The 71930-nt window shown below is 43.6% G+C and overlaps 2 protein-coding genes and 1 pseudogene across 4 annotated transcripts in view; 1 reads left to right on the plus strand and 2 right to left on the minus strand.

Moving 5' to 3' along the window:
* Positions 1–488, minus strand: part of BEX1 (brain expressed X-linked 1) — a 1695-nt gene extending 1207 nt beyond the window's left edge. Inside the window, exon 1 of one of the 3 annotated variants that reach the window (XM_033201478.1) lies at positions 263–488. The gene's annotated coding sequence lies outside the window, so the exon portion shown is untranslated. The remainder of the gene's footprint in view (positions 1–262) is intronic. The other 2 variants (XM_033201480.1, XM_033201479.1) reach the window with 2 other exon arrangements.
* A 12049-nt stretch (positions 489–12537) lies between these two features.
* On the minus strand, positions 12538–37793 carry NXF3 (nuclear RNA export factor 3). Its single transcript, XM_033201476.1, has 20 exons — positions 37528–37793; positions 21391–21559; positions 21021–21174; positions 20297–20380; positions 20086–20190; positions 19881–19961; positions 19691–19760; positions 19446–19534; positions 18941–19050; positions 17306–17342; positions 16879–16947; positions 16744–16799; positions 16494–16601; positions 16316–16374; positions 16094–16209; positions 15956–15998; positions 15297–15369; positions 14356–14485; positions 12958–13018; positions 12538–12716 (listed from the first exon to the last, which is right to left on the minus strand). Exons 1-19 carry the CDS (start codon positions 37553–37555, stop codon positions 13007–13009), a joined length of 1593 nt encoding a protein of 530 aa, XP_033057367.1. The 5' UTR covers positions 37556–37793; the 3' UTR covers positions 12538–12716; positions 12958–13006.
* Positions 31159–33245, plus strand: LOC117077914 (annotated as a pseudogene).
* Positions 37794–71930: the final 34137 nt, after the last annotated feature.

Consider the following 71930-nt stretch of genomic DNA (forward strand, 5'->3'; position numbering starts at 1 on the left):
CCACCCTCGGCCGCCCCGCCCCCCGTGATGTTCACCGTTTTCCTGCAAGGACTCGGGAATGGTTTTCCATCGCTCTTGGTTGCTCTGCTGCCCCTGGAGCCCCAGCCGCCCCTGCTTCCCCACCCCAGGGGACCACTATGTTCTCAAGAATGTTGGGTTGTGGAGAAAGCTGGCCAGGACCCCCTGCGCTGTTCTGCGCCCGTCAGGGGGTCGGTAAGCCGCCGCTGGCCTGGTCAGGGCGCACCGGCCCCGGGGCCCTTACCTGCTCCGCTTTCCCCCGGGCCGGATGCCAGCCCGCCGAGCGCAGGGCAGCGGGGAGCTGGTAGCTAGACGCGAGTGACGACTGCGCCGAAGGCTGCGTAGCTCTGCAGCTCCCAGTCACGTGAGGGCCGTGCGTCACCGCCAAGCTCACCCTCCTTCCCACCAACCCCCACGGGCCGGCGGCCAGTCAACTGGTACTCCCCTCTTGGAACACACAGACACCCCCCTTCTCCCATCTGTGCGCGGTGCCCCAGTGCGCACAGCCCCGTCACTCATCTCGTCCTCTCCAATCTGAGGGCCCACAAGTGGCATCATCGCCTTGCGGTTGGAGTTTACCCATCTTCAGTTACTTGGGAGGGTCTGTACCTTTCCTTTCCCCCACCCCAACCCCCGGACCCTGGCCTTGGCCTTTTCTGCTTTCTCTCCTCTTCTCCCTGGCTATGTATATGCTTCCTAATAATTTCTCTTCAATTCCTTTTTAAAAATCAGCATGCTTCACAAAATTGAAAATAATCAAATTTTATTTTTGAAAGAAACACTTCAACCTGGGAAAGTAATATATTTATATATAGTTTATGTTCATCTATGGCACACAGAAAACATTTTATCTGGGCTCCACACCATCATTTTTAGAGCATTCTCACTTGTTTGAAATTTTTATGGAAAAAAAGGAGAGAAAATTTTCCTGAACACAGTTGTTTTCAAAATAATCTGTGAAGTAAATCTTCAGGAAACAGTTCTGTTGTCAGATCTTGGCCATTTTATGTAAATAATCTACCTTTTTATCCTTCTGAGACAAATTTCAAGTTTAAGAAACATTTTTATTTTATTCTATTATAATAAACATTCATTAAATATGAAAAAACATTTGCTGACAACTAATGCCACCTGCTAAAATTAGCGGCTTTCGCTGTTGATAGTTTGAAGATCTAAGCAAAAGGAAGAGCTGTGAGGCCAAGGCAGGTTGAGTGATGCAGAGATAGAGCATCCCTGCCCTGACAAGAGGTTGGGAAGGTGCTGATCTTTCACTATTATATTACAGAGCTTCTTAATTCTTACGTTCAGACTCCTAATTCTGTTGGTTACTCCAAAAATATAGATGGACAGGTGACCAAGGTGGTGACCTTATATATCACTTTACCTCCTTCCCTCCATTTCTTCCCCAAATTCCCACCTAGTGACTCACTTCTGAGCATAGTTGGGAGGTCTCTTCCCATTCTGGAAACCAGAATAGGGCTTTTCTACAGCTCTGTGGTGAGAGATTCCAAGAAAAGCCTAGAAGTAATTGAGGAGGTGGGAGGAGTGGGGAGCAGTTCTCAAACCTGCTTGCTCTCTTCTCTCTTTCACCCACCCCAGGGAAAAGCCTCTTTGGGACATTTTTGCTATCTTTCACCTGATTTTGTAGTGCAGAATACTGAGACCCTCACCCTAACTGTCTCACATCCAGGTCACCCAGAAGAGCCTCGTCTTGCTGCAGGGTCACTATCTGCCAGTCCATGCCCACTCTGATACCTCTTCATTTATGCTAGGGCCTGAGGAACACTCTCCACTGACCATTCTCACTATATTGGCTTTCTCAACTCAGAAGCCCGTAATACTACTATTTCTTCTTTTTCTTCTTCTTTCTTCCTTCTTCCGTCTTTTCTCTCCTCTCCTCTCTCCTCCTCCTCCTCCTTTCTCCTCTCTCCTCCTCCTCCTCCTCTCCTCCTCCTTCTTCTTCTTCCTCTTCTTCTTCTTCTTCTTCCTCCTCCTCCTCCTCCTCCTTCTTCTTTTTCTTCTTCCTCTGTCTCTCTCCCTCTCTCTCATCACTTCTTCTCACTTTAGACATGTTTATTTTCCTTTGTTTTTTACCTTAGTACTCACCCATTGACCAACCCAGAAATGTGGCTACTATCCTTGAATCGCTCTACATTGTCCCTCATGTTCAAATAATAACCAAGTCTGGTTAAGTCTCAATTTATTTATTTATTTATTTATTTATTTATTTATTTTTAGATGGAGACTCACTCTGTCAGCCAGGCTGGAGTGCAGTGGCATGATCTTGGTTCACTACAACCTCTGCCTCCCGGGTTCAAGGGATATTCCTGCCTCAGCCTCCAGAGTAGCTGGGACTACAGGTGCATGCCACCATGCTCAGCTAATTTTTATTTTTATTTTTATTTTTAGTAGAGATGGGGGTTCAGCCATGTTAGCCCCACTGGTTTCAAACTCCTGACCTTAGGTGATCTGCCAACCTCGGCCTCCTGATTGCTGGGATTACAGGCGTGAGCTACCCCACCCGGCCTCAATTTATCTTTTAGAAACAACTTTATGGAGATACAATTTACAATCCGTAAGATTTGCCCATTTAAAGTGTAAAATTCAATGGTTTTTAGTATATTCATAGATACATGCAATCATCATCACAGTCAACTTTAGGATATTTTCATCACCTCAAAAAGCGACCTCCTGGCCGGGCACTCACACCTGTAATCCCAGCACTTTGGGAGGCCGAAGCGGGTGGATCACGAGGTCAGGAGATCGAGACCATCCTGGCTAACATGGTGAAACCCCATGTCTACCAAAAATACAAAAAAATTAGCCAGGCATGGTGGCGGGCTCTTGTAGTCCCAGCTACTCCAGAGGCTGAGGCAGGAGAATGGCCTAAACCCGGGAGGCAGAGCTTGCAGTGAGCCGAGATCGAGCCACTGCACTCCAGCCTGGGCGACAGAGAGACTTAGTCTCAAAAAAAAAAGCCACCTCCTATTCTTTTGCTGTCACTCTCCTATTCCCCCATCCTCTTCATACCAAAGCAATTACTAATATGTTTTCTGTCTATACATCTCCCTATTTTGACATTTCATAGGAATAAAATTGTATAATATGTATTCTTTGGAAATTGGATTTTTTATTTAGCATGATGTTTTTAAGCTTTATGATTCCAATATGACTACTCATTTGAGGAATTGCCAAACTATTTTCCAAAGTGGCTGAATATTTTACATTCCTACCAGTAGTGTATGACGGTTTTGATTTCGCCACATTCTTGTCAACATTTGTTATTATCTGAAATTTTGATTCCAGCCATTTTAGTGGGGGTGAAGTGGTATATCATGGTGGTTTTTATTTGCATATCCTTGATGACTAATAATGTGGTACATCTTTTCATGTGCTTATTGGTCATTCGTATATCCTCCTTGGATCAATGTCTATTCAGATCTTTGTGCACTTTTTATTCGAGTTATTTTTATTATTGAGTTGCAAGCGTTTTTATATATTCTAGACAGAAATCCCTTACTACATACATGATTTGCATATATTTTAGCCCATTCTGTGGAGTTTTTAATCACTTTCATAATGGTGCCTTTTGAAACACAATGGTGTTTGGCCAGGCATGGTGGCTCATGCCTGTAATTCCAGCAATTTGGGAGGCCAAGGCAGGTGAATCACTTGAAGTCAGGAGTTTGAGACCAGCCTGGCCAGCATGGTGACCCCGCCTTTACTAAAAATACAAAAAATTAACGGAGTGTGGCAGCACCTGCCTGTAGTCCCAGCTACTCAGGAGGCTGAGGCAGGAGAATCGCTTGAACCTGGGAGGTGGAGGTTGCAGTGAGCCGAGATTGCACCACTGCACTCCAGCCTGAGCCGCAGATCGAGACTCTGTCTCAAAAGAAAAAAAAAAGAAGAAGAAAAGAAAAGAAACACAATAGTTTTTAATTTTGATGAAGTCTAGATTATCTTTTTCTTTGCTGCTCCTGGTATTGGTGTCATATCTAAGAATCTTTTGAATTCAAGAGTCATTTGAATCTAAGAATCCTTTGTAATCCAAGGTCACAAATATTTATCCCTATATTTTCCTCTAAGAGTTTTATAGTTCTAGCTCTTCCAGTTAGGTCTTTGACTCAATTTGAATTAATTTTTTATAAGGCGGGAGGTAAGAGTGTAACTTCATTCTTTTATATGTGGCTATCCAGTTGGCCCAGCATCTTTTGTTGAAAAGACTATTATTTCTCCACTGAATTGTCTTGGAACCTTTGTCAAAATTCAGTTGAGATTAGTCATGTTGTTTTACTTTTGGACTCTCAAAACAATTCCATTGGTTGGGTGTGGTGGCTCACGCCTGTAATCCCAACACTTTGGGAGGCCAAGGGGGGCAGATCACTTGAGGTCAGGAGTTTGAGACCAGCCTGGGCAACATGGCAAAACCCTGTTCCTACTAAAAAAAAATAGAAAAATTAGCTGGGAGTAGTGGAGTGTGCTTGTAGTCCTAGTTACTCAAGAGGCCGAGGCAGTAGAATCACTTGATCACAGGAGGTAGAGGTTGCAGTAAGCTGAGATCATGCCACTGCACCCCAGCCCGGGTGACAGAATGAGACTCCATCTCAAAAATAAAATAAAATAAAATAAAATAAAAGCTAGAAATTATTAAGTGTAGTGAGGAAGGCATGTCAAAAGCCAAAATAGGGCCAGGTGTGGTGGCTTATGCCTGTAATTCCAGCACTTTGGGAGGCTGAGGTAGGCAGATTACGAGGTCAGGAGTTTGAGACCAGCCTGGCCAACATGGTGAAACGCTGACTCTACTAAAAATACAAACATTAGCCAGGCGTGGTGGCCTGTGCCTGTAATCCTAGCTACTCAGGAGGCTGAGGCAAGAGAATCGCTTGAACCCGGGAGGTGGAAGTTGCAGTGAGCCAGCACTGTGCCAGTGCACTCTAGCCTGGGCACAAAAAGGCAAAACATCCTTATTGCTAATATGGAGAAAGTTTTAGTGGTCTGAATAGATCAAACCAGCCACAACACTCCCTTAAGCCAAAGCCTAATGCAGAGCAAGGCATTAACTCTCTTCAGTTGTGTGAAGGTTGAGAGAGGTGAAGAAGGTGCAGAAGAAAGATTTGAATCTAGCAGAGGCTGGTTCACGAAGTTTGAGAAAAGATGTTATCTCTATAACATAACAGCACAAGGTAAAACAATAAGTGCTGATATAGAAGCTACAGCAAGTTACCCAGAAGATTCAGCCAAGATAATTGATGAAGGTGGCTACACTAAATGACAAATGTTCAACGTAGATGAAACCACCTTCCATTGGAAGAAGATGCTATCTAATACTTTCTTTTTTTTTTTTTTTTTTTTTGAGACGGAGTCTTGCTCTGTCACCCAGGCTGGAGTGCAGTGGCTGGATCTCAGCTCACTGCAAGCTCCGCCTCCCGGGTTTACACCATTCTCCTGCCTCAGCCTCCCGAGTAGCTGAGACTACAGGCACCCGCCACCTTGCCCGGCTAGTTTTTTGTATTTTTTAGTAGAGACGGGGTTTCACTGTGTTAGCCAGGATGGTCTCGATCTCCTGACCTCGTGATCCGCCCGTCTCGGCCTCCCAAAGTGCTGGGATTACAGGCTTGAGCCACCGCGCCCGGCCCCTAATACTTTCATAGCTAGTGAGAAGTCAATGCATGACTTCAAAGCTTTAAAGAACAGACTCACTCTCCTTAGGGACTTACGCAGCTGGTGACCTGAAGTTGAAGCCAATGCTCATTGACCATTCTGAGTATCCTAGGGTCCTAAGGAATTTTGCTAAATCTACTCTACTTGTGCTCTAGAAATGGAACAACCAACCAAGCCTGGATGATAGCATATATGTTTACAGCATAGTTTATTAAATATTTTAAATTAACTACTGAGACCTATTGCTCAGTAAAAAAGATTCCTTTCAAAATATTACTGCTTATTGACAATGTACCTAGTTATTGAAGAGCTCTGATGAAGATGTGCAAAGTGATCAATGTTGTTTTCGTAGCTGCTAATACAGCATCCATTTTGCAGCCCATGGATCAAGAAGTAATTTCGACTTTTGAGGTTTATTATTTAAGAAATACATTTCATAAGACAATAGCTGCCATAGATAGTGATTCCTCTTATGGATTAGGACAAAGTAAATTGACAATCTTCTGGAAGGGATTCATCATTCTAAATGCTATTAAGAACATTTCTGAATCATGGGAGGAGGTCAAAATATCAACATTAACAGGAGTTTGGAAGAAGTTGATTCCAATTATCATGGATGACTTTGAGGGTTTCAAGACTTTAGTAGAGGAAGTCACAGCGGATATGGTGGAAATAGCAAGAGAACTAGAATTAGAAATAGAGCCTGGTCCAGGCATGGTGGCTCATGCCTGTAATCCCAGCACTTTGGGAGACTGAGGCAGGCAGATCACGAGGTCAGGAGTTCGAGACCAGCCTGACCAACATGGTGAAACCACATCTCTACCAAAAATACAAAAATTAGCCAGGCGTGGTGGCATGCACCCATAATCCCAGCTATTCAGGAGGCTGAGGCAGGAGAATGGCTTGAACCCGGGAGGTGGAGGTTTCAGTGAGCCAACATCACACCACTGCACTCCAGCCTGGGTGATAGAGCAAGACTCCATCTCAAAAAAAAAAAAAAAAAAAAGTAGAGCCTCAAGATGTGAATAAATTGCTGCAATGTTATGATAAAACTTAAATGGATGAGGAGTTGTTTCTTATGGATGAGCAAAGAAAGTGGTTTCTTGAGATGGAATCTACTCCTGGTGAAGATGCTGTGAACAATGTTGAAATGACAACAAAGGATTTAAAATATGCCATGAACTTAGTTGATACAGCAATGGCAACGTTTGAGAAGACTGATTCCAATTTTGAAAGAAGTTCTACTGTGGGTAAATGCTATCAAACAGCATCACATGCTACAGAGAAATCTTTCACGTAAGGCAGAGTCCATCAGTGGAGCAACAACTTCATTATTGGCTGGGCATGGTGGCTCACGCCTGTAATCTCAGCACTTTGGGAGGCCAAGATGGGTGAATCACGAGGTCAGAAGATAGAGACCATCCTGGCTAACACGGTGAAACCCCGTCTCTCCTGAAAACACAAAAAATTAGCCGGGAGTGGTGGCGGGCGCCTGTAGTCCCAGCTACTTGGGAGGCTGAGGCAGGAGAATGGCGTGAACCTGGGAGATGGAGCTTGCAGTGAGTGGAGATCATGCCACTGCATTCCAGCCTGGGTGACAGAGCAAGACTCCATCTAAAAAAAAAAAACAACAAAAACTCTTCATTGTTGTCTTTTTTTAAATGTAAGAGTCAGAGGTCTCACTAGGTTGACCAGGGTGAACTCAAACTTCTGCAGTCAAGGGATACTCTCTCCTCAGCCTCCCAGGTATCTGGGACTACAGGCATGTGCCACTGTACCCAGCCATTGTTGCCTTATTTTAGCAGATTGCCACAACCAACCCAATCTTCAGCAACCATCACCCTGATCAACAAGCAGCCGTTAACATTGAGGTAAGACTATTTATCCTTTCAGCAAAAAGATTATGACTCACTGAAGGCTTGGATGATCATTAGCATTTCTTAGCAATAAAGTGTTTTAAAATTAGGCTATTTACATTTTTTTCTTTTTCTTTTTTTTTTTTTTCTGAGATGGAGTCTCGGTCTGTCCCCAGGCTGGAGTGCAGTGGCACGATCTTGGCTCACCACAAGCTCCACCTCCCAGGTTCATGCCATTCTTCTGCCTCAGCCTCCCAAGTAGCTGGGACTACAGGTGCCCGCCACCATGCCCAGCTATTTTTTGTATTTTTAGTAGAGACGGGGGTTTCACCATGTTAGCCAGGATGGTCTCGATCTCCTGACCTCGTGATCCACCCGTCTCGACCTCCCAAAGTGCTGGGATTACAGGCGTGAGCCACGTGCCCAGCCTACATTTTTCTAAACATAATGCTATTGCACTCTTAATAGACTATAGTGCAGTGTAAATATAACTTTTGAAATAATTTCAAAGGTATTACAAGAAAACTATAGAACAGTACACCTTATGGATACTGATGCAAATATCCTCAAAAAAATACTTGCAAGCTAAATTCAACAGGATATTAAAAGGTTATACATGATGACCAAGTGGGATTTATTCCTGGAATACAAGTGTGCTTCAACATATAAAAATCAAGTAATGTAAGGTACCACATTAACAGAATGAAGGGGGAAAATGCACGTAATTATCTCAATTTAGAAAAAGCATTTGACAAAACTTATACCCTTTCACAATTGAAAACACTCAATAAACTAGGAATAGAAGGAAATTATGTTAACATAATAAAGGCCATATATGAAAAACCCACAAGTAAATTCATACTCAATGGTGAGAGACTGAAAGTTTTTCCTCTAAGATTGGAATAAGAAAAGAATGCCCACTCATGCCATTTCTATTCAACACAGTACTGGAAGTCCTAGCTAGAACAATTAAGCAAGCAAAATAAGTAAAAAGGCATTCAAGAAATAAAATTAGTTAGTTCTGTTTGCAGTGGAAATAATTTTATACGTGGAAAATCCTAAAGACTCCACCAAAAATCTGTGAGAAGTAATAAATGAATTCAGCAATGTTGATGGATACAAAATCAATACACAAGGCTGGGTGTAGTAACTCATTCCTGTAATCCCAGCACTTTGGGAAAGGCTGAGGTGAGAGGATTGCTTGAGGCCATGAGTTTGAGACCAGCCTGGGCAATATAGCAAGACTCTGATCTACAAAAAAAATTATTTTAAAAATTAGCCACCTGTGGTGGTGCATGCCTATAGTCCTAGCAACTCAGGAGGCTGAAACAGGAGGATTGCTTGAGTGCAGGAGTTCAAGGTTACAGTGAGCTATGATCACACCACCGCACTCCAGCCTGAGTGACAGAGTGAAACTCTGGCTCTTAAAAAAAAATTATTTACATTTCTATACACTAACAGTGAGCAATCTGAAAGAATAATTAAAAAACAATTTCATTTAAAGTACTTATGATTAAACTTAACCAAGGAAGCGAAAGACTTGTACACTAAAAAGTACAAAATGTTACTGGAAGAAATTTAAGAAGACAAATAAATGCAAAGACATCCTGTGTTCATGGATTAGAAGACATTGTATTGTTAAAATATCAATACTACCCAAAGTGATCTATGGATTCAATGCAATCCCTATCGACATCACAATGATTTTCTCGCAGAAATCAAAATCTATCCTAAAATTCATATGGAAACTCAAAGGACCCGATTAGCCAAAACAATCTTGAAAAAGAACAAAGTTTGAAGTCTCCCACATCCTGATTTCAAAGCTTAATACAATGCTACAGTAATCAAAACAGTGGTACTGGCAGAATGACAGACATGTAGACAAATAGAATTGGTAGTCTAAAAACAAATCCTGGCATAAATGGTCAAATGCTTTTCAACAGGGTGCAAAGACTGTTCAGTGAGGAAAGTACAGTCTTTTCAACAGATGTTGTTGGGAAAACTGGATATCCACACAGGAAAGAATGAAGTTATATCCTTACATTATACCATAAACAAAAATTAACTCAAAATGGATAAAAGATAAAATTATAAGAGCTAAAAGCATGAAACTCTTAGCAGAAGACACAGGGACAAGCCTCATAATATTGGATGTCACAATGATTTCTTGGATATGACACTAGAAGAACAGGAAACAAAAGAAAATAACAGATAAATTGTACTACAGCAAAATGAAAGACTTTTGTGCATCAGAGGATGTAGCAATGGAATGAAAAGGGAAAATATTTTCAAGTCATGTATCTGATAAGAGATTAATATCTAGAAAATATAAAGAACTCCTACAACTCAGCAAGAACAACAACAGAAAACAACCCAATTCAAAAATGGGCAAAGGACTTAGACATTTCTCCAAAGAAGACATACAAGTAGCAATAAACACATGAAAGATTTTAAGTGTGTTTTGGATAAAGAGCCAAGAGTGTGGCTGCATACCTTTTGCTAAAGACATTTAATGTGTGATTAATAAATCCAATCAATCCTCTAAGCCCAATCGAGGAAAAATATATAGTATCCAGAAAGGATCTGTGGATAACCCTCTTGTCTGATGGCATGGATCCCTTTGACACACACAGGAGACCCACAAGGTTTTTTTAGAAGAACGTTATACCACTAAAAACACTGCCAGCTTGACCTGAAGAAAACAAAAAAAGGGAAAAACGAAAGAAAGCTATCAGACATCTAGGATTCTACAGGCAGTAAAAAGGATGATAGAGTTACTTGACTGTTAACATCTGACATCCTTTAAGATAAAGGAAGACTCAGAGGGCAGAGCCATGGATACAGAGGAGGAGGCCAGTAGAGCAGTGATGCCTTTGTGGCCCAGACAATAAAGCATCAAGCCACAGAGGGTAATTCTCAGGCCTTGAAACCCTGCCAGGTTTCTGTTTTTTTGTTTTTTGAGGCAGAATCTCACTCTGTCGCCCAGGCTGAAGTGCAGTGGTGTGATTTTGGCTCAGTGCAACCTCCACCTCCCGGGTTCAAACAATTCTCCTGCCTCAGCCTCCCGAGTAGCTAGGATTACGGGTGCCTGCCACCATGCCTGGTTAATTTTTGTATTTTTAGTAGAGATAGGGTTTCACCATGTTGGCCAGGCTGGTCTAAAATTCCAGACCTCAAGTGATCCACCTGCCTCGGCCTCCCAAAGTGCTGGGATTATAAGTGTGAGCCACCGCGCCCAGCAAAACCCTGCTAGGTTTCAAACATGCTTGAATCAGTGACTGCTTTTATTATTTCATATTCTCCCCTTCAGAATGGGGATGTGTATTCTATACCTGTCCTGCCAATGAATTTTGGAAGCAGGTTGCTTGTTTTCTGGTTTTACAAGTCCACAGATGGAAAGGAATTTTGCCCCTACATGGTTCATAGATCAGATTTCACTCATACCTGATTTAGATGATATTTGGGACTTTTTGAGTTGATGGTATTTAGACAGGGTATTTGACTTACAGCTGATGATGGAATGCATTAACTTTTGGATATGGTGGGATGGGGTGAATGTATTTTTCACATTAGATGGATAGGAATTTTCAGGGGCCAGAGGGTACAATGTAGGAGGTTGAAGAGTGGCCTCCAAAAGATATGTCACCTGGAACTTCAGAATGGGACTTTATTTGGAATAAATGTCTTTGCAGATATTAATGTAGGGATCTAGATATGAAATTACCCTGGATTAGGGTGAACTATAAATCCAGTGAGTGTCTTTGAAAGGGAAAGAAGACACTGAAAAAAAGACAATGTGAAGATGGAGGCAGAGATACCAGTTATGCTGCCACAAGCTAAAAATCAGCAGCAGCAACCAGAAGCTGGAAGAGGCAAGGAAGGATTCTCTGCTAGAGCCTTTGGACGGAGCATGGCCCTACTGGCATCTTAATTTTGGATTTCTGACCTCCAGAACTGTGAGAAAAGAAATCTGTGCAGTTTTAAACCACCTAGTTTGTGGTACTTTATTATGGCAGCTCTAGGAAACTACTACGTCAATACAGACACAATTCCCCACATGCACATGTGCGTGCACACACACAATGTTATTTTTCTGAAAATAAGTTTTTAGCTTTTTCTTCTAAATTACCATCTTATCTCAATGACTGCAGTTATGTTTTTGTAGTTATTATAGTTGGATAGCTTTTCATAGATTTTGGGGGGGGCCACTGCAATTGCTTTTTATTTTTTACTTTGAAATTATTATTACTACTATTTTGGAGACAGGGTCTTGCTCTGTCACCCCGGCTAAAGTGCAGTGGTGCAATCTTGGCTCAGTGCAACCTCTGTTTCCTGGGTTCAAGCGATTCTCCTGCCTCAGCCTCCCAAGTAGCTGGGACTACAGGCATGTATCACCATACCTGGCTAATTTTTGTAGTTTTAGTAGAGACAAGGTTTCACCATTTTGGTCAGGCTGGTCTCGAACACCTGACAAGTGATCCGTCTGCCTCAGCCTGCCAAAGTGCTGGGATTACAGGCTTGAGCCACCGTGCCTGACTGCAATTGCTTTTTATAATGATTTGAGATTGATATCACTTTCCCTTCTCTCTACTGATTTCTTTATATATGAAGACTATTAATCCTATGTCCATCATATATGTGGGCAATTTTTTTCCCCAGGTTTTCGTGCATTCTTTAATGCTATTTTCCCCCAAATGGGTTGTTTTTAAATTTGAATAGATTTGTATGGCTAAGAAAGTAATAATGTTCTCTGCATAAAAAATATCTTACTTGATGGACTAGGGACATAGAGTATTAGCCTCCAGGTTTAACAGGGTTAGAGAGCACTCCCCACCTTGGAAGCCACATGGCCCTCTGGAGCACAGCTCTGTCCTAAGGGTGGGTCCAAGATTTGAGACTCTACTCTAGGATTTCCCAGGAATTACTCATTCTCTCTGAATATTCCTTTCCTTTTCCGTAGAACAGAGATTATAATGCCTGACTCAAATGGATTTTGCAGGGATTTGACATAACAAGCAACATCATTCTTTATTGTGAAAAGAAACAGAGATCCTGGGGGTGACAAGGGTGGACAAGCGCACAGAACTGGCCCCTTTGGAAGGATGAGAGTCAGCCCTGTGAGTTGGGCTTTGGCTTCTTAGCCCGAGCCAGATCTCCTGGTTCAGTCACAGCGAAATACATCTATTGGAATAAAAATACAGGGAAGATGATGAGGCTGAAGATGATGACACTTAAGGATTTCCTCTTAGGGCTTTGTTTTCAGAATCCTAGGTCAGGCTATGTGAGGGCCTTCTCTGGGATCTTGCCCTTGGCCGAGAGGAAGTTCAGGAGGGAGCTGGGAGATCAGCAGAGCCGGAAGCCCAAAGTTCCATCCCCAGGTCACCCAACCTCTGCTCACTTGGCCTGAATTCCTAGACCTCACCTTGGGCCATGCAAGAACATGAGGAGCTCGGACGTAGTCACACTGGTTGTTATGAAGGCAGCTGTAGTGGAGGAAGGACAGGTAACATCCATTAAGACCCAAGTGGAGACACTCTGACAATACAATGCCATTTCTTAATCTATGCAACAGAAACATGTCTGTGTTTTCTGGAATTTATTGCAGCAGAAGGAACCCTGTGAAAAGCCAAGTGTCTACCAACCCTGAAAAGCGAAATATCTACCAACAAAGGAACAGGATCCACGGAACTGTGAAAGGAAAATAAATCTTGGGATCCCAAAATCACTAAGCTAAAGGGAAAAGTCAAGCTGGGAACTGGGTCATGCAAACCTGCCTCCTCTTTCGGTTCCTAAATAAGATGGCTATAAGATGAAAAGCTACACGCTTCCCCCATATTTTGTCCGCAAGGAAATTTCTCGTGAGCTGCAAGATCTTTACTGTAAGGTGTTTCTATTAAAATTTCACCACGACAATGTAAATTGATAGCTTATCTTTACAGGTACAGTCACCCCCCTGTCCACCAGCCACAAATGCATATCTGATTGCTCCCCCGCCCCATTTTGTCTATGTCATCTTTATATAAAAAAATGCAGATTCACTGAGCCAGACAAAGGCATGAGTAACTATCTTTCCCCACCCTCCCCCTTACATGAAAATTGTGTACTTCTCAATATTCTACCCTTTCCCCTTTAAATCCGGAGTCCTCAAAGTCATCTTTGAAAGGTGTAGACCTGTCTCCCGGGCACATGTCCTTAACTTTGGCAAATAACCCTCCTACAATGATTGAGACTTGTCTCGTCATTTTTCTCAATTGACAGAATTCAGAGAAGTACTGTACACCTGTTCAAAATAACTAGGTAGCTGAATATATACCAAAAGGGAAATGTACAGTTGATACTGAGTGAAATAAAGAAGCAAAGCCAGCCATCTGCAAGTTCCCATTATTCATTCCCCTGCTCCTCCCAGCGCATACCAATCACTAATCACCATACACACCCAGCACTCACTTCTTTTTTTTTTTTTTTTTTTTTTTTTGAGACGGAGTCTTGCTCTGTCGCCCAGGCTGGAGTGCAGTGGCGCAATCTTAGCTCACTGCAAGCTCCACCTCCTGGGTTCACGCCATTCTCCTGCCTCAGCCTCCCAAGTAGCTGGGACTACAGGCGCCAGCCACCACATCTGGCTAATTTTTTTTTTCTATTTTTAGTAGAGATGGGGTTTCACCGTGTTAGCCAGGATGATCTCGATCTCCTGACCTCGTGATTCGCCCACCTCGGCCTCCCAAAGTGCTGGGATTACAGGCATGAGCCACCACGCCCGGCCCAGCACTCACTTCTGAGACAACTGGTAGTTCATCCCTGACTGGACAGAGAAAACCTGCACCATTTTCTGCTGCTCCTGGGAGAAGGCAGGCACGCTGGAGAAGGCTGTGGGCACTAGGGTGAACAAGGCACTCTGGGTCCCTTGGTGGCTGATATCCCGCACAAAGAGCTTGTCATTCACGATGCACAGACTGGAGGAAAAATGGGCCATCAGGTAGCTGGAGAGAAAGACGTCTCCCCACCCCTACAAGGATCTTTTCCTACTGTTCAGAAACCTGATTTCTTCGATACCTCTACTGTGCCTGCCTCCTAGCTTTTTGGCTGGTACCCTCTAACCCTTCCACAGAGCCCACCTTTGGAGAGATTGCCTACATGCTTCACCAGTTTTGCAGGTTTACCTACAACCCAAGGATGGTTTTACACTCACATTTGCCCTTTACAATAGCCCAAGGGAATAGACAGTGTAATCACCAGTTTCAAAGGAAGATTCTGAATTACAAAGAGGTCATATGCCTTGACCAAAGTCACAGTGAGTATTGCATCAGGAAAGAACTCATACTCTGACTCCAGAGCCCACACAGTTTAAAAAATTTTTTCAATACAGGGTCTCACTCAGGCTGGAGTGCAGTGATGTGATCTAGGCTCACTGCAGCCTCAACCTCCTGGGGTCAAGACCCTTCCACCTCAACCTCCTGAATGGCAGGATGATAGATGCACACCACCACACCCAGCTAATTTTTAGTGTTTTTGTAGAGACAGGGTCTCACTGTGTTGCCTAGGCTGGTCTCAAACTCTCGGGCTCAAGCAATACTCCCACCTTCAGCTTCCTAAAATACTGGAATTACAGGCATGAGCCACTGCTCCTGGCCCATACTCTTAACTATTACACTAGACTGTCGGTTTTTTACAACATTGAGAACACCCCGAGGACTGCACCACCACATTCCCACACCACTGGCCCCAGGCTGGGATGGGTGCTCCCACCCACAACACAGCACTAACCTGGAACTGCTGCCAGGGGTAGTGATGAAGGTCCGGGTGAAGGCAAGAACAGAACCCTGAGACTGTCCTTCCACTTCAAAGACAACAAACAACATTGCCTTAGAGTTGCACAGGTTTTACATGTTCACACGGTTTTCCCAATCAGTCTTGCTTGACACTCACACAGAAGGGGGCCAGACCAGGATAACTGCTCACTTGGAGTCAGGCAGATGTGGTAGGAATGGGGAGGGCAAGAACAGGAATAATCCGCTCCCAGTGATAGGGCCCTTATCATGTGTGGGGCCCTGTGAAAACCACAATTTCACTTGATTCCTATTTCACAGTAGCCCAAGAGATGGGTTATATTAGCCCCATTGTGCAAATGAGGGAAGTGAAGGGTTAAGTAACTAGCACAAGTTCACAGAGTAAGGACCTGGGATGAGAGCTGTCAGACTCCATAGTCTGTGTCCTTAATGCAAGCCTGAGTTGTGCAGGGCAGACAGGCGTGGACCTAGGTCAGATCAGGGTGGTTTGTGGGCAGAGTTGGGGTAGGAAAACACAGAGGGAACAAGAGGAAGGAAAGGAACGAAATCAGGGAAGCTGGGGGAGTTCTGAGAGGGAGCCCAGCCAGGGGGAGGGAGCAGTGAGGGATCTGGGGAAGGGACTCTACAGACACTCACCTTCCTTGAACACCCCATTGACAGAAAAGCAGAGCATCCATTCCTGAAAGGGAAGGGCTCAGATGCTCAGGATCCCCTTTAACCTCCTACCCACCTCTGGCTCTCTGGGCCTGCCCGAGGGAGGAAGCAGGTGCTCACCGTCTGGCACCACATGTCCACCAGGAAGGAGCTGAGGTCATGCTGAGTTTTGGGCAACGCATTGAGGGAGTCCACAATGTCACGTTTTGTGTGCTTCAGCAGTGCCCCCTTCAGGTCTGTAGAGAAGAGAAGCAAGGATTTGGGGGGCTGCCACACCTCGGTTGTGTGATTGTTCCTGTCACACCCCCTTACCCTGCCCAGTCTTCTCCATCACGCACTTACAGGGGTTTTTGAGCATTTTTATATTCCTGCTATCCTTGAAGTACTTGCATAAGCTGCTCCTAAGAGAAAAAGAGGAGCAGGAGTGGGTGGTCCGGCCAGCGAGGGCATTTCCAGGAGTTGGTGTCTTTCTGCAGGGGAGTCACATGGCCCCAGACAGGGTCTGAGCTATAATACTCACGGGGCTGAGTCCTCGGGGTTGAAGGGAATGCTCAGGGAGAAGCAGGCCTCATCATGGTAAGCACTAAGGAGACCCTGTCGATCTCCAGAGTCATAGATCAAGTAATACCTGTTGGGGACCAGTGAGGATAGGCTACCTCTGTGGCCTGGGTGCCAAATGAGACTTAAAAGTCTCACTGTGGGCAGACTTGTACTTGGGTAACCTCATCTGACCTAACCCTCTCTTGCCTCAGATTCCCAGGGATACTTACTGCTGCAGGAATTGCAGGACCAGATTCTTCAACATCTCAGATCCAAAGAAGCTTCCCTGGAATAAAGAGTCCCCAGGACCACAGATGGTACCCCCCCTTTCTCATGCACCACCCTGCTGGATCCTCTCTTCTCACCTTACAGGTTGGTAACATCTTGTGGGCTTCAGTACCACACAGAGTTGGTCTGGGTGACTGCTGGCCGTCCTGGGGAAGGCAAGAGGAAGTCAATAGTGCAAAGTAGGGAGGTGGCACTGGATAATTAGGGAAAAGGAAAGACCCAGGAGAGGGTGCGATCAGAAATCAGGTGTGAAAGCATTCTGGAAATTACATGGGCAAGACTACAATCGGGATTGCCGCCACCTGAAGGCTATTGTGAACTTGTGTGAAGAAGCTCCACAGGCTCTGCCAATTTCCCACATGGGACTGTAGCACCTTCCCCCTCCCTTGAGGTTTAAGGGTTAGAGCCATAAATGTAACTGGGACAATATCTAAAGGGGTTTGGGGCAGTTGGGGGCAGCATCAGTCCCAATTAGGAAAGTCAATGATCAAGAAATATGCTTACCAGGCTTAATAATTTGGGGAACAATTCCAGGATGGAGCTGCCAAAAATCAAAACAAAATGGACAACAGTAAGCGAAACTGTGGAGCTGTCCTCCTCATGGGAGCAATCACACCTACATCAGAGACACAGTGCAGTGTGTTCACCCACACTCCGGAGTCCCTGCCCCTGCAGCCCTGGGCAGCATTGAGAGCCCAGGCTTCAGGACTTTCTTCCCCTCCCTCCATCCCTCTCTCACTTTTGTCCAGGTCCCCACTGAAGGCTCCACAGGGAGCAGGAAATGGGGTGGGAGCCCAGGGCTCTGCTACCTCACTGGGTGTCCATCAATCTGCCTGGCCTGGCCCTGTCCAAGACCAGGTCAGCTCTTAGGGATGGCCCAGGATGCTGGGACAGGGAGGGGGTTGATGCAGGCTCAGGAGGCAGGAAGGGGAAGGCAGGGGGATGATGGCAGAAACGGGGTGAAGGTAGGGGAGGGAGAGACAGGTGAGACATAGGAGAGGAGAGACAATGGAGAAACAGGATGCAAAGCAAAGGGAAGGGAAAGATGCTCTACCGTGGTGGTGGAGTTCAAGGAGGAAGAGAGAAGAAAAGGGCGCCCCTGCTGCAGCCATTTCCCTCACCACCCCCAGCTGATTCTGGGGACGGAGGCAGGTAAGGCAAACATGCACCTGTTGGGCTGGGGCCCACTGGATGCAGCTGGAGCCTTTCTCACCTGTGTGAGCTCAGTCTGAGCTGGGCATGGGAAATGGAGGAGTAAAGGGTCAGGCCCTAGCTCAGCATGGGGTTCAGAGTCTGGGGACCCCCTCTCCCGACCACAGCATTCTCTTGTGATGGTCCCTGACACCTGTGCCCCTCTGTGCTGACGCCTTGACCGAGGAATGCTACCTGTCTTGGGCTATCCAGGACTCCTCTGAGGGCCCAGGCAAGACAATGTGAGTTGTGGAGGGAAGGAGAGGCAGTGCCCCGAGAGGCCTGTCTCCTCAACCTCCTCTGCCCTTTGCCTTCCACTCCTGCCTCAGGAAGGTGGCCCACTTTTGGTCCCCTGACTCAGGAAACCCAGGTTTCTCCCCGAGGAGGGCCCAGCTCCTGGCATTGGGCCAGAGAAGAGATGGCATGACAGCAGCCACCCAGGGCCTCAGCCCTCAGTATGGGGCAGGGAAGCCCCCATGCCAGCTCAGGACGGGTGGGAGAACCTATTTGGAGCAAGAGAAGGAGAATCCCCTTCAGGACAGGGGAGGGAAACCCTGTCTCAGCATGGAGGCAGGAAGGCCTGTCTCAGCATGAAGACCTGGGCTGGAGGACTCTTCTGGGTCCGGGGCACCAGCACCTGAATACTGCTGGTCCTGGGGAAGTGGGGGAGCCCCACTTCCTGTTGCACACTCACAGAGGGCACGCTGAAGGAGGCTGGGTGGAGACAGGCGGGAAATGCATCCCAGAGCAGGTGAAAAGGGCAGCATGTCAGATGAAGGAAAGGAGACCTCTAAGCACAGATGAGTGAGTGACACAGAGAGAGGAGTGGGGCGAGGGGGAAGAAGAGGGTCTGTGGTCCTCCCAGAAGACCAGTGCTGCCTCCTCCTGCAGAAGGGCACTATCAAGCACAGGTCAGGGCCCCAGGCGGTGACAGAGGGTATGACTGACTTTATGTTGCTGGAGTTATCCGAGAAGGTGGTGCACACTGGGCTTCTGTCCGCACCCTTCTCTCCTGGCTCTATCCCTTTCCATTTGTCCATCCCCTCTGCAGACATCACCTGCAATTATGCAGAAGAACCACATAGACTCAGGAAAGAGCACCCGGAGGGCCCTGCACCCTCAGTCTCCTCCCTTGCCAACAAATCCACTTTCTTGCCTCTTGTCACTACCCTAATGAACCCTCCTCCCCCTTTTTCTTCAAAGAACTATCTGAGTATTACACCTCATTTTATTTTTCAAGAAATTCAGCTTGTTAATGTCGGGGGCCTTTGGCATAATGTCAAGCTTCTGGTAGGCTTTGTTGCTGTTTGGGTTCAAGGGCAAAAGCTATGGTGAGGAATGAATTAAGAATTAAGAGTGAAGGCCCCCAGCAGGGGATATCTTAGACCAATTAGCCTCCTAGCTAATCTCTTCCACCTTCACCCTCAATCACAGCATGAGCCTAAGGCCTCACCGTAGGTATGTTCTCTTCATGGACGTGCAGGGAGGCAGCCATGCACTTTCCAGGATTCGACGCCATTTTAGTATTACGGGTCATCATGTCTCCAGAAAGCAGAGAGGAGAAAATCAGAAGTCTGAGAGGGACCCGCCTGGTACAGCATCAGCACTAACTCCTCCCCAAGTTGCCAACTCTAAGTCTCCATCTCACACAGACACCTCTGCCCTCATCTGCCATAGAATTACTGTTATCAGCCATACCTGGGTAAAAGGGGAGTCTTTGGATATCAAGAGCTTCCTGGGAAACATCACACTGTTGCTTCATGGCCAGCTGCAGAGTATAGAGATGGTTTTCAGAGGCTCTGAAGTTGAGGTGGTGAAGGGGGCAATAGGTGGGGAAGAAGCAGTGGGTCTGGCTTTGTGTGAACAACTTGCCGTAAGTCTCTATTACCTTTATCTGCTCCACCTTTTCTGACTTCAGCTCCTTCTGCACAAAGTGGGGTATACCAGCAGGGCTGACAAAGATTGATATCTGCAGAGAACCCAAGAGGGGCTGAGTAAGCACTAGGAACTTTGAGCCCCAAGATCAAGTAAGACCTCACACTTGCTCTGCCCTCTTGCTCGATGCTAACCCTGGTCATTCACTTGACACACACCTTTTCATTATCCTCATCCCAAATCTTGCCACTGATATTCTTCAGTGCATAGGCGATGCTGGCATTCTCCACAAAGAAGCTGGCATGCATGTTTTCATAGTGAAACTATAGGGAGAGTTGCAAGAGAAATAACATATGAGGCCAGAGTCTCTGCTCATCCAGTCCCCAACCTGTCCTGTTTTCTCTCGTCTGCCTCACGGTCCTTTCTTACCTCAACTGGGATGAAGGGTACACTGCATTCGTTCCGAATCAAATTCAGCAGCCACTTCTCATTGTATTTTATGCCGAAGGGAACCTATGAGTGAAAGAAAGAATGAGTGAGGAAAGGAGACTGACATAATGGAATTAAACATTAAAATTGGACCCAAATATGTTCCTCTCAGACTTTAAAATAGTTGAAGATAGGACAACATCCATTATTGCTAACTTATGTATTTCATTATTATGTCATTCATCATTTCTAATATCTATTATTTCTAAGCACACATGGATTTCCTAAACACCCTTTCTTACTATTCAGTTTTCTTAGAATAATCAATTTAAGATGTTTAACATGAGCTTTCTTTTATAAAGTCCCACAAGAGTCTACCTAAGGCAGACTAGGCCTGCCCCTTTGACAAGGACCCCACTAATTCAACCCCTCACACCCTTAGTTTGAGCCAAACTGAAGCATCTGGTGTGGAGATACTCTATCTCCTTAGCATTCGTTTCCTCCTTTGATTGTAAATGACCTCTTCCGTTCTCTCCGCAGTCAGTTTCCTTTACATTGCTTCTCTGAATTTACTCTTAGATGATCTAGGATGTTAACTCCTAGTAATAAAGGACAGATTACAAACTTTCCTGCCCTTACAAAAGGATCTAGTGTCTACACAAATCCAACACAGTTCCCCCTGTTCTCCTTCAGAACATTAGATCCATTTTGCCAGGACACTCACTGTGATCTTGAACCAGCTCCCTAAGGTCCCATCCGGCATGTTCCCCTCCATTCTTCTCTCTGGAGGTTTTTGCTCTCTCTCCATGTTAACATGGGTTTGGTCTTGTTTACGAAAACTGCCTTTCCGATTATAGGGTGAAATAGCGTAGGGGGTGCTGTGAGCAAGTGGAGAAAAGGTAGTTCGCATATGCTCTGAAAGTCTTTTACACACATTTGATCCACTGATACCAGGGCTACAATGAAGTTTGCTCAACCATTAATCGAGTTCTGTCATTCCTCTCTCTGTCAAGTTGGAAAGAGTGACATATTCAGCTACATGGTTATGTATTTCATCGGCTGGTACATTCCAGCCATGCTGACTAGTCACTTACTATCTTACTGAAGAGTCCACGTGGGCACCATGCATTGCTGCTTCTCTATCTTGCTGCTGATGGGATGAAGAATGCATGCCAGGATTGACTTTTTCAGACCTACTGCTCAATCTCCTTTGGTAAATATCCGAACATCTTGCTCTTCTTTGAGCAACTTGATCAGTGTGACCTTAAATTGAGAACAGCACATCAACACTTAGAATACCAGAAAAAAATCTTGGGAAAATATAATGGATAATGAAAAAATTCACTGATGTTTGTTTGTTTGTTTGTTTGTTTATTTATTTATTTATTAGCGTCAAGATCTGGCTCTATTGCCAGACTGTAGTGCAGTGGCATGATCACTGCTCACTGTGGCCTTGACCTCTATGGCTCAAGAGATCCTCCCACCTCAGCCTCCCAAGTAGCTGGGACTACAGGCACATGCTACCACATCTGGCTGATTTTTTTTTTTTTTTTTTTTTTTTTAGAAATGGGGTCTTCCTGTGTTGCACAGGCTGGTGATTTTTATAATCTAGAAAGAAGTCTACCACAGTGCCAAAAAAGTTGAAAGACTTCACTATAGTTTCACCTCCTGGAGATGAGAGTTAGGGAACATTCACAGCCAAGGAGAAAACAAGCACAGCAGAAAGGGTTTGGGTTTGGGTGATGCTGATCTATGATGATAGTCCTTGCTCTGCCCTTTTCAGTCTGGGTAACCTGGAACAAATTGCTTATCATTTCTAACCCTCAATTTCCACCTCTACTTGGAGAATAATAAAATCTACCCTAAAAGCTTGGTATTATGGCTCAAGGTCAAAGGCAAGTTCCCTGCCTCAAGGAAGAATCAGATAAATGAAAACATTGCTGAAGAAAATATCCAGAATGAATCTTGGAGAGACATAATTATGGAAATTAATTACCAGAAGAGTGAAAGAGAGAATTTAAAAAGAGTGGTAAGCGCGGCCGGGCGTGTGGGCGCTTGCCTATAATCTCAGTACATTGGGAGGCTGAGGCGGATGAATCACAAGGTCAGGAGATCGAGACCATCCTGGCTAACATGGTGAAACACCGTCTCTACTAAAAATACAAAAGATTAGCCAGGCTTGATGGCGGGCACCTGTAGTCCCAGCTACTTGGGAGGCTGAGGCAGAAGAATGGAGTGAGTCCAGGAGGCGGAGCTTGCAGTGAGCCAAGATCACACCACTGCACTCGAGCCTGGGCGTCAGAGCGAGACTCTGTCCCAAAAAAACAAAACAAAACAAAACAACAACAACAACACACAAAATGTGGTAAGCATATCTAACACTACTTCTCCACCTTCTCCACTGTTCCCTCTCCTTATTTCTGGGACTCAAATTCCAGACCTCCAGGCCAGGCTGGTCTCAAATTCCAGACCTCAAGTGATCTGCCCACCTTGGCCTCCCAAACTGCTGGGATTACAGGCTTTGGCCACTGTGCCCGGCCCCTACAAATTTTTTTTTTTTTTTTTTAAATTAGCCAGCTGGTGGTGGCTCATGCCTGTAATCCCAGCACTTTGGGAGGCCGAGATGGGCAGATCACGAGGTCAGGAGATTGAGACCATCCTGGCTAACATGGTGAAGCCCCATCTCTACTAAAAATACAAAAAAATTAGCCGGATGCGGTGTGAACCCAGGAGGCGGAGCTTGCAGTGAGCAGAAATGGTGCCACTGCACTCCAGCCTAGGAAGACAGAGCAAGACTCCGTCTCAAAAAAAAAAAAAAAATTGCCAGCAGGGTGTGGTGGCTCATGCCTGTAATCCAGCACTTTGGGAGGCCAAGGAGGGCGGATTGTGAGGTCAGAAGTTCGAGACCAGCCTGGCCAATATGGTGAAACTCTGTCTCTACTAAAAATATATTTTTAAAAAATTAGCTGGGCGTGGTGGTGTGTACCTGTAGTCCCAGCTACTCAGGAGGCTGAGGCAAGCGAATAGCTTGAACCCAGGAGGCAGAGGTTGCAGTGAGCCAAGATTACACCACTGCAATCCAGCCTGGGCAATAGAGGGAGAATTCATCTAAAAAAAAAAAAAAAAAAATTAGCCAGGTGTGGTGGCATGTGCCTGTAGTCCCAGCTACTTGGGAGGCTGAGGCAGGAGGATCACGTGAGCCCAGGAGGTCAAGGCTGCAGTGGGCCATGATCAAGCCACTGCACTCCCGCCTGGAAGGCAAAGCAAGATCCTGTCTCAAAAAATAATAGGAGGAAAGTGTACTTTAAGGAAAAACATTTTTTTTTTTTTTTTTTTGAGACGGAGTCTTGCTCTATCGCCCAGGCTGGAGTTCAGTGGCCGGATCTCAGCTCACCGCAAGCTCCACCTCCCAGGTTCATGCCATTCTCCTGCCTCAGCCTCCCGAGTAGCTGGGACTACAGGCGCCCACCACCTCGCCCGGCTAGTTTTTTGTATTTTTTAGTAGAGACGGGGTTTCACCATGTTAGCCAGGATGGTCTCCATCTCCTGACCTCATGATCCACCCGTCTCGGCCTCCCAAAGTGCTAGGATTACAGGCTTGAGCCACCGCGCCCGGCCAAGGAAAAACATTTCTAAAGAAAAGACATACATTCCATAATGATGTTAATGTAACAAAAATTGGGCAAAAATGTGACCAACCGGCCGGGCACAGTGGCTCATGCCTGTAATCCCAGGTGGGTGAATTACTTGAGGTCAGGAGTTTGAGATCAGCCTGACCAACATGGTGAAACCCCATCTCTACTAAAAATACAAAAATTAGCCATGTGTGTTAGTAAGCTCCTGTAATCCCAGCTATTCGGGAGACTGAGGCAGGAGAATTGCTGGAACCCGGGAGGCAGAGGTTGCAGTGAGTCGAGATCACGTCACTGCACTACAGCCTGGGCGACAAGAGCAAGACTCCATCTCGAAAAAAAAAAAAAAACTGACTTACACTGAATTGTGATAGGCCAAAGATATATATTGTAATCCTAAGGATAAACACTACAACAATGGCAGAACGTTCCACTTTTTAGCCAAATGAGGTAAAATTTAATAGTTAAAACTATTAATCATTTCAAAGGAGAGGTGGAAAAAGAACTTAAAACAGGCAAAAATAAATAAATAAATAAATAAGTATAAAAATAGTAATATGGTCTATTTAAACCAAATCATACCTATATTTTCATTAAAAGAAATTAGACTTAAGTATTCCAAATTAAAAGGCCGAGAGTATCACACTAGATAAAAAATTCGCGGGGGGCGGAGCAAGATGGCCAAATAGGAACAGCTCCAGTCTCCAACTCCAGCGCGAGCGACAGAAGACGGGTGATTTCTGCGTTTCAACTGAGGTACTGGGGTCATCTCGCTAGGGAGTGCCGGACAATCGGTGCTGGTCAGCTGCTGCAGCCTGACCAGCGTGAGCTGAAGCAGGGCGAGGCATCGCCTCACCTGGAAGCGCAAGGGGGAAAGGAATCCCTTTTTCCTAGCCAGGGGAACTGAGACACACAACACCTGGAAAATCGGGTAACTCCCACCCCAATACTGCGCTTTAAGGAAACAGGCACACCAGGAGAATATATCCCACACCTGGCCGGGAGGGTCCCACGCCCACGGAGCCTCCCTCACTGCTAACACAGCCGTCTGCAGCGATCTATCCGCAAGGCAGCAGTGAGGCTGGGGGAGGGGCGCCCGCCATTGCTGAGGCTTAAGTAGGTAAACAAAGCCGCTGGGAAGCTCGAACTGGGTGGAGCTCACAGCAGCTCAAGGAAGCCTGCCTGTCTCTGTAGACTCTACCTCTGCGGACAGCGCACAGCTGCAGTCCATTAGGGGAAAGAGCGGGGGCGGTGCAGACGTGAACGACTCTGTCTGACAGCTTTGGGGAGAGCCGTGGATCTCCTAACGCGGAGGTTGAGATCTGAGAACGGACAGACTGCCTGCTCAGGTGGGTCCCTGACCCCTGAGTAGCCTAGCTGGGAGACATCCCCCACTAGGGGCAGTCTGACACCCCACACCTCACAGGGTGGCGTCACCCCTGAGAGGAAATTTCCAAAGAAAGAATCAGACAGGTACACTCGCTGTTCAGCAATATTCTATCTTCGGCAACCTTTGCTGCTGATACCCAGGCAAACAGGGTCTGGAGTGGACCTCAGGCAATCTCCAACAGACCAACAGACAGTCCTTCTGACTGTCAGACGGAAAACTATCAAACAGGAAGGACACCTATACCAAAACCCATCCGTACGTCACCATCATCAAAGTCCAGAGACAGATAAAACCACAAAGATGGGGAAGAAGCAGGGCAGAAAAGCTGGAAATTCAAAAAATAAGAGCGCATCTCCCCCTGCAAAGGAGCGCAGCCCATCGCCAGCAACGGATCAAAGCTGGTCAGAGAATGACTTTGACGAGATGAGAGAAGAAGTCTTCAGTCCATCAAACCTCTCAGAGCTAAGGAGGAATTACGTACCCAGCGCAAAGAAACTAAAAATCTTGAAAAAAAAGTGGAAGAATTGACAGCTAGACTAATTAATGCAGAGAAGATCATAAACGAAATGACAGAGATGAAAACCATGACACGAGAAATACGTGACAAATGCACAAGCTTCAGTAACCGACTCGATCAACTGGAAGAAAGAGTATCAGTGATTGAGGATCAAATGAATGAAATGAAGCGAGAAGAGAAACCAAAAGAAAAAAGAAGAAAAAGAAATGAACAAAGCCTGCAAGAAGTATGGGATTATGTAAAAAGACCAAATCTACGTCTGATTGGGGTGCCTGAAAGTGAGGGGAAAATGGAACCAAGTTGGAAAAACATCTTCAGGATATCTCCAGGAGAACTTCCCCAACCTAGTAGGGCAGGCCAACATTCAAATTCAGGAAATACAGAGAACGCCACAAAGATACTCCTCCAGAAGAGCAACTCCAAGACACATAATTGCCAGATTCACCAAAGTTGAAATGAAGGAAAAAATCTTAAGGGCAGCCAGAGAGAAAGGTCGGGTTACCCACAAAGGGAAGCCCATCAGAATAACAGCAGACCTCTCGGCAGAAACTCTACAAGCCAGAAGAGAGTGGGGGCCAATATTCAACGTTCTGAAAGAAAAGAATTTTCAACCGAGAATTTCATATCCAGCCAAACTAAGCTTCATCAGTGAAGGAGAAATAAATCCTTTACAGATAAGCAAATGCTTAGAGATTTTGTCACCACCAGGCCTGCCTTACAAGAGACCCTGAAGGAAGCCCTAAACATGAAAGGAACAACCGGTACCAGCCATTGCAAAAACATGCCAAAATGTAAAGACCATCGAGGCTAGGAAGAAACTGCATCAACTAACGAGCAAAATAACCAGTTAATATCATAATGACAGGATCAAGTTCACACATACAATATTAACCTTAAATGTCAATGGACTAAATGCTCCAATTAAAAGACACAGACTGGCAAACTGGATCAAGAGTCAAGACCCATCAGTCTGCTGTATTCAGGAGACCCATCTCACATGCAGAGACATACATAGGCTCAAAATAAAGGGATGGAGGAAGATCTACAAGCAAATGGAGAACAAAAAAAAGCAGGGGTTGCAATCCTAGTCTCTGATAAAACAGACTTTAAACCATCAAAGATCAAAAGAGACAAAGAAGGCCATTACATAATGGTAAAGGGATCAATCAACAGGAAGAGCTATTTCTCCTAAATATATATGCACCAATACAGGAGCACCCAGATTCATAAAGCAAGTCCTTAGAGACCTACAAAGAGACTTAGACTCCCATACAATAATAATGGGAGACTTCAACACTCCACTGTCAACATTAGACAGATCAACGAGACAGAAAGTTAACAAGATATCCAGCAATTGAAATCATCTCTGCAACAAGCGGACCTAATAGACATCTATAGAACTCTCCACCCCAAATCAACAGAATATACATTCTTCTCAGCACCACATCGCACTTATTCCAAAATTGACCACATAATTGGAAGTAAAGCACTCTCTCAGCAAATGTACAAGAACAGAAATTATAACAAACTGTCTCTCAGACCACAGTGCAATCAAACTAGAACTCAGGACTAAGAAACTCAATCAAAATCGCTCAACTACATGGAAACTGAACAACCTGCTCCTGAATGACTACTGGGTACATAACGAAATGAAAGCAGAAATAAAGATGTTCTTTGAAACCAATGAAACAAAGATACAACATACCAGAATCTCTGGGACACATTTAAAGCAGTGTGTAGAGGGAAATTTATAGCACTAAATGCCCACAAGAGAAAGCAGGAGAGATCTAAAATTGACACTCTAATATCACAATAAAAGAACTAGAGAGGCAAGAGCAAACACATTCAAAAGCTAGCAGAAGGCAAGAAATAACTAAGATCAGAGCAGAATGAAGGAGATAGAGACACAAAAACCCTCCAAAAAATCAATGAATCCAGGAGTTGGTTTTTTGAAAAGATCAACAAAATTGACAGACCGCTAGCTAGACTAATAAAGAAGAAAAGAGAGAGAATCAAATAGACGCAATAAAAAATGATAAAGGGGATATCACCACCGACCCCACAGAAATACAAACAACATCAGAGAATACTATAAATGCCTCTACGCAAATCAACTAGAAAATCTAGAAGAAATGGATAATTTCCTGGACACTTACACTCTCCCAAGACTAAACCAGGAAGAAGTTGAATCCCTGAATAGAACAATAGCAGGCTCTGAAAATGAGGCAACAATTAATAGCCTACCACCAAAAAAGTCCAGGACCAGATGGATTCACAGCTGAATTCTACCAGAGGTACAAGGAGGAGCTGGTACCATTCCTTCTGAAACTATTTCAATCAATAGAAAAAGAGGGAATCCTCCCTAACTCTTTTTATGAGGCCAACATCATCCTGATACCAAAGCCTGGCAGAGACACAACAAAAAGAGAGAATTTTAGACCATATCCCTGATGACATCGATGCAAAAATCCTCAATAAAATACTGGCAAAACGGATCAGCAGCACATCAAAAAGCTTATCCACCATGATCAAGTGGGCTTCATCCTGGGATGCAAGGCTGGTTCAACATTCGCAAAGCAATAAACGTAATCCAGCATATAAACAGAACCAAAGACAAGAACCACATGATTATCTCAATAGATGCAGAAAGGCTTTTGACAAAATTCAACAGCCCTTTATGCTAAAAACGCTGAATAATTTGGTATTGATGGAACGTACCTCAAAATAATAAGAGCTATTTATGACAAACCCACAGCTAATATCATACTGAATGGGCAAAAACTGGAAAAATTCCCTTTGAAAACTGGCACAGACAGGGATGCCCTCTCTCACCACTCCTATTCAACATAGTGTTGGAAGTTCTGGCTAGGGCAATCAGGCAAGAGAAAGAAATCAAGGGTATCCAGTTAGGAAAAGAAGAAGTCAAATTGTCCCTATTTGCAGATGACATGATTGTATATTTAGAAAAACTCCATTGTCTCAGCCCAAAATCTCCTTAAGCTGATAAGCAACTTCAGCAAAGTCTCAGGATACAAAATTAATGTGCAAAAATCACAAGCATTCTTATACACCAGTAACAGACAAGCAGAGAGCCAAATCAGGAATCAACTTCCATTCACAATTGCTTCAAAGAGAATAAAATACCTAGGAATCCAGCTTACAAGGGATGTAAAGGACCTCTTCAAGGAGAACTACAAACCACTGCTCAGTGAAATCAAAGAGGACACTAACAAATGGAAGAACATACCATGCTCATGGATAGGAAGAATCAATATCGTGAAAATGGCCATACTGCCCAAGGTGATTTATAGATTCAATGCCATCCCCATCAAGCTACCAATGAATTTCTTCACAGAAGATTGGAAAAAACGGCTTTAAAGTTCATATGGAACCAAAAAAGAGCCCGCATTGCCAAGACAATCCTAAGTCAAAAGGACAAAGCTGGAGGCGTCACGCTACCTGACTTCAAACTATACTACAAGGCTACAGTAACCAAAAACAGCATGGTACTGGTACCACAACAGAGATATAGACCAATGAACAGAACAGAGTCCTCAGAAATAATACCACACATCTACAGCCATCTGATCTTTGACAAACCTGAGAGAAACAAGAAATGGGGAAAGGATTCCCTATTTATAAATGGTGCTGGGAAAATTGGCTAGCCTAAGTAGAAAGCTGAAACTGGATCCTTTCCTTACCCTTATACGAAAATTAATTCAAGATGGATTAGAGACTTAAATGTTAGACCTAATACCATAAAAACCCTAGAAGAAAATCTAGGTAGTACCATTCAGGACATAGGCATGGGCAAGGACTTCATGTCTAAAACACCAAAGCAACGGCAGCAAAAGCAAAATTGACACATGGGATCTAATTAAACTAAAGAGCTTTTGCACAGCTAAAGAAACTACCATCAGAGTGAACAGGCAACCTACAGAATGGGAAAAAATTTTTGCAACCTACTCATCTGACAAAGGGCTAATATCCAGAATCTACAAAGAACTCAAACAAATATACAAGAAAAAAACAAACAACCCATCAAAAAGTGGGGAAAGGATATGAACAGACATTTCTCAAAAGAAGACATCCATACAGCCAACAGACACATGAAAAAATGCTCATCATCACTGGCCATCAGAGAAATGCAAATCAAAACCACAATGAGATAACATCTCACACAGTTAGAATGGCAATCATTAAGAAGTCAGGAAACAACAGGTGTTGGAGAGGATGTGGAGAAATAGGAACACTTTTACACTGTTGGGGATTGTAAACTAGTTCAACCATTATGGAAAACAGTATGGCGATCCTCAAGGATCTAGAACTAGATGTACCATATGACCAGCCATCCCACTACTGGGTATATACCCAAAGGATTAAAATTACTCTACTACAAAGACACATGCACACGTATGTTTATTGCGGCACTATTCACAATAGCAAAGACTTGGAATAAACCCAAATGTTCATCTGTGACAGACTGGATTAAGAAAATGTGGCACATATACACCATGGAATACTATGCAGCCATCAAAAAGGATGAGTTTGCGTCCTTTGTAGTGACATGGATGCAGCTGGAAACCATCATTCTTAGCAAACTATCACAAGAAGAGAAACCAAACACCGCATGTTCTACTCATAGGTGGGAACTGAACAATGAGATCACTTGGACTCGGAAGGGGAACATCACACACTGGGGCCTATCATGGGGAGGGGGGAGGAGGGAGGGATTGCATTGGGGAGTTATACATGATATAAACGTCATGCACATCTACCCTAGAACTTAAAGTATAATAAAAAAAAAAAAAAATTCCATCAAATTATCTGAAAAGAAACATGTAAATTTAATAATATAGAATATTTGAAAATAAGAAAAATGGCACGATGTATACCATTTACACAATGACCGACTGAAAGCTTATATAACCATATTAGTAAGAGAAAATATATACTTTAAGAAATACTAGAGAAAAGAACTCATAATGATAAAGGTTCACATCACAAGAAGATACTAAGAAAGCAAGTGTGCGCACTGCCTTCGCGGCACCTGGGCCTGAGGTGTGTGGCTCCCAGGCCCTCACCAGCTCCAGGTGTGTGAGGAGGACTCAGAAACCCGATTGAGAAGTGGAAAGACCCCCAGGGAGGGGTCGGACCTGCCTCAATTCCGCTAAGGTCTTTCATTTCTTGTTCGCCTACTTCATGAAATCCTCACATCGTTTAATGGTACTAGTCAAGACAAGAAAATCAACAGACTTTCAGCCTTGAGGCAACATCGGTGTAAGAACACTATGGAGCTCATCAGAGTATATCACTGTAAAATATGATGGCTGAAAACAATTTAAAAATGCTAAAGATTCAACAGTGCGTGGTAGCCAACAAACTACCTAGAAACAGGCCATATATTTGCAATATTTGCTTAGCACTTTGAAACACCATCAACAAAATTAGCTAGGCACTATCTCATTCATACTGGTCAAAAGCCATTTGAATGTGATGTGTGTCATAAAACCTTTAGACAACTAGTTCATCTGGAGAGGCATCAACTAACTCATAATCTGCCTTTTAAATGTAGTGTTTGTCAGTGCCACTTAAAAAATCTGAAGACATCTGTGAAGCACCAACAACTTCACAATGAAACCTATCAGAATAAGGTTAAACAGGTCAGAAGATTGCTAGAGGCCAAGCAAGAAAAGTCAATGTATGGAGTGTATAATACTTTTTTTTTTACCAGAGGAAAGATGGGCATTACACCCGTGCTGTAAGTCCAATCCCACATATAACACGAAGAGAAGAAAGAATATTCATGCAAGTCCAATCTGTGGCAAGATGTTTCCATCACAGTCAAAACTTAATAGGCATGTACTTATTCATACTGGTCAGAGGCCTTTTAAATGTGTCTTGTGTAGTAAATCTTTTTAACAGTCACCTCACTTAAAAATCCACCAACTTACACATTCAGAAGAAAGATCTTTTCAATGTTGTTTTTGTCGAAAAGGATTTAAGATTCAAAGCAAACTTCTGAAGCATAAACAAATCCATACTAGAAATAAGGCTTTTCGGGCTCTTTTATTAAAGAAGAGGCGTACAGAATATCGACCTGCCTAATAAGTTAAAGGCAAATCAGCATGGTTTTGAAAATGGTGATATTGGTGAATCTGAGTAGAATAATCCACTTTATGTCCACTCAATTTATATTGTCTCTTTTCAATGTCCAAAGTGTGAAAAGTGTTTTGAATCACAGTAGATTCTCAATGAAACATGTGTTTTCCTGCTAGAGGTGGCAACGTTCCAAGCAGGTTCAAAAGAAGCTACAACTATAAAACCATTGTTAAAAAAAAATCTTGGCCAAGCTTAAACGTGCTAGGAGTAAAAAATTAGATAACTTTTGATCTGGGAAAAACGTATTTAAAAAGAGTTTCTTGAAAAATTGTGATCGTATTTCTGGTGAGCTGAGCTCTGAACAAACCCAAAGAACATTTGTGGGTTCTCTTGGCAAACATGGAACATATAAAACAATTGGCAACAAAAAAAAAAGAAACATTGACTTTGCCATTTTCTTGGCAAAAGCAGTTCCAGAACCAAAATGTGGAAAAAAATGAAAGATATCCTTATAACAGCAAACTTATTAAGCATTGATAATTCGGTGAATAAGAAAGACTTGTCAATCTGTGGCTCATCAGGTGAGGAATTATTTAATAAATGGACTACTTCAGTGTGGTTTTTCAGTTCCAAGAGAAAACATACTACTAGACATAAGATATGCCTTGTGACAAATGTGAGAAGGTATTCCTTCTGTATTCAAACTAAAAGAAGACCATATTAATTCATACTGGACAGAGGCCTTTTGGCTGTAATATTTGTGGGAAATCTTTTAGACAGCTCATTTAAAAAGACATGAACAGATTCATAATGAAAAGAGTCCTTATGCATCCCTTTGCCAAGTAGAATTTGGAAACTTGAACAATCTTTCTAATCATCCAGGTAATAATGTTAACTATAATGATTCCCAACAATGTCAGGCTCCTGGTGTTCAAAATACGAGGTTTCAGTGTCAAATCAAATGTCAGGAGTTAAGGCAGACTCACAGGATTTTATTCCTGGTAGCACCAGGCAGCCCTGTCTTCCTAATGTACTTTTGGAATCAGAGCAAAGCCATCTTTTTGCAGTTATTCAGAGCATCAGGAGAAAAATGATGTCTTCCTGTACCGATGCAGTATTTGTGCTAAGAGTTTCTGATCTCCATCTAAACTGGAAAAACACTACCTAATTCATGCAGGGCAGAAACCATTCGAATGCTCAGCTTGTGGCCAAAACATTCAGACAGGCTCCTCACTGGAAGAGACATCAACTTACTCAATTTAAGAATGACCACAAGAGAAAGTGGTTGCCTTGGATTCGGTTATGTAAACTGTCGCAACCACTAACAATTGTGGTCTCTGGTGACCTTATTTTAAAGCCTGTATTATTTAAAATGCATTTTTATCAAGAGGCCTGCATTAAGTTGAATGGTTTTCACAAGTATTTGTCCTGCATAGTAAGTAGGTAAAATACATAGAAAATTAATACAATGTTTTAGAAACAGCCAAATTTAATTTTCAGAGGCAAGAACATGATTTGATGCTATAAAGTAGGCATTTTAATATTGTAAACATATGCTTTGGCTGTACTGAAAAATAAAAGTCATGATGCTGTACAATAATTTAGTCAAATTCATTTTTTAAAGAATTATTCCTTAAGACATGCCATCTCTTTTTATATATACTCAAAAAACTGAGAGGCAAAAATTCGCTTTTAGTGCAGTACATAGCCTGCTATATTTCATTTATTTTACATTCATATGAAGCATAATTTTGTCCACATGTGGCTCAAATTGCATTGGATTTTTTTTTTTTTTTTTAATTACAGAAACTACAGAGGCATTAAAGGTGAAAATGGATGAGAAAATTATAGTATTTTTTCACTGGTCTTTTCAAAGCTATTTATTTTAGAACTATGTGGTAATCTCACTTCTTCAGGTGATTAAGGTTTTTTTTTTTTTTTCCCAGTGAGTGCCATCTTTCACAAAATAATTTAAAAGTAGACAAGAAGCTAGGATGTATCCATATACATTTACCAGGTTACTTACCAGGATATTTTCCAAGTGCCATAGTTTTTTCATAATATGTGCAGTTTTATCTTTTCAGAGGGATAATTTCAAGTCATTTATTTGCTCAATTATAGCAGTAGTCTAGACTCTATTCTAGCGACCTTCATCTCCATAAGACTTTAAATTTATTGTAGTAAACTTTTCTTTTATGCTTCTTTAATGGAGTGGTCCTATGATTTAAGCCTGTTCTAAGTTTGATCAATGGCATGACTAGGTAGTTTAGTTTTATTTTTGCAAGAGTCTAATGCTACAGAATTTTATTTTGATCCTTGTTAAATTTTTATTTTAATCAATAGTAGTCATTCTGTAGAGGGATAAGATGCTTGTAGAGTTGTGGGTATCATTCCAAATAGAACTGTTATGATTTGGAAAATATTCTAAACTACAAAGGACTTATTTCATAATGACAAATTGTCCTTCACATTTGCCTTTGTTTATAAAATCTTCAGGAATGACATTTTCCAGCCATAAAAGGAATTAATCATTATGTTTCTAGCTGAAAAGAGGAACAGGGGGGAATTATCCTACCATACTTAAATATAGTGGAAAATCCTCTGTTGAGAATGTGGATAAATGACAATTGTAAGTTTTGCATCATAATCTGAGAACTCCCTTTGGGGAAGGGGGAGGCGGGAGGGATAGTAGGTGGGGGTGATTGCTTGCTTCTTTTACTACAGGTGATTTTTAAGTAACTTGGGTTTACTTTACAGAGATGAAACATGACAGTCTCAGTAACACACCCAATGACATAGAAGTGCGCCTGTTTATTACGTAGAGACAGCCAACAAAAACAGAGGAGAATCACATGCTTTAAATAACACTTTCTCTTAGGTTTCCTTGGGATATGTTCCTCCAGTGCAAGCAAGATAATAGTTTACAGATTTGCTTTATACAAAACTTTTCAGAACTCATCCGTTACACAAAAGCAAGGAATAACTAGTTTATATTTTCAAATAATGTTCAAGGATTTTTTCCTTAGTATGTCTGAAATTATTGATTTTGGCATTTTTCTAAGCAATTTATGTAATTTTATTTGAAGGAAATATTTTATATACTCTTTTTCCCAACCTAAACAGGGAGAGTCCTAACACTGTTGTGCTTGTATGATTATGAAGCTTTATTTGCCTAAGTGATACTACTGTACTTTATTTTTTTTATTTTTTATTTTTTATTTTTTTTGAGGCGGAGTCTCGCTCTGTCGCCCGGACTGGAGTGCAGTGGCCAGATCTCAGCTCACTGCAAGCTCCGCCTCCCGGGTTTACGCCATTCTCCTGCCTCAGCCTCCCGAGTAGCTGGGACTACAGGCGCCCGCCGCCTCGCCCGGCTAGTTTTTGTATTTTTAGTAGAGACGGGGTTTCACTGTGTTAGCCAGGATGGTCTCGAACTCCTGACCTCGTGATCCGCCCGTCTCGGCCTCCCAAAGTGCTGGGATTACAGGCTTGAGCCACCGCGCCCGGCCTGTACTTTATTTTTGACCCATGCCTTTTTAAGCTCTTTCATATTGAAAGTTGGACTATTGTGAAAATTTTGTCAAAGATGTACTAAAGTGCTATTTGAAGTACCTGTAACAAAACACAGTTGGTCCTCCATATCCACGGACTCTTTCCCTGTGAATTAAACCAATTGTAGATCAAAAATATTAGGACAAAAAAAATTAAAATAATACAAATAAAAAATACAATATAACTGTTATTTAAATAGCATTTACATTCCATTAGGTATTAGTCTAGAGATAAAGTATACAGGAAGATGTGCGCTGGTTATATGCAAATATGCCATTTTATGTAAGGGACTTGAGTATACTTGGATTTTTGGTATCTGTGGGTGGGCAGGCTGGGGGATCCTGGAATCAATACCCCGTGGATACCAAGGGACAACTGTACTTATTTACCTTTATTATCACTGCAAGCTTTTTACGGAAACTTTATAGGAATGAAAATATACATGTTAAGAAGATTAGGCCGGGCGCAGTGTTTCACGCCGGTAATCCCAGCACTTTGGGAGCCCGAGATGGGTGGATCACGAGGTCAGGAGATCGAGACCATCCTGGCTAACATGGTGAAACCCTGTCTCTACTAAAAATACAAAAAAATTAGCCGGGCGTGATGGCGGGTGCCTGTAGTCCCAGCTACTTAGGTAGCTGAGGCAGAGAATGGCGTGAACCCGGGAGGCGGAGCTTGCAGTGAGCAGAGATCACGCCACTGCACTCCAGCCTGGGCGACACAGCAAGACTCCATCTCAAAAAAAAAAAAAAAAAAAATTAACATTAGATATTAGATGGTTTGTTGCATGCTAGAACTGTTAGTATTGTTGAATTAATTACTTTGATTTTATGAAAAAATAAACAAATATCTTTAAAGAGAACTAGAAGAATTTTTTGTTTGAGTGATTCCAGGCTGTAGCATGATTATTTACTGAAGTAGTTTGATTGGCTGGCTAACTTAGTAGAATTGTTGTTTCTTGTTTTGAACTGCAATAAGGCTTATAATTGTAAGATAAAAATGTGTGTGTGCTTAAGGGAAGTAGGTGGTGGTTAAAATTATTGAAAATTTTTCAGAATACTTTAAAAATAAAGTTTCAAGTTATACCAAAAAAAAAAAAAAAGAAAGTAATTCTAAATTTGTATGCATGTCTTAACATGGACCAATCTATATTTAGATACGAAGCAAAAACTGATCTAAGTAAATAAAGAAATAAATGGCCGGGCGCGGTGGCTCAAGCCTGTAATCCCAGCACTTTGGGAGGCCGAGACGGGCGGATCACGAGGTCAGGAGATTGAGACCATCCTGGCTAACACGGTGAAACCCCGTCTCTACTAAAAATACAAAAAAAAACTAGCCGGGCGAGGTGGCGGGCGCCTGTAGTCCCAGCTACTCGGGAGGCTGAGGCAGAAGAATGGCGTAAACCCGGGAGGCGGAGCTTGCAGTGAGCTGAGATCCGGCCACTGCACTCCAGTCCGGGCGACAGAGCGAGACTCCGCCTCAAAAAAAAAAAAAAAGAAAGAAATAAAACCACAGTGACTGTGGGAATTTAACACACCTCTCTGAGTAACAGATAAAACTAGCAGACAAAAATTCAGCTACATAGAGAAGATTTAAATGGCATGAGTAATAAGTTTGCTTAAATGACATAGAACACTGCACAGAAAAACTACACATGGAACATTCTAGAATAAGTCATACGCTGGGCCGTAAAGCAGGCCTTGAGAAATTTCTGGGGCGGGGGTAGGGGTTAATACAATCTACCTTGAATGGTTAGTGTGAAGATTAAAAATGTATTATTCCCTGCCCCTCTACCACCTCTAGGTGTACAACCAAGGAATGTTAATTTTCACCAACTCCTGCTTCAGGAGACCATCCTCATACCTCAAACCCTGGCCCTGAGAAGACCACAAGACTGAGGCCTGGGCCCTTGCCACTGCCCACCCCCATCTAAAGGGAGACTGGCTGGGTGTCATGTAGGTTAGGGTAAGGTGGGGAAGGGGGCTCAGTCCCTTTTGCCCTGTGGAGACCTGAGATTCCAGCCTCATGCTGGCCAACTCACCCATGGTGTGTCCTGAAGGCAGTGACATTTTACCAATGTCCTTACAGGGCTCTCTTGAGGAGAATCTGTGTGGCCTGGGGACAGGAGTTTGGAGAAGATTGAGGAGGGCTGCTGAGGAAGGTGAGAGCAAGTCCCAAGCCTTGCTTACAGGAAGTTCCTTCCCCAAGCAGAGAGAGGAGTGTCCTAGGAGTCAGAGGAGAATTAACTTCCTGTTCTTACCACCCCCGAAAGTTTGCCGCCAGCCTAACACCCTGGGAGATGTTTCTAATGTAGCCACTCCTGCAAAGGTGGTTAGCAACAATCACAATCATGAGGCCTAGGACCCAGATACTTACTGAAACAAACACAGAGAACTCAGCTTGCTGGTCCTCTCCAGTGCATTACATTGTATTCATTTACTCTGCAGAGTCAGAGAACTCTGAGTGCCTATCTTAGCGCAAGCTCTGTACTTGCTACATTACTTTTTTCTCCATATATTCCTCACAAGGGGACTCTGAACTCAGAATCACCAGCTCCCTGAAGGTGCTGAGGCTTAATAAGCTCTAGGAGCTTGTCTGGAATGATTCAGATGTGACCTGGAGAAACAAAGTGGAAATGAGAACCATGGAATGATGGGTGACCCCCTCTATGCACAGCTTTTCTAAACTCTTATAATATTTGTGGTTTACTTAAGTTAGGGCAAAGTAAGAGAATGTTCTGAAAATACTCATGTGACTGGAATTAACTAAAGCCCATCCTAGAGAGAGAATACAAAAAAAAAAAAAAAAGACCAGGAAAATATAAAGTCAAAGTTCAGTGTGTCACTGTAATGAAAGTAGAAAAGAATCAAGTACTTTCTTAAAGACAAAATAAAATGCAGTCAGTGTAGATGGATACTTCTAATGATTAAAGCCAGAAATGTAGCTCTTAAAGTCTCAGGCCAGCGAGAGGGAATAAACTAGGAGCCTCTCTGTGTGCCAGGGCATCAGCCAGAACTTTCTGGAATTTTTCACCACTTTATTACAGTAGGTAGCTAGTCAGGCATAAGTGGGGCAGGCATGTCAGGTGACCATCAGGTGATGGTTCAGCAGTTGTCACACTGCCTCTCTGAAATGATAATTGATCTCAGCCAGCACCAGGAAGAGGCAGTTTCCCAATAGACAAAAACACCTGAAACGGGTAATTGGCAGCTTCCAGTAAGATCTCAAGAACTGACCGAGTGGACTCAAGCATTCCTTTCTCTTTTTTTCTTTCCTGCTCTAAAGCTTTTAAGTAAACTTTCGTCCTGCTCTGAAACTTCCCTCGGTCTCCTTTTCTACCTTATGTACCTCAGTCGAATTCTTTCTTCTGAGGCGGCAAGAATTGAGATTGCTGCGGACCCATATATCTTTGCCACCAGTAACTTGAATATTTACCACCACTAACATATTTTGGTGCCATGTGACTCAGATACCTTCTGCCAGTAACATGTTGTCTGAAGTCCCTTCCTAGGTTTCAGTGCCCTAAGAGAGAAAGTCCAGCCCCTGAGTAAGCTGAAGAGATATCTGCATACGACAGGGTGTGAACATTTGGGGTGAAAGAAGTGTAAGACCGAAAAAGCACACACCAACACAAACTGTGAAGTCGTGCGTTTAAATCTGTATTGTTTTTGTTTTTGTTTTTTAGACAGAGTCTCGCCCTGTCGCCCAGGCTGGAGTACAGTGGTGTGATCTAAGCTCACTGCAACCTCTACCTCCTGGATTCAAGCGATTCTGCTGCCTCAGCCTCCAAAGTAGCTGGGATTACAGGCACATTTCACGATGCCCAGCTATTTTTGTATTTTTTAGTAGAGAGAGGGTTTCACCATGTTGGCCAGGCTGGTCTCAAACTGCTGACCTCAAGTGATCACTTGCCTCAGCCTACCAAAGTGCTGGGATTGCAGGCGTGAGCCACCACACTCAGCCTAAATCTTTATTTTTTTATAAAACAATATTATGTGAACATTTTTATAAAATGGTAAATGCTATGGTTTGAGTGTTTGTGTTCCTCTAAAATTCATGTAGAAACTTAATCCCCAATGCAACAGTGTTAAGAGGTAGGGCCTTCGGGAAGTAATTAGGCCATGAAAGTTCCACCTTCGTAGATGGGATGAGTGCCCTTATAAAAGGGCTTGAGAGTGCAAGTTCATCTTTTTTTTGCCCTTTCCGCTATGTGTGGACATAGCAAAGGTGCCATCAATGAAGCAAAGAGCAAGCCTTCACCCGACACCAAATCCACTGATGCCTTGATCTTGTACTTTCCAGCCTCCAGAACTCCGAGAAATAAATTCCTACTATTTATAAATTACTCATTCTATGGCATTCTATTATAGCCACACAAAGATAGTAAATATATGTGAACTTGTCAATTTGCTATTCAATACTTTCAAGTATTTCTCAGTGAATCTCCCTAATAACAAAATATTAAACACTAAAAATGTATACTTAGAAAATAAAGTCACCCTGTATTTTTCATTTATAAGATCCCTTCACAATGACCTACAGATATCCAAGATATCCAAGGTAATTATACAATGCAAATAGACTGGAACTCGTTTTTCAGATGTGTATCTCTTTAGGTAATACGTGTATATATATAAAATGTGTATTTACATATATATTTTTTTCCCTACATATTTATCCCGACATGCACAACTGCTGGGTAACGGATTTCCACACTGGATTTCCAAGGAATGAACCAGATCATGAAGTATTTCCTTCCTGATGTATCTGGCTAGTCTCAGATCAGCTCTGACCTCTCCTCTTAGCCCTAGCTAATGCCTCCTGTCCGAACAATGGCTTTCCATAATTTTTATTTGACAATTCCCCCTCTTTTGGTAAGTGAGAGTGTGATAAAAATTTACGACATCAGTACTACTCTCAGTTGCCATCATTTTGGGTTTCTGGACTCAACATGCCATTTATAGGTTACAGTGTCCTCCTCATTACTGAGATAGGATTTTTTCTTGATCTTGACCCGCTTCATAGGGAGGAACTGGAGTGGCTCATTTCACTCAGCCTGCAGTCCATGGATGGCTGTTACAGCTCAGTGAAGGTTCAGGGTGACAGCCTCCTGCACCTGCCCTTTTTCACACCTGAATTCTTGTTCAGCATCCAGGAAAAATCTGTTCACATGAACGGACTGAAAAGTAGTGTGTGCAGAGGATTTTATTGGGTGATGGATGTGGCTCTCAGCAGAATGGGGAGTTGGAAAGGGAGTGGTGCAGGAAGAGGTGATCTTTCCCTGAAGCCCAGCCATCTCCAGCCAGGCTCCCCTCCAAAGCCGCACCATCTAAAGTTACCCATGTCTATCTGTTGTCTCTGATGTTCAGCCACATGCATCCCCAGTGTTCAGCAGCTTGCATCCCCAACCACTTGCATCAGCCACTTTTGCTGCTTTTTTTTCTTCTTTTTTTTCTGTCAGCCAGTCTGCTTTTTATGGGCACAGAATAGGGGGCAGGGCGGGCCAGAAAGGCAGTCATTTGGGCTGAAAAATGGGGTCTGTTTTTACTTAGGGTCGATGTTCCAGGCTTTAGGGTTGAGGTTCCAGGCTTGAGGGTTGGTTTTAGCTGGAAGCCCAGCCATTCTGTATTATTACCATGGATTTCTTGAGTTGTTGTTCCAGCTAGAGAGACACCATTTCATGTTTGACAGATAGCTGTAAGGAAACATTTAAAATTTTGTGTGGTCATATGGTGCATATCTGCAATTCCAGCTACTCAGGAGGCTGGGGTGAGAGGATTACTTAAGTCCAGGAGTGTCAGACCAACCTGGACAACCTCTGTCTCAGATCCCATCTCAATGAAGAAACAAACCAAAAAAAAAAAAAACTATTGCCTGGTAAATGTGTGTAAATGCTTCAATTTTTGTTTACAAAAGTATATTTTACCAAATTGTTGTAAGCTATAGATAGCTTAAAAGAAGAAACAAAGGTTTTCTTAAATCTGGAAAAGAAAACATTATAAGAACTAGCAAAGTTTCTGGCCGGGCATGGTGGCTCACGCCTGTAATCCCAGCACTTAGGAAGGCCGAGGTGAGCAGTGTCAGGCCTCTGAGCCCAAGTCAAGCCATTGCACCCCCCTGTGACTTGCACGTATACGCCCAGATGGCCTGAAGTAACTGAAGAATCACAAAAGAAGTGAAAATGCCCTGCCCCACCTTAACTGATGACACTCCACCACAAAAGAAGTGAAAATGGCCGGTCCTTGCCTTAAGTGATGACATTACCTTGTGAAAATCCTTTTCCTGGCTCATCCTGGCTCAAAAAGCTCCCCACTGAGCACCTCATGACCCCCAGTCCTGCCCGCCAGAGAACAAACCCCCTTTGACTGTAATTTTCCTTTACCTACCCAAATCCTATAAAACGGCCCCACCCTTATCTCCCTTCGCTGACTCTCTTTTCAGACTCAGCCCGCCTGCACCCAGGTGATTAAAAAGCTTTATTGCTCCCACAAAGCCTGTTTGGTGGTCTCTTCACACGGACGGGATGTGCATGACAGGCAGATCACCAGTCAGGAGTTCAAGACCAGCCTGGCCAATATGGTGAAACCCAGTCTCTACTAAAAAAAAAAAAAAAAAATTAGCTGGGTATGGTGGCACACGCCTGTAGTCCCAACTACTCGGGAGGCTGAGGCAGAAGAATCGCTTGAACCCTGGAGGCAGAGGTTCCAGTGAGCCGAGATTGTGCCACTGCACTCCAGCTGGGGCACAGAACAAGACTCTGTTTCAAAAAAAAAATGCTGGCCGGGGGTGGTGGCTCACGCCTGTAATCCCAACACTTTGGGAGGCCGAGGCAGGTGGATCACAAGGTCAGGAGTTCAAGACCAGCCTGGCCAAGATGGTGAAACTCTGTCTCTACTAAAAATACAAAAAAATTAGCTGGGCATGGTGGCGAGCGCCTGTAATCCCAGCTACTTGGAGGCTGAGGCACAGAATTGCCTGAACCTGGGAGGCAGATGTTGCAGTGAGCTGAGATTGTGCCACTGCACTCCAGCTGGGGCACAGAGCAAGACTCCGTCTCAAAAAAAAAAAAAAGAAGTTTGAAATAAAGAAACCTTAAAAACCCATAACTCTTTTTCATCAGTTCATTGTGTCTCATGTAATTCTTACTCTAATCTTGGTCATCAGTTTCACAAACTCTATTTTTTCATTAGAATTATGGAAATATAGTCTAATCGTATGAACTCAAAGTTATTAAAAACCTGTACTGGTCAGAATTATTTTCCTTATTTCTATGAATCTCCTTGAAACCATAACACTTTTGGATTATAATTGTTTGCGAGACGCTTTCAAAAAGGCATCAGAATAAAGCTATTAACTGTGGACATTAAATATGAAAATAGCCATTGTTAAAAACCTGATGAGAGTCTATTATAATAATGGTAGAATTGACAAAAAGAATTTGGTTATTTCTGAAACAACATTGTGACTGATAGCATTTATACCAAGACATATCAGAGTTCCACGAATGTTATACAATTTCAGAACACATATAATAGTATATCCATGTAAATATAACTCAAAAGAAGAATAACCATCATTCCTTATTTAGACAGTGCTTCTCATATAAATGAGCATATCAGATAAGCTGACTTGGTGTAATATCTCTTTTACAACTACTTTCAGAAGTTCTAGGGCTTGTCATAATATTTCAAAGTTACTTCAATGTCAAAAATACTTAATTTTGATATTTGAGAAGTATGTCAACTATCAATGGTCTAGAATACTTGATCAAAATAAGATCACAGGTCCCTATGAAATAAAATGAAAGTGACAAAAGATTTCATAGGCACAAAGCCCAAAAAATTATCTTGATTAAACACAGAATCTCTGTTCCCTAGGCCAGTTACCTAAAAGGTAAAGAAAAACCTCTCACAATTTCCTTTTAAAAACAGCTCAATGTTCTGAGAAAACCCAGTTATTCCAACACAGGGGTCCAAAACCTTACCTTCACCAGTGCATTTTTTTTTTTTATTAATCATCAATTTTTGGCAAAACTTTGTATTATTTATAATTAGCTTCTAATTTTAGGCAACTTGATGACACATAAAATTTTTTTCATGAGATGTCTATTCCGTGAACTTTCTATAACTTGCAAAATTTACTTTCCTTTTCCCTATATCATTTTGACCACAAAAAGTTCTCTTAAGCAAAAGAAAAAATTACTTTTTTCATCTTTCTTTACCAAAACTACATCTTCATACTTAAAACTTTTTTTAAAAATCTCTTCTACTTACTGGTTCCTTCCCTGCCTTGTTTGTCTTTCCTTCTGTAAACCAAAAATAAAATTCTAAGTCCCCTCAACCATCTGAATGGACTTTCTCCTCAGCCAGCGTTCTTAAAATTGAACCTGAGAGACTGTTTTAGGTCATGATGTGAAGTGGGGGTTGAACGGGCCTCATTATATCTCTCCAAAATTAACATCAACATAGGCTTTAAGTCTGGTAAGAAATATTTCACAACCTATACTCTCTGAAGCCTGCTAGCTAAAAGTTTCATCTGCATAGTAAAACTTTGGTCTCTACAACCTCTTATCACAACTCAGACATTCCTTTCTATTGATCACAGGTCTTGAGACAACCTCAAAGAATTGTCATCCAGAAAATGTTTAAATTTACCTTAAATTTAATGATAACCTGGAAGCCCCCCCTTGAAATTGTCCCGCCTTTCTGGACCAAACCAATGTGTTTCTTAAATGTATTTGATTGATGTCTCATGCCTCCCTAAAATGTATAAAACCAAGCTGCACCCCCACCTCCTTGGGCACATGTTCTCAGGACCCCCTGAGGGCTGTGTCAAGGGCCATGGTTGCTCATATTTGGCTTAGAATAAATCCCTTTAAATATTTTACAGAGTTGGACTCTTTTTGTCGACACTTCCTAAATCTATATTTTGAAATATCCTTTTAAAAACCTCCAAATTAGATGAAATTTGCTCTTTTAACAAAAATATATTCTCATGTCTTTTTACAATTTCTCTTGCCAAAACACACCTTACTTTCCTTGTACACTTTGCATACATAAATTTTTTTATTTCTAGTAGTTTTAATTATATATATTAATTAAAATTTTAAATTCTTAGTAATCTTATTTTTTTCGTGAAAATGTAATAGGCAATTTGAACTGTGTCACATGCCAATATTTTATGAATATACTGAAGAGAATCAAAATATTTCACCCCAAAATATACTTCTTTGACGTATTTTGAGATGGCTGTCCAGAGAGCCAACTGTGGCAGGGAAATAGGGTCTGGAGGTAGGGAACATAAGGCTGATTCACGCTTTAGCCGTGACAGGAAATAGCCTCTCCATAGGGCATAGGCCAAGTAAATGACTTTGTAACTTTACTTCATCCTCTCCATTTCATAGGGCATACCCCAAGTAACCAATGGAATCCTCTAGAGGATATTTAAACTCCCAAAAATTCTGTAACGGGGCCTTTAATCTCCTATGCTCAGGCCCGCTCCCACACTGTGGAGTATACTTTATAAAACCCTTCATTCCTTCCTTGCTTTGTTTGTGGGTTTTGTCCAATTCCTCGTTCATGACACCAAGAATCTGGACACCCTCCACCATTAACACAATGAGCAGCAGTAACACCACAAAACTCTTTTCTTGTAGGAGATTTGCATCTATAAAAAATCTGCATTGATGCAGCCAAAGTTTCTCTGAAGCCCTTCTTTGTCCAGATCTAGGAAAGATTAACTGAGAGTCTGACACTTTAAAGGTCTATACAAAATATTTACCATCTATTGCTTCTGATGGCTGCTACCTGTGATGTTTCATCTACATAACAAGACAATCTTTGCCAGCTATTGATTTGTTTTTCTAAGACCAGCCGAGCGGGCACAAAAGAACCAGCGAGTAGGCAAGGGTAGGAGCAAAACTGCACATTTATTTTGGTCACCTAGCTTCAGGGGAAGAAGGTGGGTAGGGAGAGGTCTGTCGGCCTCCAGCAAAGGAGGCCGACAGAGTCCCCTGGTGGGGCTCTCGAGCGGGGTTCCTGATACAGTCCCGACATCCTGACAGGAGTGGGGCTGGGAAGTCCGCACGTGGCGTCCGTCCGGAGCGGCTTTTCTAGGAGTGGGAGGGCAATAGGCGGGACACGGGCATGTCAGGGGGCGTTCAGCAGGTGCGACCAGGTAAATCTTGGTCTCTTCGGATTGACATCACCTGGCGCATGCCCGGTTGGTCTGCACCTTCCCAGGTCGCCGGCTGCATTTTCGCGCGCGCGGGAAAAGTTGGTGAAGAAGAACCCGGAAGTGCGCCATCTTGCCTCCGTTCATCCAAACAGTCCAACCTTTTATTGGTAATAGTGATAAGGGGTGCCGTGGTCTGTCTGGCTACTTCCTGCTGTTAAGAGGCATCGTTAAGGTCGGGGCCTGTGGTTGGTATTTGGACATACGGAATCTTGACACGGAGAAATTTGATCAAAATGGGGACAAAACATAAAATAAGGCACAGTATTAGTATAGGAATGAGGAATGGAAGCATGTGTTGGAATATGGGCAAAACCCAGAAGGATAGTCCTGGCAAGGCTGGGGAGTATGAGATAGTTAAGAAAATTTAGTAAGTTTGAGGCGGGTGGGGGAAAGTTGAACTGATTTCCACTGATTGCTTTCAGTAGGGGCCCTTTTTAGCTGGGAATGAGGAACGAGTGCGCAAAGTAGTTGTTGGCCAGGCAGCAATTAAGGAGTGGAGTTTTTTGTGGAGTGGATGGCTTTCCACTTACTTCTACTACAGAGATATTGGATGGAAGGCTAGGTCCAGAGAAGGATGGCAAAACAGAATAGGTAGCCTCGCTGTTGATTAAAAAATTATCTTACCCACTACCAGGAGAGTTACCCACGGCTCGGCGAGGGTGATGGGGGGTCCCCGAGTCTCGGCACCTTCAGTTGTCGTCATCCAGATGTAGGAGCTGGAAGGAGCTCCCAGGATCCTGGGAAAGGGGGTCACATGGAGACGCAGCACCTGTTCTCAGGGTGGGGCAATCAGACTTCCAGTGTCCTCCCTGCTGGCAAGCAGGGCAGGGGGTTGCTGGTGGATGAGGGTTAGGACATTCACTGGCCCAATGTCCTGATGCCTTGCACTTATAGCAAGGCTGCGTTGGGACTTGGGGACCTTGTGGACACCTGTTGGCATAGTGTCCTGCCTTGCCGCACTTATAGCAGGCTCCTTTGGAGTCTTGGAGTCTGCGGGGTGCGTGCTCTCTGGCCTGGGGTTACGACTGGGCTGTAAAGTCGCTGCTAGGAGCTGTGCTTTCTGTTTAAGGCGAGTTTGTCGCTGTGCTTCAGCCGTCTCCTCTCTGGAGTTATAGACTTTAAAGGCTAATTTAACTAGGTCTTGTATTGGTGTCTGAGGACCATCCTCTACCTTTTGAAGTTTTTTATGAATGTCAGGAGCTGATTGAGAAATGAAATAAGACGCCAAAATGGTGGCCCCTGTGGGGGAGGCCGGATCTAACTGGGTATACTGGGTTAGAACCTCAGTCAGTTTAGGGTAGAAGTTAGGATAACCTGGAGGTCATGCCAAGTTAAGTCATAGGCCTGACAAAGGTATCTAAATTCCTTTATGTATATGGTAGGATTAGCTGAGAAATCACCTAAACTCTTCTCAATTTTGGAAAGATTGGTCTGCACCTTCCCAGGTCACCGGCTGCATTTTCACGCGTGCGGGAAAAGTTGGTGAAGAAGAACCCGGAAGTGCGCCATCTTGCCTCCGTTCGTCCAAACAGTCTCCACTTCTCTCCCTCCCATAATCCATCTTGCAGCTATAACCTGATTTACCACCATAACCTGTTTTTGGCTATGCTCCAAGTCCCCATTCTTTCCGTAACCTCGAAATAGTATATAAGCTTCCATACTCCAATCGGGGGGAGGTTGGGAATCACTCTGTGATTCTCTCCACGCAAGCCAATAAATGTGCGTGCCATTTCTCCTATTAATCTCCCTCTTGTGAGCTGATTTTTCAGCAAACCTTCACAGAGTGAAGAAGAGGTGTTCCTTTGGCACCTACAATTTATTTCATAATTTCTAGAAGCATGTACTTTCTCACAGAACAAATTTTTAAATGTTTACTAATAGACCCAAGTGTATTTTGCTTCTCTATACCACACAACAACAAGATGCCAGGGTATATAAATTTTAAACATATGATTAGTAATTAATGTTTTAGTATTCTACCTTATTTAGAAATCACCTGAACATTTAATGACTATTTATTACTTAAGGATTTAAGTTACCAAAAGATTTCTAAAACTATGAAGAGTTCATTTATAAACATTTGTGTCTAATTTACATATTTAATACCTTTTTTGTGATCTATAATGTTTGTGTTCCTAAATCTCTCAAAATGGAGTCACTTATGACAAGTGACTCAGCTGATAGTGAAACTACAGAGCTCTGAGAGCAATAAGCATATGTATGGTGATAAGATGACACTTGTTGTGGCCAGACACTGTTAGGGGTGGCGAATATTCAAGTTACTGACAGCTAATCCATACAGGTCTATAACAACTGCAGTTCTTGCCTACTCAGAAGAAAGAATTTGACTGAGGGGCACAAGGCAGAAGAAGAGACCAAGGCAAATTTTAGAGCAGGAGTATAAGTTTGTTAAAAAGCTCTAGAGCAGGAACGAAAGAAAGGAAAGGACACTTGGAAGGGGCCCCAGTGGGCAACTTGAAGGACAAGTGCAACATTTGACCTTTTGACTTGTATATGCTGGACTACTTTTGGTGTCTTACATCCCTTTCCCTTTATTCTTCCCTTAGGGTGGGCTACCCACATGTACAGTGCCCTCATTGCACTTGGGAGGTGAGCATGTGCAGTGTGTTTACTGCAGTTGTACACATGCTTAACAGAGGCTTTCTTCCCTTTTCCAGTGGAATACCCCCAGAAGGACATACTCTGCCTTTTTGTCTCTTAATGTGCATGCCCAGGCCCAATACCTGAGATTTTATTGGAAGCTGCTGATTACCAATTTCAAGTGTTTTTATCTATTGAGAAATTGCCTCTCCCTGGCACCTGTGACCAATTACATTTTAATGTGACAACTGCTGGATCATCAGGAAATTGTCTCTCCCTGGTGCCTGTGACCAATTATCATTTTTAGAGAGGCAGTGTGACAACTGCCAAACCATCACCTGATGGTCACCTGACATTTCTGGTGTGGGGGTGGGGAACCCTCTCCTGCCCCACTCATGCCTGGCTAGCTACCTACTGTAACAAGACCTGACAAGAAAGTGAAGCCAAAAGGTAGCTGAAGATGATGGGTATGGATACTGGACACGTCTACAGAAGACCATAAAAACCACAAAGAAATGGACTATGACAGAGACACCTGCAGAAACTCTGCCTATGAGAACTCGGAGGCCTCTTTTCCATTCATTGCAGTTACCGGAAGCACTGCTGAGAGAAAAAGAAGCATTCCCCCCACCCCATCCCAGTCAGTAGGCTGGTCTCCTGAACTACTTGCTGTGTTCCTTCTCTCTGTCTATAACTGTCTGTGTCTGTTGAATATATTTGCATGATTGGTGGTGTGTGAAAGCCTCGGAGTAAACCATGAATTTGTAGGAATTTAATTAGTCACTGAGTCATTTTGAAACATTCCCCCCACCACCCTCATAAGAATTTGCACAACCAGGCTGATTTGACCTGACACAAGATCATGAAAATTCTATGAGACATTGAATAAAACTAACCACCATCTCCAGTTATTCTGTTAATCATTTTTACAGCATAAAAATGTTAGGCATTGGCTACTTAACCAAAAATCCAAAAGTTAAATACATGGGTATTTTTGCTGATCAGAAGACACAATTATTTCCAAACAGTCCTATTTACCAAAAATTTACTCAAGTCACATAAGCCAAAAGGCATTTGAGTTAGGTTCTATTTTTTGATAAAATATTTGATTCAAGCATTTTTCTTTAAGTCAATCAGTCAGAGTCTCTTACAAATTTTGGTTGAGAATATTACATAAGCATAACACACATAGACGTGGAAAAAGAAGCAGATTTTATAGCTTTATTAAGATTCTTCATTTGCCAATTTTGAAATACCTTCTCCCCTTTAGACCATCAATCTTTCAATCACCCATTCCATTGCCCTAAGCAATTGTTAGCCAGGCAATTCTACAATTTGCACTTCCAAAAAAAAAAAAAAAAGATTACTTTCAGATAAAACAAGACAATTTACAATACTTAGAGCAATATAGAAACTTCGATTAATAGAAACTCTATTATTTGTCAAAACAAAAAAAGGCACAGGTAAAGTTCCAATTAAGACAAGATGGCTAGAAAAAGCACCTTAAACATAGGTAAGATTGCTATGTAAACTAACCCACTACCTTTCCCATCGTCAAAGGTTCTAGTGGTTTAGGTGCAGAAAGGGAGACAACCTTACTAATGGGGATTTCCTTTACACATGTAAATCTCTTTTACAGAGAGTTTCAAAATAGCCAACTAAATGTCATAAAGTTGTATTTGATTTTATGTATAGTTTTAGAGACGGTCTCTCTCTGTCACCCAGGCTGGAGCGTACGGTCACCATCAAAGCTCACTGCAGCCTCAAACTCATGGGCTCAAGCAATCCTCCCACCTCAGTCTCCCAACAACTGGGACTACAGGTGCAGGCCACCAAGTGTGGCTAATTTTTTTTTTTTTTTGTAGGGAGGGGGGGTCTCCCTATGTTGCCCAGGCTGGCCTTGAACTCCTGGCCTCAAGCGATCCTCCCACTTCAGCCTCCCAAAGCACTGGGATTATGGGTATGAGCCACAGAGCCCAACCAGTTATAAAGATTTCATTTCATAGTCTTTTCAATTTAGATTTTTTGATTTTTTGTTAATTTGATTACTGACTTCAGGGAAGAGTCCTTTAATGAATAGGACAAAAAATAACTGGTAGAAACTTAACTTGAGCATTCCTTGGGGGCCTATAAATCCTGGTGTTAACATGAAGATTATTATCAGAGGGAGTGGGCAGCCTGTTTTCAGGGGCTTTCTTGCAAATCTTTGCAGGCACTCCCTTTTTCAATGTCCTAGTTGTTTGCACAAATGGCAACAATACTTCGCAAACTGCTGTTTTAGGGGTCCCTTATTGGAGAAGTGCTCTGGGACAAGTCTAGAAGTCATTCTAGGTTGTTGGTTGCCATGGAGCTGAAACACTTTGGGAACGACTTTCAAAAGGTCATTTCAGTCTTTCTAGCTTTGCCTGGCCCATAAGTAGACCAGATGGGGCTTGTCAGATCCTTGATATTGAAAGAGCAGGAGCACCATCATCTCGAACAAACACCGCCACTTTAAGTTCCAGCTCCCTTTCTAGCCTCACGCATTTCAAGGAAATCACTTCTCTTCTAACTTCAAGCAGCTGGAAAGAGCAGACAGTGAAATACAGGTAAGACAGCTCGGGCACAGAGGGAGGTGGGAGTAAAGTCTCTTGGGTAACTGCCAAACTTCACCCTCATACAATGGGCCCCAGTAAAACAGTGGGCCTTAATAAACACATTCCTTTCCCTTCGGGTACACTACCATAGGGAAGCTAAAAGCAGACTCTGGGAGGTGGCGGGGGCCGCGGCGGGGGCGGCGGGGGGGCGGGGGGGGGGTATGCCTGCAGCTGCAGAAAGATATATGGGAACGGACAAACAATTGTCCCTCCCAGATAAGCACAACAAAGAGACACAGAAGCAGTCCAAGCCTCTGATAAACTTTCCCACCCTGAATCCTTGAAAACTTAAGTCTGTAAGAAAGTGTGCCTCTGACCTAACTTGGCCAGACGCCCTTCTCAGATTTGTTTTTTAAAATAAACTTTTTGTGTTTCCTCTTTCTTTAATTCTTACAGATACCATTCTCAAGAGAAGATTGTTCTGCCGTTTTTACCCTTTTGGGTCTCCCCAGGTCCCACCAAATGTATTAGGTGATAGAGGTCAAGTATCATAGGGGATCTTAAATTACAATTAAGGGCCGGGCACGGTGGCTTATGCCTGTAATCCTAGCACTTTGGGAGGCCAAGGCAGGTTGATCACTTGAGGTCAGGAGTTGGAGACCAGCCTGCCAACATAGTGAAACCCCTTCTCTACTAAAAATATAAACATTAGCTGGGTGTGGTGGCACATGCTACTCTGGAGGCTGAGGCACGAGAATTCCTTGAACCTGGGAGGTAGAGGCTGCAGTGAGCTGAGATAGTGCCACTATACTCCAGCCTGGGCACACAGTGAGCCTCTGTTTAAAAAAAAAAGTTATAATTAAGACTTTGAATTTTGTTTTGTTAGGCACAGTGGCTCATGCCTGTAATTCCAACTACCTCAGGTGGATTGCTTGAGCCCAAGAGTTTGAGGCTGCAGTGAGCTATGATCAGGCCATTGTACTCCAGCCTGCTGAGTGACTGAGCAAGACTTTATCTCTAAGACTCTGGCCTGAATTCTTCAGAAAACTTTTGAAGATCTTTGGAATTTTTTTTTTTTTGAGAAGGAGTCTTGCTCTGTCGCCCAGGCTGGAGTGCAGTGGCGTGATCTCGGATCACTGCAAGCTCCGTCTTCCTGGTTCACACCATTCTCCTGCCTCAGCCTCCCACGTAGCTGGGACTTCAGGCACCCGCCACCACGCAGGGCTAATTTTTTGTATTTTTAGTAGAGACAGGGTTTCACTGTGTTAGCCAGGATGGTCTCGATCTCCTGACCTCATGATCTGCCCGCCTCGGCCTCCCAAAGTGCTAGGATTATAGGCTTGAGCCACCACGGCTGGCCGATTTTGGAAATTTTTAAACTATGGCCCTGGCCTCCATTTTTTGTCCAGAAAGTATAAGCAAATAGTGGACTATCTGCAGACTTTTGGAGTGTTTCTACCTTAAAAGGAAACTGTTTAACTTTCTTTTTTTTTTTTTTTTTTTAATGAGACGGAGTTTTGCTCTTGTAGCCCAGGCTGGAGTGCAATAGCACGATCTCAGCTCACTACATCCTCCGCCTCCCAAGTTCAAGAGATTCTCCTGCCTCAGCCTCCAAAGTAGCTGGGATTACAGGTTTGTGCCACCATGCACGGCTAATTTTTGTATTTTTAGTAGAGACGGGGTTTCACCATGTTTGCCAGACTAGTCTCGAACTCCTGACCTCAGATGATCCACCCGCCTCAGCCTCCCAAAGTGCTGGGATTACAGGCGTGAGGCACCGTGCCCAGCCTAACTTTCCTTTTTTAAAAAAGGAAATGCAATTCAGACACTTAATTGTTTAGTACACTGGGAATATTCCAGGTAACATAAGTTAAAGGGAAGCACTAAGAGTTAGGTAAGTTTTACAGTCCTTTATATGGGGGATATCTTGCGTTTTTAGCCTTTTACTAGCTTTTCACAATGAGTCTTTTAGAAAAGCTACTTTAGAGTCCTGTTGTGTACTCCAGCCTTCTACATGCCAATAGGAATTCCATTTTCTCTGCCTTCGGGAGGCTGAGAATTCAAGTACACTTTCTTAGATGACGTTCCACATAATGGCCATTGTTAATACTAGATTATCTTTAGTAAAATTTTGTCACTTTTGTAAAAATTTGTTGCTTCTGGGGCCAGAAATCTTTTTTTCTTTTTTTAAATATTGACTCACTCTGTTGCCTAGACTGAAAGGCAGTGGTGCAATCACAACTTACTGTAGCCTCGAACTCCTGTGCTCAAGGGATCCTCCAGCCTCAGCCTCCCTAGTAGCTAGGACTACAGGCATGTGCCACCAGGCTCATCTAATTTTTTTATTTATTTATTTTTTGTCTTAGAGACAGCTGGTCTCAAACTCCTGACCCAAAATAATCCTCCCTCCTCAGCCTCACAAAGTGCTGAGATTATGAGTGTGAACCACCAAGCCCTGCCTGGGGCTAGAAACCTTATGCACAACTAAGGCAGGTCTACTGAAATGTGAAGTACTCAGATCTTTAGAAATTAGGGATCCCAGCCAGGGACGGTGGCTCACGCCTGTAATCCCAACACTTTGGGAGGCCAAAAGAAGTGGATCACGAGGTTAGGAAACCAAGACCATCCTGGCTAACATGGTGAAACTCTGTCTCTACTAAAAATACAAAGAAAAATTAGCCAGGCGTGGTGGTGGGCGCCTGTAGGCCCCGCTACTCGGGAGGCTGAGGCAGGAGAATGGCGTGAACCTGGAAGGCAGAGCTTGCAGTGAGCCGAGATTGCGCCACTGCACTCCAGCCTGGGCTACAGAGCAAGACTCCATCTCAAAAAAAAAAAAAAAAAAAAAGAAAAAGAAAGAAATTAGGGTTCCCATTTTCATGTTGGATCTTGGGTTTCCCAGAGCCAAGATGGCTTTGGTTACAAGATCTTCTTGACCAACTTAGCCAATGATTTTACAGTTTCCGTCTGACCCAGTCAGATACCTGATGCTTCCCGTACCTAAGTGCAGAAGAAAAAATGCACATACCTGTGAATTCCGAAAGCCGGAGATCACTCCCCTGCAGTAATAACCACTCACTGCCATTACTGTCAGTTACCTTAAAACTGCAGCCCTTTATGCTAGCTGCAAATGTGGTGAAACCCACATTTCTGTATAGCTATAATCTTGAGAAAACACACGAGACATCTCCAAACAGAGTGAAAAAACGCAGCCCTTGCCAGTAACTTCTCAGCTACTGCAAACCCTGCCCTGCCACAGAACAAACTAATCCTATGTACTCCAAAGTCAAATGCTTTCTCATAGCACAAACTAACCTTGGTACCCACAAAGCCAAAAGTATTGGGGAGCTCAAATGCCAAAGAGAGCTGAGCTCAGACTTGAGAGGGATTTACTCAAGACTTTCAGGGCTTCATGGGGAAGACTGTTCACTTCACGGTTGCCAGATAGGTCAAAAGATAAAACTACAACAAATTTATTTTAAAGATCTCAATTAGCTTTATTTATAATTCTAGAATCTGGTCACATGTCATACCATAAAATACAGTAAGGTCTCCAATGAGCTGAACAGAAGAGGTTAACTTTATAGACAGAGACAGGCTGAAGAATGCAGAAAGAAAGAACAAAGATCATGTTAGTCATTTCAAAGATACTTTTCTTACAAGGAAGGGACAGAGAGGCAGAACAATAGAAGAACAACTGATTAGTTAACCTCAGTTAATGTCAGGCTTTTTTGTGTGAGAATTAAAGCAGATGGAACTTCATTATCATGCCAATTGATTTAAAATGGGCTAGTGTGTAGTAAAATAGACTGTTATGTCTTTCTCTGGAAGGTCATACAGCAACTTAGTTTGGGTTTGGTTACTTGGAACTTTAGCATGAGTGGGCCGGGCACAGAGGCTCATGCCTGTAATCCCAGCATTTTGGGAGGCTGAAGTAGGTGGATCACCTGAGGTCAGGAGTTCAAGACCAGCCTGGCTAAATGACAAAACCTATCTCTAATGAAAATACAAAAATTAGCTGGGCATGGTGGTGGGCTCCTGTAATCCCAGCTACTCAAGAGGCTGAGGCAGGAGAATCACCCGAACCTGGGAGGTAGAGGTTGTAGTGACCTGAGATTGTGCCATTGCACTCCAGCCTGGGCAACAAAGCAAGACTCTGTCTCAAAAAAAAAAAAAAAAAAAAAGGGAACTTTAGCGTGGGTGACTCCATTTTGATTTTTAATCTATGCTGTTGGGGCCTAGTGCAAAAGGTTAGTCCAAAACAATGGCCTCCTATAATTTTTATTTGGCATTCCTTAGCCTCAGGTCTTTGCTTAAACATCATTTCCTGTGAGAAGTCTTCTCAAATATACTCTAATGCTTTAATTATCATTAGCCACCTAACTCCACTGTTGGGGGAACCAGCCCCCAAAATTTCAACGTAGGTTCTTTCTGTTTTCCCTAAGTGTTGGCTGGTCTGAGAAATAAAGAGAAAGAGTACAAGGAGAGGAATTTTACAGCTGAGCCTCCAGGGGTGACATCACATATCACTAGGTCCATGATGTCCGCCTGAGCCACAAAACCAGCAGGTTTTTATTAAGGACTTTAAAAGGGGAGGGGTTGTACGAACAGAGAGTAGGTCACAAAGATCACATGCTTTAAAGGGCAATAAAGATCCCAAGGCAAAGGGCAAAGCAAAGATCACAAGGCAAAGGGTAAAATTAGAATTACTGATGAGGGTCTATGTTCAGTCATGTACATATTGTCTTCATAAACATCTTCAACAACAGAAAACACAGTTTGAGAGCAGAGAGCTGATCTGACCTCAAATTTACCAGGGCAGGATCTTTACCCCACCCTAATAAGCCTGAGGGTACTGGGAGACCAGGGCATATTTCAGTCCTTATCTCAACCGCATAAGACAGACACTTCCAGAGCAACCGTTTATAGACCTCCCCTCAGGAATGCATTCCTTCCCCAGGGTATCAATTATTAATATTCCTTACTGGGAAAAGAATTCAGCGATATCTCTCCTACTTGCACGTCTGTTTATAGACTCTCTGCAAGAAGAAAAATATGGCTCTATTCTGCTCAATCCCACAGGCAGTCAGACCTTTGGTTGTCTTCCTTTGTTCCCCAAAATCACTGTTATTCTGTTTGTTTTCAAGGTGCACTGATTTCATATTGTTCAAACACCCATGTTATACAATCAGATTTCATATTTTTCAAACACACATGTTCTACAATGAATTTGTACAATAGTGGTCCTGAGGTGACATACATTCTCAGCTTACAAAGATAACAGGATTAAGAGATTAAAGTAAAGACAGGCATAAGAAATTATAAGAGTATTATTTGGGAACTGATAAATGTCCATGAAATCTTCACAATTTATGTTCAGAGATTGCAGTAAAGATAGGCATAAGAAACTATAAAAGTATTAATTTTGGGAACTGATGAAAGTCCATATTAAAATGAAATCTTTGCAATTTATGTTCCTCTGCCACGGCTCCAGCCAGTCCCTCCGTTCAGAGTCCCTGACTTCCCACAACACTCCAACAGCTTCACCATTTCCAAATGTTACAGGTAGTTAGATAGGCATGAGCAGGACAGGAGAGGACTCTCCCCCGACCCACTAGGAATGTCTGGTGACAGTTCGACAATTATCACACTGCTTCTCTAAAAATGATCATTCAGTCGCCTGTGCCAGGGCACCAGGAAGGGACAATCTCTTTTTTTTTTTTTTTTGAGACAGAGTCTCACTCTGTTGCCCAGGCTGGAGTGTAGTGGTGCAATCCTGGCTCACTGCAAGCTCTGCCTCCTGGGTTCATGCCATTCTCCTGCCTCAGCCTCCTAAGTAGCTGGGACTACAGGCACCCACCACCATGCCCGGATAATTTTTTGTATCTTTAGTAGAGATGGGGTTTCACTGTGTTAGCCAGGATGGTCTCGATCTCCTGACCTGGTGATCCACCCGCCTCAGCCTCTCACAGTGCTGGAATTACAGGCATGAGCCACCACACTCAGCCTGGAGGGATAATCTCTTGATGATACACAGCTATTAACATTAAAGTGTTCATTGAAACCAGATGCCAGGGAGAAGAAAATTCCTGGGCATATGCACTAAGAAACAAAATGGTGATGCATGACCTCTCAGGGACATTCCATCGGAAAAGGGAAAAAGGCTTCAAATGGGCTTGCGTACAACTTTCTAAGCACACTGAGAGTGCTCAATTCCCAAGGATAAGAAAGGCACTGCACGTGCTTCTGTGTCTGGAATTGGTGAGTTCTTTGTCTCGCTGACTTCAAGAATGAAGCTGCGGACCCTCACGGTGAGTGTTACAGTTCTTAAAGATAGTGTGTCCAGAGTTTGTTCCTTCAGATGCTCAGATGTGTCCGGAGTTTCTTTTTTCTGGTGGGTTCGTGGTCTTGCTGACTTCAAGAGTGAAGCTACAGACCTTCACGGTGAATGTTACAGCTCTTAAAGGCAGTGCATCTGAAGCTGTTCATCCCTCCCGGTGGGTTTGTAGTCTCACTGGCTTCAGGAGTGAAGCTGCAGACCTTTGTAGTGAGTGTTACAGCTCATAAAGGTGGTGCAGACCCAAAGAGTGAGCAGCAGCAAGATTTATTGCGAAGAGCGAAAGAACAAAGCTTCCACAGCATGGCAGGGGACCCCAGCGGATTGCCACTGCAGGCTGGGGCAGCCTGCTTTTATTCCTTATCTGACCCCACCCACATCCTGCTGATGGTTCCATTTTACAGAGAGCTGATTGGTCCATTTTACAGAGAGCTGATTGATCTGTTTTACAGAGAGCTGATTGGTCCGATTTTACAGAGAGCTGATTGGTCTGTTTTGATAGGGTGCTGATTGGTGCGTTTACAATCCCTGAGCTAGACACAGAGTGCTGATTGGTGCATTTACAATCCTTTAGCTAGACAAAAAAGTTCTCCAAGTCCCCACTAGATTAGCTAGATAGAGTGCTGACTGGTGCACTTACAATCCTCTACCTAGACATAAAAGTTCTCCAAGTCCCCACCTGATTCAGGAGCCCAGCTGGCTTTGCCTAGTGGATCCCGTGCCAGGGCCATGGGCGGAGCTGCTCCTCAGTCCCACGCTGCATGCCCACACTCTTCAACCCTTGGGCGGTCAATGGGACTGGGCGCTGTAGAGCAGGGGGCGGTGACTGTCGGGGAAGCTTAGGCTGTGCGGGATCCCCCTGTTGGGGGACTAGGGCATCGCAGGCTGCAGGTCCGGAGCCCTGCCCTGTGGGGAGGCGGCTGAGGCCCAGTGAGAATTTGAGCATGGCACAGGCAGTCCGGCAGTGCTGGGGGACCTGGCACACCCTCCACAGCTGCTAGCCCGGGTGCTAAGCCCCTCACTGCCCAGGGCCAGCGGTGCCAGCCAGCCACTCCGAGTGCGGGGCCCACCGAGCCTGGGCCACCTGGAACTCATGCTGGCCCACGAGTGGCACACGCAGCACCAGTTCCCACCTGTACCTCTCCCTCCACACCTCCCTGCAAGCAGAGGGAGCCAGCCCCAGCCTTAGCCAGCCCAGAGAGGGGCTCCCACAGTGCGGCAGCAGGCTGAAGGGCTCCTCAAGCACAGCTGGAGAAGATGCTGAGGCTGAGGAGGTGCTAAGAGTGAGCAAGGGCTGCTGGCACATTGTCACCTCTCAATCCCCCCTCTAAAGAGGACACCCCAACTGCTATTGGGAATTTGGCCAATGACCGCTCTAGCTACTTCCTGCTGGATAGGGGCAAAGAAGGGGCCCTGCAGTTGTAGTGTCTTCCAGAGGGGGGCCCTCTAGGCCAGTGGAAGGGCCAGCAGGTCGGTCCAGGGGTCCTCAGTAGAAGTTGTTAGTTGAGCTCATTTGGGGTTCCAATTATAAGCCCATCTGTAGCTTGATGGCCTCGATTCTAGAGGAAACAAATTTAACAAGAAGGTTAAAGATACAGGGCCCAAAGGCGAGTAACAGCAAGATGGCTGCCAAGGGACCTAGAAAGGGGGGAAGCCATGTTGCCCAACTCCAGAGGTTGGTATATGAGTTTGAAAGGCATTGTCTGATTTCAGAAGCCTTTTCCTGTAAATGCTGGGCAGCATCTCATACTATCCTTGACTGGTTAGTGTAAAAACAACACTCTTCTCCTAAGAAGGTACAGAGTCCTCCTTTCTCAGCCGTGAGGAGGTCTAGGCCTTGGCGGTTTTGGAGAGTCGCTGCTGCTAAAGAGTCTATTTGGGATTGTAGAGTAAAGATAGATTCTGTTATTTCTTGCAAACTATCTGAGAAATCCTTTGAGAGTCTGTGATAGCAGGATAACGAAGTAGATAAACTGGCTATTCCGGTTCCTGTAGCAGTAGCCATTCTTAACCCTATAAGTAGGGGTATTACTTGTATGGCTCTGTGCTGATGGACTTGAGCTTTGAGGGCTAATGATAAGGTCTTGATTTCCTGGGGCAATGTTAATGTTTGGACTTGGAAAGACTAAGGTGCAGGTGCCTGTCCAGTTAGTGGGGAGGCAGATATAGGTCAATGTTTCACATAAGAATATACCTTGGCTGGCTAGACATTTAGAAATTTACCCTGGCTTTTAAAGGAATAGGGTACACTGTTTTTTCTTTACTACTTCCATCTCCCTTTCTTTCTCTTCGACTTCTCCTTTGTCTCTCTCTCTCTTTCTCTCTGACTCCCTCTTTGTCTCTTCCTCTTTCCTTCTTTGACTTTCTGTCTCTCTGTCTCTTCCTGTCTCCTTCTCTTTGTCTCTGTTTCTTCCCCTCTCTCTCTCTGACTTCCTGTCTCTTTCTCTCTTTCTTTTCTGCTGCCTCTGCCAGCTGCTTATGCTGTGTAGAACTCCACCTCCTTGGGTTTTTGTAGAATGCTGTGAAGAATTCCACCTCCTTGGGTTTTTGCACTGTGCAATAACTCCATAATTTCCTTGTGGCATTTAATGGGGGTTCCCCCAGAGGTTAGGAACTCCCTTTCTTTCCATGTTGCAGCATAAGCATGTAGGAGTAGATAAGCATACTTGCTATCTGTATACACATTTATTCTTTTTCCCTTTCTCAGTTCTAAGGCTTTGGTAAGTGCCACTAGTTCTGCTAACCGGGCACTGGTCCCTGGGGGAAGAGGCTTACTTTCAAGTACGGTTACATCACTAACTATGTCATAACTTGCCCTTCATATCCCATTCTTCACAAATGAACTTCCAACGGTATATAGGTTAAGGTCAGGATTAGCTAAGGGGACTTCCAAGAGATCATCTCGGGTGGCATAAGTCTGGACTACAACCTGCTGGCAGTCACGCGAGAGGCTGAGGCAGGAGAATGACGTGAATCCAGAAGGCAGAGCTTGCAGTGAGCCGAGATCACACCACTGCACTCCATCCTGGGTGATGGAGCAACACACTCTCTCAGAAAAACAACAAGAAAAAAAGCCAAAAAGTGATGGATACAGAGGAATTGCTGACAATGGGTGGAAAATTCCAGAAGGCCATGGCTGATGCCATCAAGCCTGGGTCCCTTTCTCCCTCCTATCACTTTTTGTAATTCCTCATCTGAGGTTTCTAAAGCTGTAATTCTGGATGCGATGAGCAAAGAGGCATCGGTCTCCATTTCATTTTTGGTTTTTCTATCCTAAAATTTAAAGCCCCTAATTTTTGTTTTTGTTCTTTATAATTTTTATTTCAATAGCTTTTGGGGTACAAGTAATTTTTGTTGTGTTGTTACATGACTGAATTAAATAGTGGTGAATTCTGAGATTTTTGTGCTCCTGTCACCCAAGTAGTGTACATGGTACCTAATGTATGACTTTTTATCCCTAGCCCCTTCCCACTCTCCCCCTTCTGAGTTCTGAAAGTCCACTATATTACTCAGCATGCCTTTATGTCCTCATAGCTTAGCTCCCACTTATAAGTGAGAACATATGATATTGATTTTCCATTCCTGAGTTACTTCACTTAGAATAATGGTCGCTAGTTCCATCCAAGTTGCTGCAAAAGACATTATTTCATTCTTTTTATGGCTGAGTAGTATTACATGGTGTATATATACCACAATTTACTTCTCCACTCATTAATTAATGGGCACTTAGGTTGGTTCCACATCTTTGCAATTGTGAATGGTGCTGCTATAAACATATGTATGCAATGACTTTTTTTATATAATGACTTACTTTCCTTTGAGTAGGTACCCAGTAGCAGGATTGCTGGATCGAATGGTAGATTTACTTTTTGCTCTTTAAGGAATCTCCATACTGTTTTTCAGAGAGGTTGTATTAATTTACATTCCCACCAGTGGCATATAAGTGTTCCCTTTGCCACACATTGATGCCAAGATCTATTTTTTTTTTACTTTTTAATTATGGCCATTCTTGTAGGAGTAAGGTGGTATGGCTGTGATTTTCATTTGCATTTCCCTGATAATTATTGATGTTGAGAATTTTTTCTTATGTTTGTTAGGCATTTGTATATCTTCTTTTGAGAAATGTCTATTCATGTCATTTGCCCACTTTTTGATGGGACTGTTTTTCCTTTTTTTTTTTTCTCACCGATTCATTTGAATTCCTTGTAGATTTTGTGTATTGGTCTATCGTTAGATGTATAGTTCACAAATATTTTATCTCTTTCTGTGGGTTGTCTGTTTACTCTGCTGATTGTTTCTTTTGCTGTGCAGAAGTGCTGGGGTGATCAGACCCAACACCAGGTCCTGGGAGCGATGAAGTCTGCTGGAGTCAAAGGAATGAGAAAAAGACAGTTTGAGAGAGAAAGTGGGACTAGGGGGCCACTGCAGGTGTGGAGGCTGTAAAGGCCCTGAGCTCTGGAAGCCCATGCTGTTTATTGGTGCTCAAACAGGTGGTGGGGATGTGGTGGTTGAAAGGAAACAGTGTATCAAGTGAATGAGAAACATATGGTGACTTGAGATAATGGGAGTGTTAGAAGCAAGGAGCCAGCAAGTCTAGCAGACATGCAAGCCCTGACTCAGCTTCTCTCCCAACACTCAGCTTTTCTCCCAACACAAAAGCTTTTTGGTTTACTTAAGTTCCATTTATTTATCTTTGGTTTTGTTGTATTTGCTTTTGGAGCCTTAGTCATAGATTCTTTGCATAGGCTGATGTCTATAAGAGTTTTTCCAATGTTGTCTTCAAGAATTTTCATAGTTTCAGGTCTTATATTTTAGTATTTGATCCACCCTGAGTTGATTTTTCTACAAGGTGAGAGATAGAGATCTAGTTTCATTCTTCTACATGTGGCTTTCCAGTTTTTTCAGCACAATTTATTAAATAGGTTGTCCCTTCTCCAATTTATGTTTTTGAAAAATTTCTCCTACTGCACACCATTTAAGTAGAACAATTTATGTTTTTGTATGCCTTTTGAAGATCAGTTGACTGTAAGTATTGAGCTTTATTTCTGGGTTCTCTATTCTGTTCCATTGGCCTTTGTGCCTACTTTTATACCAGTACCATACTGTTTTGGTAACTATAGCCTTGTAGCATACTTTGAAGTCTAATAACGTGATGCTCCCAGATTTGTTCTTTTTGCCTCGGATTGCTTTAAAGCCCCTAATTATCAAAATGACAAAACAGGTTTTTCTTCAGAGTAATTTATGAAACATTTTGGAGAGTCTTTTGCCAGTTATGTTTGGAAAATTCCTATGTATATTCAAAGACTAAACATAAATTTCATTTTATGTTAACTCCATATATTTTGTTCGTTAATCCATCTCCTTTGCTTGCTGTGTCCCTCACCAGTGTTGACTGACATGTCTACACCATACAGTTGGCCCCTCCCAGAGGTGGCCATTCCAGACCCTATGACCTTACTCCTGTACAGGCTTCCCAGACCTCCTCCCACCCCCTCTTTGTCATCCTCTCTCCAGGACTCTGTGGACGCAGCTGTCCAGATTAGTATCCCTGAATCATGCTCTGAGCTCAGAGGAGCCTGTTGCATAGCAACAGAGCCTCAGAGCCAAATATAGCCCTTGAAAGAAAGGATGGTTCCAGATAATGTTGGTGCTGTTAGGAAAGCAGATGAAGATAATCATGCCTTCAAAACATCCTCAAAAGCAGCCCACCTTCTCTCCCTGCCAAGGACACCTCCTTCCCCATGGACCCAGCTCACATTTCTAGCCCTGTGTGCTAAGCACTCTGTGCTCTGAGCAAACTGCACCATTGGCTGATCCCTCCACTTTCCAATCACCCCTGGGTCTCATTAACATGAATGGGATTATATTTACACTCAGCTTATTTTCTGCACACACAAGATGGCAGTTTACCTTCAAGACCACTCTTTAAGGGAGCGGTGTCTATCCCCTTTTTTGAGATGAGAAAACCCTGTCTTCAAGATGGCAAGATAACAAGTCTGCCTTTCCTTTGAAAAGGCAGCTTGCAGTAATTCATGAGGAGAGTGCAGAGTTGGGAATCAGCAGGCCTATGTTCTAGCTCCAGCTCATGAAAGCATGTAAAAGTGCTCTAACATCTCAGGTCAGCATCTCACTTAGCCACAGTTGATGGTCCAGGTCCTCATGTGCCACTGTATGGTTCCTGCTTTAAGAGGCACCTACTGCCCTCCTAGCTGTCTCTACTGCCCTCCTCTCAGCCAGAGGAGGCTGTTCTGTTTCCCATCAGTGGGGTCTTGAAAGTTGCTCTGACCACCTGTGTCCTCCAAAGGATTTATTCCTCTCCCACCACTCCCATCCTCATGCCACCACTTGGCCTTCTGAGAACAACACTAATGCTGTCCTTACTCACAGTGTCAGAAACCAGTTTCCAAGGCACACAAACAGGGTCATAGCCTGACAGGAAATTCAGACGCCTCTGAGGAGGAGAAATATAAGATTATTATTAGACATCACATGTGGCTGGGCATGGTGGCTTACGCTTGTAATCCCAGCACTTCGGGAGGCAGAGACAAGATGATCGGTTGAGCCCAGGAATTCAAGACCAGCCTGGGCAACACAGTGAGACCTCATCTCTTTCTTGAAAAAATAATTTCTCTAAAAAGAATTTAAGGCCGGGCACCAGTGGCTCAAGCCTGCAATCCCAACACTTCGGGAGGCCGAGGTGGGCAGATCATGAGGTCAGGAGATCGAGACCATCCCAGCTAATACGGTGAAACCTGTCTCTAATAAAAACACAAAAAATTAGCCGGGCGTGGTGGTGGGTGCCTGTAGTCCCAGCTACTCAGAAGGCTGAGGCAGCAGAATGGCGTGAACCTGGGAGGCAGAGCTTGCAGTGAGCCGAGATTGCGCCTGGCAACAGAGCGAGACTGTCTCAAAAAAAAAAAAAAAAGAAAAATAATTTAAAAATAGACAACATGTGCATGCCAGACTAAATCTGACTTAGGGCCATGGTTTTTACTCCTTTCTTACATCAGGATCCCTTCCTTTCAAGGCTTCCCTAACAGCTGACACCTCCCTAGCATTCCTCCCCATTCCTACTTCCCAGAAATCACACACCAACACCATTCCAACACCATCAGAGCCAGAAACAGAGCACAAATCTTAGTCCACAGAAAATAATTCAGGGAGTGAGGGAAGTAGAGGCACCCCCAGGAGCCTACACTGGGGCTTCCATCTCCAGCTGATGGCATCTTGTAAAGAATAGAGCATCGTCAGTCCCTTGCCATCTCATCACTTTATTCATGGCCTTTGGGGTCAGGGACAAAAATCAACATCTGGCTGGGCGCAGTGGCTCAAGCCTGTAATCCCAACATTTTGGGAGGCTGAGGCAGGTGGATCACCTGAGTTCAGGAGTTCACGACCAGCCTGGTCAACATGGTGAAACCCCATCTCTACTAAAAATAAAAAAATTAGCTGGGTGTGATGACAGGCACCTGTAATCCCTGCTACTCGGGAGGCTGAGGCAGGAGAATCACTTGAACCCAAGAGGTGGAGGTTGCAGTAAGCCGAGATCGCACCACTGCACTCCAGACTGGGTGACAAAGTGAGACTCCATCTCAAAAAAAAAAAAAAAAAAAAAAAAATTCAACAACCTATTTCCCGATAATAAGCTGTTTTGTGTCCTCTCATTTTACCTTCAGGCTTAACATCATAGAAGCATGACATGTTTTCACGTTGAGCTCTTGTAACAGGAGACACCACAGAGGAACAAGAGCTGTGAATCTCTAAGTTAACGATCATCTGAGAGAGCTCTTCCAATGGACAGGTGTAAGGAAATGAGCATTCAAAGTGTCAGTAAAGGCAAAAGCTGGTCGTATCTGGCACTGGTGGAATGAAGGGGAAATAAGCTTTCACGCAACACTTCAGGTGTCAAATGGAACATTACTTTCTGAGGCCCATATTACTATGGCTTAATCACTTGAATGCACTTTAATATATAAGTCCTATTTCCAACAACAAGAGAGTTTCTGCTAAAAGTTTTTAAAAGGCTCTCCAAGCTAATTCTGATGTGCATGCAAGTGAAGGGGTCCTACCTGAGGGGTCTGGGTAGAAGCCACATTAGTTCCCTGATCCAGAGAGGAAAGGCAACTAACAATATTGATGGAGTACATTGTTTAGAAGGTCCAGCTCCACGTTCTTCACTTTGGTGGGTGAATTTAATCCTCATGACAACCCTACTAGTGAGGTACAATTATGCTGTCTTCATGGATGTATATGACTACAACGCACTTGCTGCTAAGCACAGAGCTGGATGGCAAAGAGTTTGCTCACCACACAAACTGATGGAGCCAGGGATAGAATCAAGCAGTTTGGGCAATGGTACAAAAAATGGTCAGGGTTCATAATATCTAAATATCTGCAAAGCTACCTTACTAGACAAATATCAGAAACACTATTTTCAGGGGGAAGAAGGTGCAAAGGGGCACTTATTCTAAGATAGCACAAATATTTACAGCCAAGAATGTGCAATTACATATTTTGCATCATTCTCTCACAACAAGTCTGTGAGGAAGGCATCATTATTTCCAGTTTACAGATGACCAATTGAGACTCACTGATGGAAAATTAATTTTGCAGAGGCCTCTAATAATGATTAGGAATGGGGGTGTAACTCTTACTCTCCTCAAAGGACAACACATGGTCTCCTTTTATAAAGAATGACCTTCTAGGATTTAAACACCTGTAGTTTTTTATGTTGTTAGGATTGTACCCTTATGTGTACTCACTCAACAACGTCTCTCTCTTTGAAGAAGCTGATGGTGCAGATGAAATCCCAGCACAAGGTCCTGTAAGCAGTAATGTGTCTGGTATGAGGGTCAAGGGCTTGTGACTCCTGCCTCTTCTTAATCTGCAATCTCTCTTCATTTGAGACTCAATGGGAAACTGCTTTTCCAATATCCATCTAGAAGAGCAAAGACTGGGGAAGAAAATGACAAATCTTCTCACCTCACCCCAATGCCTTAACAAACCATCCTGCAACACAGAAATGGCCCCAAAGCTTCATGTATAATGTAAGTGTGAGCACATGCTCCATCTTCCTGCTCCACTTTCAGATGGTTTCTGTGGTAGTTATGCTGCTTGGTTTAGATAACAGTCATCACTTCTCTGGGAGGGAGAAGAAAGGTGGGCCTGGCTGACCATTCGTTGAAATCCTACTAGGCGCCATATACTCTGTGTGGTATTTCTCATTTATCCCCACAGAACAGTTTTTCTAAGAAAGGCATCATGAGTTCCCTTTCACAGATAAGCAAGGGCAGGCCGACAGAGGCTGAAAAAGGATTCCAGTGTCACACATCAAATAAGGGGCAAGAATGGGGTTCCAGCTTTAGCTTTCATAACATTATTTTATGTTCTCAAGAGGAGTGATATTACCAGTAAGGGGCTGAAAATAGATTTCTGAGGATAGAGGGATGATAGACTTTGGAATGATTTTTGGTACTACAAAGGTCCATGGTATATAACGAGTTAACATTTCGTCTGCAGTATTAAAATTTCATTATCTGGGCAGAAAGTAGTTGATAAGGAAAATATGTCTAAAAATCATCCTAAGGGAGGTGATATTGAAAGAAGATTGAGAAATGTTTTATATACCCAGTGACCTCTCCTACAGATGATTAACCACCAAGACTTAGGGACTAGTCATTTTATATTCCCGCATAGATGCTCACCAAATAATCCTGTTGTTGATGATGATAATAGCTGGAGAAGTGAAATCATCCCCCTAGGACCAGGAGACCTTGGTTTGAGCACTATGTGAATTGACCATTTTGTTGTTGTTGTTGTTTTGAGACGGAGTCTCACTCTGTCGCCTGGGCTGGAGTTCAGTGGTGTGATCTCGGCTCACTGCAACCTCTGCCTCCCAGGTTCAAGAGATCCTCCTGCCTCAGCCTCCCAAGTAGTGGGGATTACAGGCGCCCGCCACCACACCCGGCTAATTTTTGTATTTTTAGTGGAGACAGGGTTTCACTATGTTGGCTAAGCTGGTCTCAAACTCCTGACCTCAAGTGATCCGCCCACCTCGGCCTCCCAAAGTGCTGGGATTACAGGTGTGAGCCATCGTACCTGGCCGAATTGACTGGTTTTTAAGGTGGCAGACAGACAAGGGTTCAATCAGAGCCAGAGGTGTTTTCTCTGGGATAGATAACGTGAAGGATGGAAAATTATTGTTAACAAAATTAATGTAAGCAAATGGTACTAAAAATTGTAACCCCTTTAATCTTAATCTTTATTTCAGCAATCTTATATTAAAGTCATATTTTTTTCTTTGTTTGTTTTTTTGAGACAGAGTCTCACTCTGTCACCCAGGTTTGGGTGCAGTGGTGCGATCTTGGCTCACTACAACTACCGCCTCCCACATTCAAGCAATTCTCCTGCCTCAGCCTCCCGTGTAGTGGGGACTACAGGCATGCACCACCACACCCTACTAATTTTTGTGTGTTGTTTTAGTAGAGACAGGATTTCACCAAGTTGGCCAGGCTGGTCTCGGAGCTCCTGACCTGAAGTGATCCTCCCACCTCAGCCTCCCAAAGTGCTGGGATTACAGGAGTGAGCCACTGTGCCTGTCCCATAGTTTATTTCAGAGTATAGAAATTAGGAGAGGTTAAATAAATCAGGGAAACAACTTTGAATGGCTGATCAGTAGCCAAACCCGGAATTACTCTCAAGCTTTTAATACTGCACCCTGAAGCTGAGAGGTGACAACATGCTAGCAACCCTTGCTCTCAGCGCCTCCTTGGCCACGGAGTCCACTCTGGCTGCACTTGAGGAGCCCTTCAGCCCACCACTGCACTGTGGGAGCCACTCTCTGAGCTGGCTGAGGCCGGAGCCGGCTCCCTCTGCTTGTGAGGAGGTGTGGAGGGAGAGGCGCTGCGGGCGGAAACTGGGGCTGTGAGCGGTGCTTGGGGGCCAGCACAAGTTCTGGGTGAGCGCGGACTCTGCAGGCTCCGCACTTAGAGGGGCTGGCCTGCGCCATCGCCCTGGGCAGTGAGGGGTTTGGCACCTGGGCCAGCAGCTGTGGAGGGTGCGCCGGGTCCCCCAGTACTGCCGGTCCCGCCTGTGCCCCCCTCAAATTCCCCCCAGGGCCTCAGCCGCCTCCCAGGGGCAGGGTTCCAGACCTGCAGCCCGCCACGCCCTCCCCCGCCCTTCCCCGCAATGGGCTGCAGCTCACCAGAGCCTCCCTGACGGGTGCACCCTCTGCTCCCTGGCCGCAGGTATCTTCCACCGCCCAAGGGCTGAGGAGTGCAGGCACGCAGCCAGGGACTGACAGGCAGCTCCATCCGAAGCTGGGTGTGGCAACCACTAGGCAAAACCACCTGGGCTCCTGAGTAGGGTGGGGACTTGGAGAACTTTTATGTCTAGCTAGAGGATTGTAAACACACCAATCAGCACTCCATGTCTAGCTCAAGGTTTGTAAATGCACCAATCAGTGCTCTGTATCTAGCTAATCTAGTGGGGACCTGGAGAACTTTTCCCTCTAGCACTCTGTGTCTAGCTAAAGGTTTGTAAACACACCAATCAGCACCCTATCAAAACGGACCAATCAGCTCTCTGTAAAACAGACCAATCAGCTGTCTGTAAAATGGAACAATCAGCAGGATGTGGGTGGGGCCAGATAAGGGAATAAAAGCAGGGTGCCTGAGCAAGCAGTGGAAACCTGCTGGGGTTGCCTTCCTAAGTGTGGAATCTTTGTTCTTTTGCTCTTTAGGATAAATCCTACTGCTTTTCATTTTAGGTTGTGCTGTCTTTATGAGCTGTAACACTAACTGCAAAGGTCTGCAGCTACACTCTTGAAGCCAGTGAGACCATGAACCCACCGGGTAGAGCAACCCCCTTTAAGAGCTGTAATACTCCCGGCTAAGGGCTGCAGCTTCACTCGTGAAGTCAGCGAGACCATGAGACCACCAGAAGGAAAAAACTGCAGACACATCTGAACATCTGAAGAAACAAACTCCAGACACACTATCTTTAAGAACTGTAACACTCACTGTGAGGGTCCGCAGCTTCATTTTTTAAGTCAGCAAGACCAAGAACCCACCACTTCTGGACACAAAGCCACCAGGGCCCTGGTTGCCCTAATCTTTTTTGGTACTGATATTTGAGGCTTCCCAAGCCATTGCTTTTTGTTTGTTTTTAATAGTGAGCTGTAGTAGTTTTAAATTATAATGTTGAAAATTTAAAAGCATTATGAGTGGCATATTTCTTACTCTCGTTCCCGTCAGAGACTCTGAAGACCATGCAAACAGTGGCTGTCAGGATAGAGTTCAACAGGTTTCCAAAAGCTGGAAAATGTTGGAAACACAGCCCTGTATGTACTACGATTCCAGACCAACCTTCTACAGTTCTGAAATATAGCGGGTCCTGAAATATTGTCATTTTGTTCAATGTTTTATTATAAGACTGAACAGGGGAAAAATTGGATTTCTGGCCAGGGCTGATATCTCTGTGAAGTTTGCACATTCTCCCCCATGTCTGCCTAGGTTTTCTCTGGGTAGTCCAGTTTCCTCTCACATCACGAAGATCTGCAGGTTAGGTGAACTGGCGTGTCTAAATGGTCCCAGTGTAAGTGAACGTGGGTACATGTGCACCCTGTGATGCAATGATATCATGTTCAGAACTAGTTCCTGCCTTGCACCCTGAGCTTTGAAGATAGGCTTCAGCAACCGGTGACCCTGAAGTGGGATAATTGGGTAGATAATTATCTTGTTCTTATTAATCTTTCTTAAATGCAGATGTATTAGTTATCACAGTGCTGTAAAGAAATACTTGAGACTGGGTGAGTTACAAAGAAAAGAGGTTTCATTGGCTCACAGTTCTGCAGGCTATACAGGAAGCACGATGGCATCTGCTTCTGGAGAGGCTTCAGGAAGCTTTTACTGGTGGTGGAAGGTAAAGCAGGAGCAGGTGTCTTATGTTGCAGGAGCAGGACCAATGGGAAGGGAGGAGGTACTGCACACTTAAATGACCAGATCTTAAGAGAACTCACTCACTATCACTAGAATAGGACCAAGGGGGAGATTTGCCCCCATGATCCAATAACTTCCCAATGGGCCCCACCTCCAACATTGAGGATTACAGTTGGACATGCGATTTGGGCAAGGACATGGATCCAAACCATATCAGTAAGTATAGCTCAAATTTATTTCAGTGTTTAATATTAGAAGTGTTTTGATCTTTACTTAAACATTTGGTGATGCTTTTATAAACAGACTGTTATAAAAGCAAAAACTTAACTTTTGTTTATATCAATTAGCTTGTGGTAAAAGGAGTTTCATTATACATCATTTCACTTGAAGTTGCCATTTCCAAGAACCTATGGACAAAAAGTGAGGATTTACTGTAGTCTCAATTTTCATCCCTATCGTAAACCATTGTCAGAGAGCACTGGAGTATTATAAGAGCCTCTAGGGTTTGAGTCATGGAAATAGAACCATTGTCCTCCGATGAGAAGAAAGATAGATGAGGGCTATGGAGAACGTGAGACTGCTTGTGGGTGGGTAATATCTTATGGACTGTGGGAATCATTCAGTAGTGGTGGATCTCCCTCTTTGCCTATGATCAAAATCCTTGGTAGAACCATCAAGTTGTGACAAGAGAATATGAGTATGTGAAGCTGTTTCCCTCTTCCTTGTCCCTGATTCCTTTTCCCCTTACTTCTTTCTCTTCCTTGAAACTCATCCCATGCCAGAGAACTAAAATGAGCAATCTGTAAGGACAGCCATTCTATGTCTAAGTCTATGTGCACATGGTTAACCACTTCCTTAGGAAACACTACTAGAGGAGTGATTGCAGGCTTAAAGGGTGTGCCCTCTTTCAATTATCTTTTCATGTTTATTGACAATATAATAATACCCAGAAAGGTTTGACAATTGCTATTCTCTGATTGGGATGATTGTTTCCAGTGTTGAGCCATGGAAAAGCATGGCCCTCCTGAGATTGGCACACAAAGTGAGTGAACTGACTCTGGTGCAGAAGTGAGGAGTAGACAGGAACTTTACTCAGTATGAGGGTAACAGCACGGAAGGAAGAGCATAGGACTAGGAGTCAACAGGCCTGGGTTCCAGTTCAAATTTTACCAACTGTATGTGAAAACATATCAAGGGTTTTTCTCTGAAGACACCAACCATTCCTGTGTGGCAGTCCCAGACCAGCATCATATTAGCCAGCCTTGATCCAAATTTCCATCAAACCAATATAGGGCCCCTGCCATGTAAGAGACAGTGAGGGTCCTTACCTCCTGTGTCATTTATACTTGGCCTCCTGAGGGTAGAGAGCTACTCTTACTGAGCAGTGGTTTTTACTTCCCTCTGAAGAAGGTACTCTTCAGAGCTTCATTTGGCCCCTGGGGGAAATCTCTGAATAATCTCAGAAAAGTCTACAGCCATACCACCCTGAATGCACCCAATTTTGTATGAACAATCTCACAAAAAAAGAAAACATCCCATGGCCTAGCAAGAGATGAGTAGACTGATGCAGAAAACTGTTAAGCATTTCCAAGTGTGCTGCCTTGAATCCTCCCTTGAAATTGTTTGATGTGTATCAGATTGGCCTACAGAGCTCCATTATTACTTGCAAGATCTTGTGGGCACTTACATGTAGCTTTCATAGCACAAGACCACTGGAAGTGAAGCATGGTAGAGACTCAGTAGACACCTACTGATTGAT

The sequence above is a fragment of the Trachypithecus francoisi genome, unplaced genomic scaffold (genome assembly GCF_009764315.1).
Source record: "Trachypithecus francoisi isolate TF-2019V2 unplaced genomic scaffold, Tfra_2.0 Lachesis_group6, whole genome shotgun sequence".
Classification (NCBI taxonomy): Eukaryota; Metazoa; Chordata; class Mammalia; order Primates; family Cercopithecidae; genus Trachypithecus; species Trachypithecus francoisi.

Coding starts and splice junctions, on each gene's coding strand:
- NXF3 (XM_033201476.1), bottom strand. CDS start 37,555: ATGTCACTGCCTTCAGGACACACCATGG. Junction 21,560..37,527: donor GCCTTCAGGACACACCATGG/GTGAGTTGGCCA, acceptor TCTCAATTTAAG/GTCACACTGATCAAGTTGCT. Junction 21,175..21,390: donor GTGGACTCTTCAGTAAGATA/GTAAGTGACTAG, acceptor ACTTGCTCACAG/CACCCCCTACGCTATTTCAC.